The sequence below is a fragment of the Bos mutus genome, chromosome 11 (assembly GCF_027580195.1).
Source record: "Bos mutus isolate GX-2022 chromosome 11, NWIPB_WYAK_1.1, whole genome shotgun sequence".
NCBI classification, from domain to species: Eukaryota; Metazoa; Chordata; class Mammalia; order Artiodactyla; family Bovidae; genus Bos; species Bos mutus.
The window spans coordinates 47,681,615-47,753,703 of NC_091627.1; positions in this window are offsets into that span (position 1 = coordinate 47,681,615).

Here is a 72,089-nt window from a genome sequence, read left to right on the forward strand (position 1 = left end):
CTTGTGTATTTTATTTCTGCATATGACACTTGGTATTAAATTATCTGGCCATGTAAAATATTAGTTTGTTGGTATTTGTTCTGAACAGGGCAATTTGCAGGTGGCTCAAGTGGTAAAAAATCCAACTGCCAAGGCAGGAGACGCAAGAGACGTGGGTTCAATCCCTGGGTCAGGAAGATCCTGGGGTAGGAAATGGCAGCCTACTGTAGTAATCTTGCCTGGAGAATTCCATGGATAGAGGAGCCTGGCAGGCTACAGTCCATGGGACACAAAGAGTTGGACATGACTGAGCGACTAACACTCTCACTTTCATTATGTATCCAAATTATAGCTCTTTATTTGTTAATACTTGCAGATATTTTAACAAATGCTATACATGGAATAACTAAAAATAGACAAGTCTTGTTTAATCTACTGAAACTCTAAATGAACCTTAAAGTTGTATCATAAGAAGCTCAGATTGTCAAATTGATAAATTTCAACTAAGCCTCGGTAAGCTCAGTAAAACTTAAAAAACAAGAAAGAAAATAAAGTCATCAGACTCATGTTTCAGTAACCCTACTTAGAAGCACTAATAAACGGGCTTCTCAGCAGGCAAAATACTCTGAAATCTTGGCATATGACAATTGTAGAGGTTAAACACTCAACTACAAACCCCATACATTTCCCAATATTCAAACCAGTACAATATTCAAACACCAGTACAGGTGTTGTAGTATACTGAATTTAGGAAATATAGATTTCCTAAATTTATAAGGAAATTATAAATTTAGGAATTTAAGAATTCCTAAATTTAGGAATGAGATTGAGAAGTCAAAAGAATAGATATTTGGACACCAGTCATTCATTCCTTTAGTAGTTTTAAAGAAGACCAATTATGTGAGTTCACGTTCTGTATGTGTATAAAGTGAGAGGAAATATTACAAATTAAAAAGAGAAAAGAGACATAACAACTGAACACAATGTGTGACCCAAATTTGTTTTTTTTTTTTTCCTATAAGGACATTATTAGAAAAGCTGGAACATTCTGAATAAAGCCTCTAGTTCAGATAATATTATACCACTATTAATTTAATCATTTGACAATTATACTATGCATATATAAAAGAATGTCCTTGTGTTTTAGGAAATACACACTGAAGTGCTTATGGGTAAATATTCCAAAAAGTAAAAAGAAGGAAAACTATAAAGCAATATGACAAAATAGTAACATTTGGGAAGTAAGAATTAAGGATACATGGGAATTCTTAGCTGATTGTACTTTCCATAAATCTCAAATTTTGTCAAAATAAGCTAATTTTTTTAAAAAAGATATAAACAAAAATATCTCTCCCTATTATAAGTTTTAATTTGATGTATGAACCATGGTAGTTACTTAACATCTGTTATAATTGGTACTCAACCAAATCAGAATTATAGCAAGACTGCATTTTATATGTATAATAGTGTAGAATAAAATATGTGCTCTTTTTATTATACAGAAAATATTTTAGAATAAAATGTAATTTTATGCAATCCTTATGATCATGTGTAAATGCTTTATGTGAATGTCATATAATTTAATGTTCCTAATGGAATGTTTATAAATTTATATTCATCAAGAGCATTTCTCTTGATGGAAGTAACTGTAAAGACATCTGTAGTCAGAACATTAGAGTCCTCCCCTTTCTTTTCCTCCTCTTCCTTAGACCTCTTCCACTGTCCTTGGGCAAAGCCTTTGGAATGGACCCTAGGGTTGAAAGATAGGGCTTTATCTGTGCCAAACAAAGGGATAAAAACTAGGTCTGGAGTTGTGGTTTGCAACGAAGGGTGAGGGGAAGCAGAAGATATCTTCTTTGGGCTCTGTTTTTCTTCTATCAAGATGCCCTGATTCTCTTGGGAACACTCAAGCCTAGGAAACCTTGTGTGTGGTTTTGTTAGGCCAGCTCTGTCCTTGGGCTAGAAAGTCAAACTAGTTTTCCCATTGTTTGCTGCTTTGCTTCTTGTATTCACCTTTTATTGTTGTGTAAGTGGGTATGGTTCTGAGAAGATAAGAAGCTATTTTTCCATTTTGGTTGTAGGTCAATGGTTGATTCTAGTGTAGGTATTCACATTTGAGGGTAGTGTTCCAAGGGACAACTGACTTTATTTTGCATGTTTAAATTTTCTCACTATCTGTAAGAAGTGTTACCTATAGGAGAATGGAAAATGAGGATTCAAGCATCCTCAGCAAACATTATCTTCCAATTCTAACACAACATACAACATTGCAAAAAGAAGCATTTTTGAGAAACTGATATTTCTTTGAAGGGTCTTCTTGTAATGCTTGCAGAAGTGTTTTTAAGAATGCTTAAATGAATGTTGCTGTGTTCAATTTACATAGCCTTGCCTGGAGAGTCCCAGGTACGGGGGAGCCTGGTGGGCTGCTGTCTATGGGGTCACACAGAGTCGGACACGACTGAAGTGACTTAGCAGCAGCAGCAGCTGAAATCTAATTCAAACCATAATCAACAATGACACTGTGAGAAAGTAGAGAGAGAAAGAGTTAAGCAAGTGCTGTCTGATTCAAAAGGTACAATATGGGAACATTTAATTATAACTGGAATATTATCATATAAATGTGTAGATTAGAGCCAAATTTTATGAAGGATGATGAATCAGGACCAGTCTAATGATCCTATAATCTGGGCAGAATTCCTCTGGCAAACATTCTTCATCTTAAAAAGACAAAGGATTTCTGCTGAAATGATAACTAATGGGTGTTAAGCTCTATATGTCAGGTAAAAATAAATCAATTATAATTTATTTGCAATTAAAATTGCTAAATGGTCAATTCTGCAACCTGCAAATTGGTAAAAACAATTTTTAGCCCACATCCTGGGTAAGAGTTTAGTGAGCCTCGCAACTAACGAAACGCCTGCACACTTATCTCAGGATGTGCAGTACTCCATTTGGGAAGATTACCACACATTCTACTTCATTTGTTTGTTTCCTTCCACATCTTTTTACCAGATAATAATAAAAAATGAAGACAGAAGTCATTAATGCATTAAACATTCTAGGGAACTTCCTGTCAGTATTTTAATAACTGCTGTAGGGATTACAATATCTTTGTTTAGCCCTCACAGTATGGGAATACACACCAAAAGGACATATTGTCCTTTAGGCTTGAGTACCTTGAACTGACCTGAATATAAGGTGCATAAAATTTGCAAAAGCAATATTATTTTAATGGAATCAAACATACACTGCTTAAATATTGATAAAATAGTTCAGCTAAAGATAATCTGCAAAATATGGTGTTTAGAATATTTATTTGAAAGCTTGCCAATTATATCAAACTGTCCAAAGATTACTTTGTATAAAAAGCTCAAAACTACTGGTGTTGATCTTGTTCTCTTTGAAAGAAAAAATATTTTAAAAGAAAATTCATGCAGATCTTAAAGTTGACCTTAAAAATATTATAATAATGTATTTTTCTGAACAAATGCAGGTATTAGAGGAGGGAAGGATGTATATAGGAGTGAAACTAGCTTACTTGATGTCTTTTCCATGACTAACATATTTTTGGCATTATACACATATATATTATGGACAGGCTGGCATATATGAGGCTTATGTATGTAAGAATATTTCAATAGTGAAAACTATGTGAATATGATAATCAGTTACCAAGTGTTACATGTTATTATCTACCTTTTAAATTCGTTAACATAAACTGTCTTTACATGAAAAGGTCACATGTCATTTTTGGAAAAAAAAATGATTTGGCAAAACTAATACAATATTGTAAAGTTTAAAAATAAAATAAAATTAAAAAAATAAAATATTAAACTCATCTCTGAGAAGCCCCACAATAAGCTAATTTAACATTAAAAAAAAAATGGAATATACGAATGAGGTTAGAAAGTTAATGTTAACCCAGAACAAAGCTAGTAAATCTGAAAGGAAAGGTAAAATTGGAACCCAAAGTTTGGGATTCTGAACTTGGTATCCTCACTCTTTGTGTTTGTTACAAAAAATTTCAAACTTCATTAAAAAATAGAGGAAATCTTGCAAATGAACTCCATGCCCATCACTCAATTTCAACAAGCATCAGGATTTTTGCCCCATTTTTAAAATCTATCACTTTTTTTTTTTCCTTTGCTGAAGTAGTATAAATCTAATTCCTGGTATCATATCATTTCACCTCCAAATTACATCTCTATGCATTTTTTTCAAAAATATAGGACATGTTTGAACCTAAGAATAAGTCCATTTTTATCCCTAAACAAAAATTGATGATATTTGAAGCATTGTATATCTGGTCCCTAATTCAATTTCCCTGATGGCTTCAGAATTTTTTTTAGTTGATTTGAATCAATATCCAATCCACACATTGCATTTGTTTGCTATGTTTCTTGTTTCTTTAATGCAGAACAGCTCCCTCACTTTTTCTTCTATTCAGTTCAGTTCAGTCACTCAGTCGTTCTCTTTGTGACCCCATGAATCACAGCACACCAGGCCTCCCTGTCCATCACCAACTCCTGGAGTTTACCCAAACTCATGTCCATCGAGTTGGTGATGCCATCCAGCCATCTCATCCTCTGTCATCCCCTTCTCCTCGTGCCCTCAATCCCTCCCAGCATCAGGGTCTTTTCCAATGAGTCAACTCTTCGCATGAGGTGGCCAAAGTATTGGAGTTTCAGCTTCAGCATCAGTCCCTCCAATGAACACCCAGGACTGATATCCTTTAGGATGGACTGGTTGGATCTCCTTGCAGTCCAACTGACTTATTGGAGAAATCAGATTAGTTGTTCTATAGCATGTTCAGCATTCTGGATTTGTATATTGAATTCATTTTATGTCATTTAGGTTGTTTTTCTATTTTCTCATATTCCTGTAAGTCTGACAGAAATTGAACCATTAAGAAAACAATACTTCCTAGGTGGTTCCATATAATGCATTAGAACCAGGTCTACAAGCCTAGAAGAAAGGGTATTATCTTCTTTGCAAGCATTACATATTACCTTCCTTTACCCTACTCTATAAACTTTATCTCTAGGAACAATCGTTAGCATGAAGGCTAGCCAAAGTCCAAGGTGTGCAATGGAATGTTTTGTTTTGGGGGGCGAAAATCATTAGAAATCATTAGTAAATGGAAGTTTAGTGCCAACCTAGTTACTCTATCATTTCACCAAGTAGTACAAATCAAATCTGATATTCAATTGCCACAGAGACCTAGCAGACAGTCTGAATGATGAAGTCCCTGGAGGAGACTTTGGCAGAATGACAAGAGAAGATACTGCTCAGCAGGAAGATAAGCTGAGTATGACACATACACACTGGAGACTGCAGTGTGGATTTACCATTTTCTTCCCAGGAAACAGTTGCCTCAGTCACAGTGTGAAAATAGAAGAAGATATAAGATTAAAAAAAAAAAAAAGCATAGGGAATAAGGCAGAAAGATATTTGCTCCATAGTATTGTCACATATGCATTTGCATACACACAGTTTTTGTCATACAGAAAAAGACAGTTTGACTTTGGACAGAGTTGAAGGGTTTACTTTGGAGTCATCAAACCAAATGAGGTGACTCTAGTGGGATAAATAAAAGAGAAGCAGAAGTGTGGTATTGATAAGACTGACAGAAATTTGTAGAAAGAAGAAAGAACTGGAAGTCCATCCTTTGGCTCTTTATTTTGATTGCTAACTTATTCCACAGGAAGATGTCCTTCTCCTAACTCCAAGAATCCTAATCTTGGAGGGATTAATCCTCCAAGTGTCCAAGAATCAAGGCACATTTTGTCGCAATTTAGGAGTTAAAATGTGTTTAGTGGTTCAGAAATATGTTACATTGACTCTTGGGAGAAATCCTGATGAGAAGAAATCCTTGTTCTTGGCACCCTTACTGAGTTTTTTTTTTTTTTTTCTTCTTAATTTTACAGAAGTATAGTTGATTTACAATGTTGTGTTAATTTCTGCTGTGCAGCAAAATGATTCAGTTACACATATGCATATATATATATTCTTTTTCATATTCTTTTCCATTTTGGCATACCTTTTATCAAAGTATTTGTGATCTTTTTTAGTTTCAAGTATGACATTAATTTAAGCCAGGTAAGTACATTGCTAAATGTACTGAAATTTAGCCAGTCACTGTAGGCAATTTGTTGTTTACTTCTCAGAGTTGTTCGTAAGCAGAAACCTAAGTAAACTGAGCAGTTGCTGCTGCTTCTAAGTCACTTCAGTCATCCGACACTGTGCGACCCTATAGACGGCAGCCCACCAGGCTCCCCTGTCCCTGGGATTCTCCAGGCAAGAACACTGGAGTGGGTTGCCATTTCCTTCTCCAATGCAGGAAAATGAAAAGAGAAAGTGAAGTCACTCAGTCGTGTCTGACTCTTCGGGACCCCATGGACTGCAGCCCACCAGGCCCCTTTATCCATGGGATTTTCCAGGCAAGAGTACTGGAGTGGGTTGCCATTGAAGTTAAAAGACAAAGAATTCGTTTGTGTGAGCTGCCGTAACAAAGTAACACAAACTGAATGGCTTCAGCAACAAACGTTTACAGAGACTAGAAGGCAGAGGCCAAGGCGTCAGCAGGGTTGGTTCCTTCTGAGGGCTAGGGGGGCGAATCTGTTAGATGCTTGTCCAGGCACATATGGTGGTTTGCTGGCTGTTTTTGGTGGCCTGTGGGCTGTTGAAACATCACCCTACTCTCTGGCTTCATTTTCATATGATGTTCTCCTGTGTGTGTTTGGGTCCAAATCTCTCCTTTCGTAAAGACTTGAGTAAAATTAGATTAGGGGCCTACCCTATTGTGTCCTTACAACTTAACTGTGTACATCTGCAACCAATTATAACTAATTGCAACCAGGACCATATTTCCAAATAAAGTCATATTCTGAGGTACTGGGGATAGGACTTCAACTTATGAATTATAGGGGAGGACACATTTCAACCCATAACATCCACTATATCATTTAGACTTAGATGGTAAAATATTTGAATTCTCAACCTCAGTTTTACTGATACATTGGATCTGCTGATTCTTTGTTGGGTGGAGGTATGGGCTGTCCTCTACACTATAGAATACATCATCCTGCACCTCTACCAACTAAAGATCAGTAGCACCTCAACCCCGAGTCATGGCAATCAAAAATGTCTTCAGATATTACCAAGAATCCCCTGGGATGGAGGGATAGCCTCAGCTAAGAACCCACTGAATGATTAGATAGCTTTTAAGTTATTTCTGTATGTCTACAGATCTGAAAATTATCATGACTCAGAAGCAAGTTAGCTCTTATTATTCCCCTTAGCAATAGTAATTAAAGAAGAGTTAACTTGTTTTTCAAAGTGTTAAGTTTGTATTTTATTTTTATATCTAGATAAAAAATATTTTTCTCTAAAATGGATTTCTCTATTTTCTCATCTGTATCTCTCTGCATTTTTATTTTGATCTTATAAAAATTAATTGAAAGTGAAGTGAGGTATAGGCAATGGAAGGAGCTGTGTTAACAGGGGAAAATAAAGCAACATATACTTCCGATCTACATAAAATAAAATAAAATAGATAAATTGTGTGTGTGTGTGTGTGTGTGTATGTGTAAGGGTATACTTAGATGGGCCAGCCAAACAATTGACATGAAAATTTGGTTTTATCATCAAGTGAGTCAAGAGAGGTAGAATCATACACTTATTTGGGTATTGTAACTCTGTTTTGGCATGGACTGTTTTATTTAAAAAAATGAACAGTCATTATAGATCAATTTTCAGAGATAGGCAATACAGTTGATCGTGTTAAAGCTTCTTAATATAACCCTGTAAAAACTGGAGACTCAAATAGAGAATCCCTGTATGCATATAATTAATATAATGCTTCAAAAAATAGGCCTAAATAAATTCTGGTGATTTGAAAGAAAAAAATCCTTATTCCTTGCACATTTGTTATTGAAATGTTTTTAGTGTATCTTTTCGTAAATCTTGATAAAATGAGTACAATATTACTTCCTTGCCTTGAAAATATACAAAGAAAGAAGAAAAATAGACATCCTTTGGCCAGTCTCAATATCTCTTACCCAAATGACTCTCTAATAAGGAATATAACAAATTTAGATGAGTTGAGCAAATCTTTTACTCTTTAGGTTTCTATTTCGTAAAATAATAACAGTGAAATGACCAAAAGTTTAATAATAAGTATTAGAGCAATATCACACCCCCCACGTTTTTTCTTTTGGAATAAACACTGGACCCCATGACATGCTCCTAGACATTTATTTGGAACAGAAGTCAAAAACAGTGTCTGATGGACTGTACTTGTCTGCAGCTATGTTTTATTGCAGCAGACACTTTCCTTTTCATTTTCTTTGGTTTAAATTCATTAAAAGAAATAGAATCAGAACTTTTCCTTTAAAAATCCAAGATTTCAGATTTTCTTGAGAAATCAGCAGCTCTGAAATTTCTGATTACGCATTCTTACACAACAATCAGCTGATAAGAGTTCAAAAGCTGTAGGGCTTTTTTTGGGTATGTTTTTCTGTAGGCTACTGGGCCCATCACTGTCAGTTTTCCCCAATAATGTCTAATGCTAGATGTTTTATGTTTTGTTGTTGTTGTTCAGTTTCTCCCCTGGCTCAGTGGTAAAGAATCTGCCTGCAATGCAGAAGCCACAGGAGACAGGAGAGTTTGATCCCTGGGTCGGGAAGATTTCCTGGAGGAAGAAATGGCAACCCACTCCAATATCCTTGCCTGGAGAATCCCTATGGACAGAGGAGCCTGATGGGTGACAGTCCATGGGGTTGCAAAGAGTTGAACCCAACTGAAGCAACTGACTGGTTTGATATCCTTGCTGTCCAATGTACTCTCAAGAGTCTTCTCCAACATCACAATTCAAAAGCATCAGTTCTTTGGTGCATGGTCCAACTCTCACATCCATACATGACTATTGGAAAAACCACAGATTTGATTACAGCAAAATGTAGTGAAATTTTGCTGTAGCAAAATGATGTCAGAAAATGATGTCTCTTCTTTTTAATATGCTAACTAGATTTGTCATAGCTTTCCTCCCAAGGAGCAAGCATCTTTTAATTTCATGGCAGCAGTCATTGTCTGCAGTGATTTTGGAGCCCAAGAAAATAAAATCTGTCACTGTTTCCACTTTTTGTCCATTTAATTGCCATGAAGTGATGGGACCAGATTCCATGATCTTTGTTTTTTGAGTGTTGAGTTTTAAGCCAGCTTTTTCACTCTCTTTTTTCACTCTCATCAAGAGGTTCTTTAGCTCCTCTTCACTTTTTGCCGTTAGAGTGGTATCATCTGCATACCTGAGGTTGTTGATATTTCTCCAGGCAATCTTGATTCCAGGTTGTGATTCATCCAGCCTGGCATTTTGCATGATATACTCTGCATATAAGCTAAATAAGCAGGGTGACATTATACAGCCTTGACGTACACCTTTCTCAATTTTGAACCAGTACTTTGTTCCATGTCTGGTTCTAACTGTTGCTTCTTTACCAGCATACAGGTTTCTCAGGAGACAGGTAAGGTGGTCTGGTAGTCACATCTCATTCAGAATTTGACATAGTTTGTTGTGATCCACACAGTCAAAGTTTTATGTATGTGTTTGTTCTCTTCTAGCTTAATCCATCAATTTTATGACCCTAAAGATATCATAAACACTTGCCGTTTCAACTTAAAACTTGAAATCATTTTAGTTTAAAGAAACATGTATGAGAACACTTCCATTCAAAATTATGACAAAAATATAAGGCATCATTATGAAGGTCTAGAATCTGAACCCACAAGGGTTTTTTTTTTATTTATACATTCAACAAAAGTTTTTGCCACTAACTCACTGGCACTGTTAGAAGCAAATTACGTCTCTCATCTAAACTGATACCTTGAGTATTGCAAAATGATACTTCTTTCGCCAGCTAAAAGAAGTCTTAGCATTAGTTAACCTATCCAAACCTCACTTTCCACTTCTAAAATAGAAAAAGTAGTTTTTGCTTATTGCATAAGCTTATGTAAGTATTTTAAACAGATAATGTACTTTGTTTAAAATTATGTTTGGCTGAGTAAGCATTAATTAAATGTTACCTATTATTATTCTTGCTATAATTATTCTAGTAACTCACTCACTCATTCTGTAAATAATCGTCATGTCTTATATTCCCAACTGATTCAAACAAATGAGTAATTAACTTTACTTGTATCTGCTTAGGTCCATCCATCTCCAAAAAATGTAATAGATAACATTAAATACTAGTGCAACTGTTCTCATTGCTGGGTGGCTTTGACTTCTGACCCCATGAGAGAGTTAATTTCTGCAGACATTTTTGATCGTCAAGACTAGGGGTATGTGATATTGTTATCTAGTGGATAGAAGCCAAAAATATTCTTAAATAATCTTCAATACACAGGATAGAACCCATAACAAACAAACATATGGTCCAAAATATTAATAGTGTGGGATTTGAGAAAACTGCATTAGAGAGATATTTACTGATATAACTTAAAGAATTACTATTATGAAAGAGGGTAAAAAGAAATAATCAGAAAAGGGAGATATGTCTAGAGAAAGTCCAAATGACAGTCATAAGGTGTTTTTATTTGTACTATATATTCCTCAAAGAAGTTTTCATTGTCAAATGAATTGTTTTTCTTTGGACTATAGAAGTTAGACTATAGACTTTCAAAAGAAAGCTTTTAGAATCAGAATAGATCTATCATTTTAACACCTGACTAAACTGCTGAAACCAAAATAAATTAAATCCCCCAGTGGATCACTAGCCATGTGTGCCAGTCTGCTTCTAAAATTAATACATGTAACGTCATGCCTTGAAACCAGTTTCCATAGTTTTTCTCTGGGGTATATAATACATCAAACTTTAAAGGTCCCTAGACATCTATAAAACCAATTTTTGTGTAAGACTCATCTGTTAGCATTAACTATTTACATAAAGTCTAAATTGGTTATCAAATTTGCAATCTGAGCACCTGGATAAAAACTTCGTATAATTTTTTTTTCACTCTGTCTCACTTTATCAAACAGGAAACTAAAAACAGTCTCTGGTTTTCAAGACAGTGGAAGAATCTGTGAAAATCAACCAGCCATTTCTTCTAGTATGCTATTGTTTTTAAGAGCCATAATTGTTTCTTGGGTCCGAAGTTCTTTCGTTTCTATTTTTCCTCAAAGACCTGCAGTAATTTATATGCAACTTAAAAAAACAAATGCGTTTTATTTGTAGATGGAAGCAATATCTTTGGAGACATTAGTAGCCATTGACCCCAAAAGCAATCAATGAAAGAAAAGCAACAGCACTCATAACCTGGGAAAAAGAGCACCAAATAAAATAAGGTTACATCTCCTTTCTCACAAAAGAGAATCATGAGGCTCTTAAAAGAGATCATTTATGGCCATATTATTCATATAATATGTTATAGTTTCCTCTTGTCTTTTACTTCATGTATTTTTTACTGAACTAGAGGAAGAAGCCATATGCTATCATGTTTTATAATGATACTGTGTTCAGAATCTACACACTAGGTTTTATTCTAATTTTGCTAATCGCTTCATTTATTTCTCTGTAATACTGAAGTATACATCTGTGTGCAAGTGTTTGTGTGTGTATCTAAACATCCTTGTGAAAGTTTCCATTAATTTTCTATTTTAATTATTTTCTTACAATACCTAGGATGCTGACCCAAAAGTTCAAAACGTAAGTGAAAAATGTGCTTGATGCAATGCTTAGCCCCGTTGATTTTTTCCAGGGCATGTACAATGGAATAGCTTTCCACTTGAATTTACGAAAATAAGATTTCAGGTGCCATTGAATAATTTTTGAAAAGGAGCTAAGAATTCCAGGGAAGAAGATTTAAAAAAAAGAGACAACATCAAATGATGATAAAGGGATATTTTACTAACATTTTTAGGAGAAACAGGAAGCTGTGTGAAATTTAAGAGAGATTAAGAGAGTCCTTGATGATAACTACAATCTCACTGGTTCAAAGAAACTATAAGACAAAACATAAGTTTATCACTAAGACAGAATTCAAGTACTGCACAAATGCTATATATATGGGACATTTTGCTTCTATTTGTAAATATATGACATCTTTTTCTCCTAAAGTTCCATGACTGATAACTCTAAATGCTTAAGTCTGAATAGGATATTCATATTTAAAAATAAAAAGGAAATGAACAAAATTTATTAATTAAATAAGCCACAAAACTGGGATAGTGAAAGAGGAAAAAAGAAGACTGAACAATTAATGTTCAATATGAAGCGTGGTGGGCCAAAGTGTTTAAAAATCAATATATATCATCAGGAACCAATGATAACAGATCTGTGGAAATGAATAACAGAAAGATAACTGTAGGTATTTGACTTTCAATTTTAAAATAATACACTTAAAGTTTGCTTTGTGTTTTCTGCCGATTTATCCCAGGCCTAAAATGATTGCTTACAGCTGACAGCTTGCTGGTCTCCTAGTGATTTCAATAATTATCTCTATTGAGTTAGCGTATTGATCTGTAGCTGCAAGCCATTTCAAAATTCCCCTTTTATCCTACTAGAGGTAATAGAATTAATGAGCCTCTTTGCCAAACATAGCAGGAACACTGGGTACACAATTAGGTCACAATATGAAACTGAAAAAATAAAGCAAATTTAAATGAAAATTTTGAGCTAAAATAAATGTATATAAGGCAGTTTTTTTCTGTTTAATTTGTTAAATATTGACACAATAACTGGGCTTCCATGGTGGCTCAGATGGTAAAGAATCCACCTGCAATTCAGGAGACCTGGGTTAGATCCCTGGGTCAGGAAGATCCCCTGAAGAAGAAAATGGCAATCCACTCCATTCTTGCTGGAAAATTCCATGGACAGAGGAGGAGCCTGGCAGACTGATGCCAGGGGTCACAAAGAGTCTGGAACGACTCAGCAACTAATACTTTCACTTTCCTTTTCAGGCATGCTGTTAAAACAACAACCAAAGAAATCAGATTGATTGATTATTGCATTTTCAGACTATCCTGTGCTAATATGAGTAGTAAAGCAGCTCAATACCGCTTAATACTCAAAGTAATTTTGATTTAGAAAAGTACTTAGTAATTAAAAAAAAAAATCATCCATGGTTGTTACATTTGTGATAAGTTTCTGAGTTCCAGTTCTGCATCAGCATGCCTGAAATAAAATCTGGGGCTTTGCTTACTTTCTAGCTGTGAGACTTTGTTTCAGTGTCCTTGTCTGTAGAATGGGTATAGAATTGTACTTTCTTCAGGAGATTCTTCTGAGGAGTCAATAAGAAAGCAGGTCATGGGGAAGGTGGACCATGGGAGAAGATGCCTTTATACAATCTTTAAAGTTCCATCAAAATAGACAAGTGGTTAGATGGCTCAAGGAATGGTTCCAAGTGAACTCTTAAAAAAATAATTTTGGTTGAGAAAGTGTATTGCCTATTGTTCAAAATCACAAATTAATAGAATGGGAATATGTCCAATCACAGGTTTTAAAACATTTTTCCAGAGGCATTCACTTTTACTTTGCAAATAATTACACAAACCTGGGGATACAGACTATTTGAAATGATGAGAAATGAGGGAAATTATAAAATTTTTTCACTCCTATACAAAAAAGTATATTTACTTGTTTGACTGGGTACTTTTAATTGTTTATAAAAAGGATTTTCAAAGCTATCTAATAATAAAAGACCTAAAACTATAGGATAAATGGAGTAAATAGGCTAAACATTTGAAGTAGATACTATTAAGGAAAAAATTCAAAACTATATATTTCTTAGTTGGTATTCCTAATAAACATAGGTATTATTACAACCTGTGCCTTAAGTGTCCCCATTTACAATTAGAGCTATACCCTTAGTTTAAAGAATCATGGTTTTGAAAAGTAGAGAGGTTACCACTGGCTGGCCACTGTTTTTTAAAAGTAAAAACAATCAGACTGCTATTTCTTTACTTTGAAAAATTGCAATTTTTAAAAGTAAGGTAGGCATCAGTGACTGGAAAAATTGCAGAATCAGTGGCTGGAAAAAATCATTTTGATCAATTTATCATCACAACAAGTTTGTTTTTGACTTGCTCATTTGCAACCACCCTGCCCCAAGAAAAACACACTCAGTTTATTTGCAGTCAAATCACATGCTTTCCATGAAGTAGGAGTTGAGCAGCTGCATTTATTCTTGCTCCAAGTGCAAGGTTGGGCCAAGAGCAAGGGCCCTGTGAGAGTGGGTTTCCAGCAAAGAAACGGTGCTGGCAGAGGAGGACACTGCCTCCCATAGCTAAGAGCTTCCAATGCAAGCACAGGAAAGGAACAGTCCAACAGAGAGGCGATTTGACAGCTGTTTCTGCTGACTGTCTCTAAGAACTGCTAGATACCTGAGGAAACAAAATGACAGAGCACCTAAATTACTCCTTGTCTCTGGGACTGGGCCTGAAATACTCAAGGAACAACGTGCTCAACTGCTAACTGAAGTCAGCTGTGCTCTTTGTGTTTGGGTACTCATCTTATTTATAAAACCAACTTGAGAATAATAATTTCATATATGAAAAGATATAGGGAAGTCCAAGGGAAGAAAAACCAGCCAAAAACCCTGACATATCCTCCTTTGAAATCAATTTGCTTTAAAAACGAAGTTTTTTTTTTAAGTCAAATTTAATTTTAGAATTATACTAGTTTTAAAAGTATACCATGTTTACAACAAATTTAAAATACAAACTAGGCAATAGAGAGAAGATTGGCTATAACATAAAACAGTATACATGACCTAAACATTTAAACAAAGGCTTAAGATCAATGAAAAAAATAAAGACTGAAGAACGAATAAAAATTGAAAAGACTGTCATTGATATCTACATAAAAATAAGATACAATAACATTTTTTAAAAGTCATTCTCTGTAGAAATAGTTCAGATTTTACATTACTGTGAACTAGGCAAATTTTTATATACATAGCTATATTAGTGGCTAAAATTTTGAAACCCAATGATGTAAGAAAAGAAAAATCAGCTTCCAGCCCCCCACCCTCAATGGTTGCCTTTTACAGAAAAAAGTATATTATCTAATTTCCCTTTGTATTCTAAATATCTAAAGACAAGGTTTTAAAAGATAATGATTGTAGAACAAGAACTATAGCCAAATTTTAGTTCACATAATATGAGATTTGGCAAACTATAGCTTGTGTACCAAACTTGATCCACCACTTGTGTAAATAAAATTTTACTGTAACGTAGTCATGTCCATTCATTTACATGTTGCATATGGCTGCTTCCAGATTATGTAAGAGTAATTGCAATGGAGACTGTATGGTCTGCAAATTTAAATTTTTACAGTGGTAAATATTAGGTATTTCCTATCTGGTTTTTTTACACAAAAACGTTGCCAATCCCTGATATAAAATTTGCTAACCCCTGATCAAAAGAGTATATAAAAATTTAGAAGGATTATCTCACATTTATTTTTCCTATGAAGATATTATACAAAATAAATTTGGGGAAAACCCTGTAAAACACAAGGTATAAATAGCTGTCATGTTACTATGAAATCTATTTACATGTAAAAATTTTCTAGAACAGAAGAGGCTAACAGTATAATATATACTTATTATTGTAAGCAATTGAGATAATGTGTGTGAAAATGCTTTGAACCCTGGAAAAAGCTAAACAGATTAATTAAATTATCATTAGGCACAAGACCATTAATTAGAGAAAGAGCTTGTTTACAATATACTAGCATACAATTTAGTTGTTAAATCATAGAGCAGGCATGGTTAATTTTACCTTTCCTTACTATTAATAACATGAATCTTGGTCTGGCTGTTTTGATTTCAAAGAATTGGGAACCAACCAAGTTAGTCCCAAGGTTCTTATCCTGGCTGCACATTATAGTCACCTGAAGAGCCTTCAAACAAAATACCAAGTGCTGGTCCAATATCCCAGATCTATTAAATTAGAACCTCTTGTTGATTTTCAAAAACTCACCAGACGCTTCTAATATGCAGCCAGGTTCAAGAAGCATGAACTGTTGAAATAAATATATAAATAAAAGGAACTGGTTTTTAGTGTTGATATGGAATGCAGAGATAAATTTCATGGGAAGCTAAGACTAAAATTCATAATAGCCCAGGGATTCATGGAACTTTGAATTAAGAAAGTTCCCATAAGAATAAACAGGCACAGATATGTGACTCAGTCCCATTTCTTTTGTCAACTTTTCTTCAGTTTCTATTCTCCCATAAATTTTTGGTCAGTAGTTCAGAGTTCTCATGGACCTCTGGTGTCAGTTCCAATTTATGGCAAAATTACAATAATCTTTTATTTTCCTATACCTAATTTCTTCATTTTTAAAAATTCAATCTAACCAACCAAAAAACCCTCAAGGTAAGATAGCTTTCCTCACTGTTTTTATTTCATGGCAGATTGTTAGTTACTGGGCATTCTTTTTAATTATCCGTCTTTGGTCTTGTAGCCAGTGTTTCTGGCTGAAGGGGGATAAACTAAAGAGTGCGAGCGCCAGCCAACAGGCACATGAAAGGTGTGGAGCACCATCAGTTACCAGGGAAATGGAAATCAAAAGCACACTGAGAGATAACATTACTTCTATTAGAATGACTATTGTCAAAGAGACAAAAAATAACAAGTGCTGGGTGAGGATATGGAGGAAAGAAAACTCCTGTGCACTCAAAAAATTAAAAATAGAGCTACCATATGATCCAGCAATTCTACTTCTGAATATTTATTCAAAGGAAATGAAAAGAGAAAGAAATCCCCCTATGCTCACTTAAGCATTATTTACAACAGCCTATGCATTTAAGCAACCTATGGCATTCAGTTGATGAACAGATGAATAAAGAAATTTATGTAAATATATACAGTGGGATATTCAGTTCAGTTCAATCGCTCAGTAATGTCCAACTCTTTGCGACCCCATGAATCGCAGCACGCCAGGCCTCCCTGTCCATCACTAACTCCTGGAGTTCACTCAAACTCACGTCCATCGAGTCAGTGATGCCATCCAGCCATCTCATCTTCTGTCGTCCCCTTCACCTCCTGACCCCAATCCCTCCCAGCATCAGAGTCTTTTCCAATGAGTCAACTCTTCACATGAGCTGGCCAAAGTACTGGAGTTTCAGCTAGACATTTTGCTCTAATTTTCATTAGTGGCTGGTATATTATAACTATGGGGTTTCCCAGGTGGCATTAGTGGCAAAGAACCTACCTGCCAACATTGCAATACGTGAACCGTGAACTTCCAGATGTTCAAGCTGGTTTTAGAAAAGGCAGAGGAACCAGAGATCAAATTGCCAACATCTGCTGGATCATCGAAAAAGCAAGAGAGTTCCAGAAAAACATCTATTTCTGCTTTATTGACTATGCCAAAGACTTTGACTATGTGGATCACAATAAACTGTGGAAAATTCTGAAAGAGATGGGAATACCAGACCACCTGACCTGCCTCTTGAGAAACCTGTATGAAGGTCAGGAAGCAACAGTTAGAACTGGACATGGAACAACAGACTGGTTCCAAATAGGAAAAGGAGTACGTCAAGGCTGTATACTGTCACCCTGCTTATTTAACTTCTATGCAGAGTACATCATGAGAAACGCTGGGCTGGAAGAAGCACAAGCTGGAATCAAGATTGCCAGGAGAAATATCAATAACCTCAGATATGCAGATGACACCACCCTTATGGCAGAAAGTGAAGAGGAACTCAAAAGCCTCTTGATGAAAGTGAAAGAGGAGAGTGAAAAAGTTGGCTTAAAGCTCAACATTCAGAAAACTAAGATCATGGCATCTGGTCCCATCACTTCATGGGAAATAGATGGGCAAACAGTGGAAACAGTGTCAGACTTTATTTTTTGGGGCTTCAAAATCACTGCAGATGGTGACTGTAGCCATAAAATTAAAAGACACTTACTCCTTGGAAGGAAAGTTATGACCAACCTAGATAGCGTATTCAAAAGCAGAGACATTACTTTGCCAACAAAGGTCCGTCTAGTCAAGGCTTTGTTTTTTTCCAGTGGTCATGTATGGATGTGAGAGTTGGACTGTGAAGAAAGCTGAGTGCCAGAGAATTGATACTTTGGAACTGTGTTGTTGAAGAAGACTCTTGAAAGTCCCTTTGACTGCAAGAAGATGCAATCCGTCCATTCTAAAGAAGATTGGTCCTGGGTGTTCTTGGGAACGAATGATGCTGAAGCTGAAACTCCAGTACTTTGGCCACTTCATGCGAAGAGTTGACTTATTGGAAAAGACCCTGATGCTGGGAGGGATTGGGGGCAGGAGGAGAAGGGGATGACAGAGGATGAGATGGCTGGATGGCATCACCAACTCAATAGACGTGAGTTTGAATGAACTCCGGGAGTTGGTGATGGACAGGGAGGCCTGGCGTGCTGCAGTTCATGGGGTCACAAAGAGTTGGACATGACTGAGGGACTGAACTGAACTAAACTTTTATTAGTAGTTCCATTTTCTAAGCAACTTTTATAAACTTCTACATTACTTAGCCTAGTCAAAAGTTGTCAATTTCTAAAAAAAACAAACTCTTTCTTTTCCCACTAAACTTTGTCAGTCTTCTTTTTATCTGCTAAGCTCTGCAATGGTTTTCTGAAACTGCAACTAAATTTCTTCTTTTATACAGAGTTATTTAGCATTCTTGAATCAAGAGAAATAAACAATGACCATAAAACAATGTACTTCAAAACAAATATATTGTGTTGATCTCATTTTTTTTTTTTTTTTTCCTCACAAATGTCTTGGGATTTGGAAGGGCGTTTTTCTTTCAGTAATAAACCATTATCTTGTCACAGTGTATAATAATTCCTTTAGTAGAATTGTCTAAATATCCCCAAGTCTTTTTCTTTTTTCACTTGGTTAGCTTCAGCACTTAGATATTAGAATAAAATAGTGAGAAACTAAGTATAATGGCTTATGTTTTGGCAAGGGATCAACACAAGCTCTGTAAGTGAGGTGCCAGTTCCTCACTCATCATTTGAAACATATTTCATAGGCCTGAGCAGCATAATTTGTTTAGAATCAAGTCAGGGGTAAGAGACACAATAATTTTGTTTCCTTTTCACGTGAGTTATATGGAATCTTTTAAATCTGAATAACACTCTTCTTTTACTGGCATGTTCTACACCAAGTGATTAATCTTTACACAGTGGCAGTTCAGTAGGCAATAATAAAAGCGATACATTTTTCCTCAGTGATCTGTATCTGTCCTCTTTTGGGAAGAGTGAAACAGTAAAGCAAAAAGCATTTGCTCACATCTTCAAGTCACTTTTTATATTAAACATGTCCTTTTCTGTCTCATGATATTCTATTATACCCTGAATCATATTGCCAGTTCTTCTCAAGAACCCCAACTTGATATTTTCAATTGAATGTGGAAAAGGCATCTCAAGGAATATCACAGTCAAAGTCATACTCTTCATTTTGTTTGTTTTGTTTTCTTTGCGAGAGGCAAGGTAGAATGAAGGTGTAAAGCAGAGGCTGGCAAACTATGCCCCATGGGCCCAATATAGCCCTCTGTTTGTGCATGGCCCTTGAAGTAAGAGTGCTTTCTACAGATAAACATTTGCAATCTATGATATGATAGGTAACATTGGAATCGATTTATCTGGAAAGCATCTTGCTTTGGCTAAATTACCTTGGGCTAGTTATGCAATCTCCCTATGCTTTAACTACTTCACAGCTCATATGCTTAGAAAAAAAATAAATAAAAATAAAAAACCTACAAAGACATATGCCTAGATGGTAATTGCAGTTTTCAGTGGAAAAATTGCAAATAACTTCTTCTTTTTCTCACATGATTTTTTGGATACAGGACATTTGCAAAAGTTTCTGTGGTAATTAGATAATTGTTTTATAATACAAATACACTATGGAAATTATTAAGCAGTAAATGGGAAAATTTATATCAAATGTCCTTGGAGAACATGGATTAGCATCAATTTTTTTTCTCGGGAAAAAAGAATATGTATTTGAAATTTTAAAAATATTAAAGCAACTGCTGCTGCTACTGCTAAGTCGCTTCAGTCGTGTCCAACTCTGGGCGACCCCACAGATGGCAGCCCACCAGGCTCCGCCGTCCCTGGGATTCTCCAGGCAAGAACACTGGAGTGGGTTGCCATTTCCTTCTCCAATGCATGAAAGTGAAAGTGAAGTCGCTCAGTAAGTGTCCGACTCTTCGTGACCCCATGGACTACAGCCTACCAGGCTCCTCCGTCCATGGGATTTTCCAGGCAAGAGTACTGGAGTGGGTTGCCATTGCCTTCTCTGATTAAAGTAACTTAGCTGTATATATTCTTATTTGTATTAAAAATATTCAAACCTTTTGGGAAAACAAAACCTACAAACATAGGGTCATACTAGACAAATTTAACCATTACTTTACGTTTACAATAAAATATGTAAAGTCATCCAATGTTAAGGAAAAGGAATATCTATATATGATATGCTGCTGCTGCTAAGTCACTTCAGTTGTGTCCGACTCTGTGCAACCCCATAGACGGCAGCCCACTAGGCTCCTCTGTCCCTGGGATTCTCCAGGCAAGAATCCTGGAGTGGGTTGCCAGATATAAACACCATTAAAAAAGCTAAACATCTCTAGATCGAGTTTGTTTATGATTCAAATTTGGCTTCTACCATTTAACAGCCCTTACCTTGGGTACTTGTAATTTATATTTCTTTCTTTTTTTTTCCCCCAAATAAAGGAAAATACAGTATTTTCTTAATAGGGATGGTTTGAGTGCTAAGTAAGATATATCATGAAAAGATTTTAGCACAAGGCCTAGAATGAAAAATGCTTAATTGTCATTCAAATCCAATTTATATAAAGGTATTATTTCTATGTGTACGTCTTTGTTTATCAAGTATGAAGTAGAAGCAGTAGCAAATCAGAAAGTTAAATCATTAAGAGGCAAACAATTATTTACTATATTTCTTATTATTATAAGAAGCATATCACATAGAGTCAAAAATATCAACTCAAGTCCTAGCTTTGCCACTTCCTTAATTTATAACTTTGGAGATGACATTAGATTTCTTTCAAGCTTAGTTTCTTTAAATCTATAAAATCAGTACATATCAGTTGTCTTCTTATTTCACAATGTCAGTGAAAAGCAAATTAGATAAGGCAATATCCTTTAAATTACAGATAGTAGTAACAATTTTAATTGCTTGGCAAATCTTAAAATTGCCAAATACTTGCCAAGTACTTGGCAAGTCTTAAAATTAAGTTTGTATTGCTAATAATTTTAAATCCAGGGTGTTAAGCCTGCTCTCATCTGTTCCTTAATTTACCCTAGTCTACCAGTATCTGAAAACAGTGGTCTTCAAAATCAGAATAATAAACCTGCTGAGATTCTGAGAGCCAAAATGTTAATTATTTCTTGACTTAATGTGATGCAGAAGCTTTCAAAGTGAGATCACTGCTGCTTCAGGCTTGCACACTGCATCAGTCTGAAGGTATGTGACAAACATTCTAGTCCCTCCAGGAAGAGAGTTCAGCATGGGAGCCAGATGAATATGACTAACTGTGCTTTGTTTCCAGAAATGCTATTTCCCAGGCTAGTATAAAATATCATATTCCTATATATATCAAACCAATTCTCAAATATGATTTTCCATTATCCTCTATTCTAAATGATCTACCTCACAATTTCAAGCAACTAAATCCTATGAATCTGTGATTCATTAATGTGAACAATCATGAGTTAATTGAACTAGCTCTGTCTCTCTGTGTGTGAGAGACATATATATCTCCAAACTAGTCACTCTATGTTTTCACCATTGCCAGATGAATATGTTGAACCCTAGTTGACTTTCAAAGTCATCTACACAGTACTTAATAATTGATAGCTGTTAATGATCCAATTAAACAAAATATTTTATGGAGGTTCTTTGAGAATGTGTAAAGCACAAGTGACCTTATAAAGCATGGTGTAATGAAAATAGCTAATGTTCTGGGATATGCCTATGAAAGATGTGTGAAGGGAATAGAAAAGTAAGAGGGAGTCCAACACATTTGTTTCATTGGTCAACTCTGACTTGAATTGACCTTTGAAAACCTCTCTTCTTTTCCTGCATAAATTCTGCATATTTCCATTGTTGGACAAACCTCCAATCTGGTAAATTTCTATTTGCAGTAACTTCAGGATCCAAACAAAATAGAAACATCAGTATTTGCAATTTATTTTAGCTTCTGAACCAGATTAATCGAAAAGCATATGGCAACGAGAAAAGAAGATAAGAATTTCTCCTTTAAAAATGCTAGAACCCTACATAATAGTAGAATTTCAGTCTCTGCAGAAAAATGATAAGAAAATCTGAAGAGAACTAATACATGCAACTCCGTGCATCAATTTAAAGCTAATAATAATTTTAATCAGTGTTTAAATGACGAGTAACCTGATCTGGTAATTATTTCAAGTTTTCTAACTTGACAAAGCTCTTTCTGGAAAATGACCCAGTTCTTCTGCCTACTCAATATGCATAGTGATTATACTGATACTTTAAAAACCAGGGGTTGTGGCAGACTCAAATAATTCAGGAATTCATTTGCCCTCTTTCTCTTTCTCGCCAACATAGCATATTCTTAGATCTTTCATGATATCTTATTCTTGCCTCCAATAAAGTGCTGCTGGGACAGGTGGCTTAGAGTTCTCCAAAACTTAATCATACTTCAACATTCTGTAATGTTGGCACAAGATACAACACTCTGCAGCACAGATGCAGGAAGTTAGAGGTAGGCCTTAATTGTTCAGTGCAAATTTTAGGGCTTGAACATTCTTCTGATAATTCTTCTTCAGTATTTTGCTCCCCTTGTTCTTTTTATGGTAGCATAACCTGCTGGTCATTGCTGTGTTCATATTTTAAATTATGGTAAGGTCTCCAAAGACTTGTTTTACATCTGTTGAGTTCATTCTATTTAGAATAAAGTAATGCTGCTTCCTTAGCCTGTGTATTTGCTAACCATGGAGTCTTTATATAATTTGCTTTTATGTTTTCACAAAATTACATGTACAATTACTAACCTGAAAAAAATTTAGAACAGAAAAATGTGTGCTTTTTGGTGATAATTGTGCTCTGAACAGAAGATCCATGTGCAGTCTTTTCTAAATTATGCTCTTTTTTTCCCTGAAAGTCTTGAAAAGATGCAATTGAACAGAAAGGGCAAATGCTATTTAAGTTCAAAATAAAAGGAATTCAGTTTATAACATCTGAAATTTCAATAACTTTAAATGTTGTTCATTAATTTTGGTCAAAATTAAATTGAGCAGATTTTCGAAACATTCCATTTCAAGTCAAATTTCCATCTCCAAGCATTCCATTTCCAAAATGTCAAATGCTTATTATAGTAAACTATAAATTCTGAATTTATAGCAAGTTTAATCCTTCTGCATTGTGTTTTCCCTAATCCAATCAACTCTATTCTGTAGTTATGAGAAGTCTACCACATGCCACTAAAATAAAGATTATCGATGGTCTGGATTATTATTTTTGTGAAGGAAATAAAGGTTATTTGGGAAATAGATTAAAAAGTAAAAGTATGAGTAGGAAGAAAGATTCAGTCATGTGTGTGTGCATGTATGTGTATGCATATTTTCAGCATGACTTTCAAAGAAGATTATAATCTGTTTCCTTAATGTACTTATGAAATGTGGAAATATAATTCAAAAGAATGCATTGGGAAAAAAAAGTTAACATTTTCATCTCAAAACCAATTCAGGTTTGGTTTTTTTAAAAAAGGCTTGGGAAACTCTAATTTTATTCAGTCATACTCCCACCTGAGATAATATTGCATAAGTTTAAGAAAGTGATAACTGTAAAATGATGTCTTGCAACAGTATGCCTATGTATTATTTAAAACAGTCCTTCAGTGAGCAATCTGATAATTGCCCCATTTACTGAAAAATATATAGTGGAGGTAAAGCATTGAAGGCTACAGAGGAAGCTAGGGAAAGGTATCTTAAGAATTTAATTTAAAAGTAGATTTCAAAGTTGACATTTTCTCCCTCACTGAGAGTTTGAAGCAAATTGTGGCAGAAGACACAGATATATTTCCTTTGAAAGGCACCTGTCAAAAATAATTTGGCAGAACAACTCTTAGCCACATTCTTCAGGCCAGGGAAGTATATGCATACCTTAGAAGATACCATCTTATCTTCAAGCAAGGTTACCCTTGGTCATGCAGGCCAGAAATGAATCATTCTGCGCATTTCTCCCACAAGATGAAATGGCATCTTAGATTTGCTTGATGCTGTTTCTTCATATTCTCTAAGGAATATATGACCAAAAAGTTATTCAGCTTTTTGGGGAAAATTTTTGACACAGACAAAGGGAACTTTCGAATATTCTATCTGAGCTTTGGTATTTTTTTGGTACCTTCCTCCCCCACCCTTTGCCTTTCCTGATTGACAAATTTAACCTATTCTTGGGGAATGTAAATATCACCTACATTCTGAAGCCTGCCTGTGCAAGGACATCTAATCCCTAGATATTCTAGGATCTGATAAATCTTTATAATTAATGTTGATTAATGTTATTTAGCACCTATTGCATTCTACTGTGTTTCATTCAACACATATTGACTTAGCACCAATAATAATAGTTAGCATTAACATTTTATTGAAAAAAGTATCATGATTCCAAGTATCACAATGAATAATCTATACCATTTATTTTAATTCTCATGGAAGTCCTTTCAAGTATTACTAATCCTATTCAACAGGGAACTTAGTTATTTTCCTACTGCTAATTGGGTTGTAGAACTGCTTTTCTACACAGATCTACTGGACTTAGAACCATGATTTTTTCCCATCTTTATATTAATATACAGTAATGGACCCAGAAGTTCCAGAAATAAAAGCCACAGCCGTTCGTCTCAGAAACTGACATATAATGATGAAAATTAATTTTGAAAAATATATTTTAAAATCAATGTAAGATTAAGTCATGCCTCACTCTTGTTTGATCATTTTTGGGGATCTTAATATCTTCAGCATCTCAACTTCCCTATAAAGAATGCTAAGTACTTTTTTGTTGAATGGGTGAGTAAATACCATTGTGTGCACGCTAAGTCACTTCAGTTGTGTCTGACTCATTGAGACGCTGTAGCCTTTGGAGAAGACAATGGCACCCCACTCCAGTACTCTTGCCTGGGAAATCCTATGGACAGAGGAGCCTGGTGGGCTGCAGTCCGTGGGGTCGCTAAGAGTCAGACACAACTGAGCGACTTCACTTTCCCTTTTCACTATCATGCATTGGAGAAGGAAATGGCAACCCACTCCAGTGTTCTTGCCTGGAGAATCCTAGGGACGGGGGAGCCTGGTGGGCTGCCGTCTATGGGGTCACACAGAGTCGGACATGACTGAAGCGACTTAGCAGCCTGCCAGGTTCCTCTGTCCATCAGATTTTCCAGGCAAGAGCACTGGAGTGGGTTGCCTTTCCCTCCATCAGGGGATCTTCCCCATCCAGGGATAGAACCCACATCTCTTATGTCTCCTCGCATTGGTAGGCTGGTTCTTCACCACTAGCACCACCTGGGAAGCCTGTAAATACCATATGGTACTAAATTACATTTTGTAACAACTGAGTTTGACAGAATAACATTCTCAATTACATAATATGAAGCTGCAGGTAATGCTGGAAAATTTTGGGGCTGTGGTTTAGGATAGCATATTCAATATCAAGAAGGGAGGTATAACATAGGAACAAAATATTTGGCAGAGTAAACTCCTGATCCAAAGCTAGGAGCCTTTGTTAATATTGCCCTTTGATTCTTCTCCCATTTAATAACAGAAAGGAGTTTATTTCTAATTTACCCATTTCAATCATTTTCATGGTTGTCATAAGCTCTGAGCATCCATTTTTATGTTGATGAAAAAGACAAATGATGTCAGCCTTATGCATTTCATATAAATTAAATCATATGTGTGAGATACCAATTACAGCTCCAAGTACTTAGTTTGTGCTTAATAGATGTTTGGTTTTTGTGAAATGGGATATAATAGATCTTTCCTACACACTATGGCAATGTCTCAGATAAATCTAGGATTTGTAAATAAACTCCACCTTTTCATAGTGAAGAAAAGTGACATACTGTAGCTTTCTCTCTTGGATTCCTCAAGGCTAACTGTAACAACATTTATTAGTGAAAGGCAGGAGAACATAGTGGTTAAGAACTCAGATGCTGAGCTAGATTTCCCATTTCAAATCCTGTCTTTATTAATTATTATTTTGTAACCTTCAAAATGTTAAGTTTTTATGTTTCAGTCCAACCATCTATAAAAGGTCACTAGTTGTACTGGATCTGCCCAATCTGTTGTATTAAATGAATGGCGTTTACAACAGTACTGGCATGCAGTGAACATCTTAAAAACAGACTGATGGGCATCACCTCTGTGGGCAGCAAACTGTAGTAGTAAATTCATGCTCTGAAGTTCAAATTCTCTTACTTGGTGTGTTTTAGAACTCAAGATTTAAAGCAAAATATTGAAACCATAGGGTCACTAAGGCTTAAAAGAAGTATAGTAATGGCTAGGAATCAGGAGATTAACAGGAAAGTGCAGCAGTTCATCTACTGTGATTAAATGCCAACACAAAAAATAATTGAAGACTCTTCTTGTCATAGAGAAACTTGATAAGTAGACACCTACACAAGTAAATATGTAAAAAAGGAACATAAATATATTTAAAAAGTATAAACCCACTAAAGTTTAGCATTTTGTGAAAAATGAACTAAAGACGATGAGACATTTAGGTGAAGTCTTGAAGAATTACTAGTAGTTCTCTAAAACAAGGTTGACTAGTAATGAATGCTGTGCAGTGATATGTCCAGAACAACTGTATGGCTGAAGGATGGACTGGCTGCTAAATTCCAGCCCACGATCTGATCTGATCAGAAACCTATCAATATTGCCCTGTTCTTGATGAAAGTGAAAGAAGAGAGTGAAAAAGTTGGCTTAAAGCTCAACATTCAGAAAATGAAGATCATGGCATCCGGTCCCATCACTTCATGGGAAATAGATGGGGAAACAGTGGAAACAGTGTCAGACTTTATTTTTTGGGGCTCCAAAACCACTGCAGATGGTGACTGCGGCCATGAAATTAAAAGACGCTTACTCCTTGGAAGGAAAGTTATGACCAACCTAGATAGCATACTCAAAAGCAGAGACACTACTTTGCCAACAAAGGTCCATCTAGTCAAGGCTATGGTTTTTCCTGTGGTCATGTATGGATGTGAGAGTTGGACTGTGAAGAAGGCTGAGTGCCGAAGAATTGATGCTTTTGAAGTGTGGTGTTGGAGAAGACTCTTGAAAGTCCCTTGGACTGCAAGGAGATCCAACCAGTCCATTCTGAAGGATATCAGTCCTGGGTGTTCTTTGGAAGGATTGATGCTAAAGCTGAAACTCCAGTACTTTGGCCACCTCATGCGAAGAGTTGACTCATTGGAAAAGACTGATGCTGGGAGGGATTGGGGGCAGGAGGAGAAGGGGACGACAGAGGATGAGATGGCTGGATGGCATCACTGATTCGATGGACATGAGTCTGAGTGAACTCCGGGAGTTGGTGATGGACAGGGAGGCCTGGCGTGCTGCGATTCATGGGGTCACAAAGAGTCGGACATGACTGAGCAACTGAACTGAACTGAACTGAGTGTGTGTGCTTAGTTGCTCAGTCATGTCCGACTCTTTGCAAATGCCTGGACTGTAGCCCACCAGGCTGCTCTATCTGTGGGCTTTTACAGGCAAGAATACTGGAGTGGGTTGGCGTTTTCTCCTCCAGGGGATCTTCCCCACCCATGGATTGAAACTGTGGTCTACTGTGTTTCCTGCATTGCAGGTGGATTCTTTACTGCTGAGCCATCTGGGAAGCCTGCCATTGTAACTGTAATTTGGCATTAATAGAATTGTCCTATTAATAAAATATGTCCTAATCTGGGTGCATTCTAGCACAATAACAGGAAGTAAGCAAAGTGAATATCTGTCAGGAAGCAATCTGAATTTTACACCGTGTTGTGTGCTCAGTTGCACTGGAGTCGATTGTCATTTTCCTCCTCCAGGGAGAAGAAAACAATAGATAACATTTAAATCACTGACAAAACTTAAGAAAAAATCCTGAAAAGTAGAGAAATTTCTAAATGATAAAATGAAGATAAAACAGGACAGTGGAAATGGCTGATGATCTCATTGCTTATTGCAAATTAGAAAAAGTACTCCTAGGTATTAAAATCTGGCACTAAAATAACCAACAACAATTTCTGATTAGGATTATTGGCGTAACTAATACAAAGGACCCCAATGAAGGCAATGGAGAATTCAGATAATGGTTCATATTTTGATACAATGAACTAAAATTTTAAGCATCTCTCAAAGATAAGATGGAATACTGCAGGTCAATGAATTAGAAAAGATGAATTTCTCCAGAACTCAAGGAGAGATTACAGGATAAATATTATGAGAAAGCCATAAAGAGAAAAACTAGGATAGTTGACTTTCAAAGGCACATATGCATGAAATAAGAATTTCAGGAAGAAGGAAGAAAACAGAAATTGAAGAGGCCATAATCCAATTCATCATAAGATATATTATCCCTGAGCCCAATGATAGCCTCAATTTAGAGAGAAACCTCTTACTGAGTATAGTCAAAATAAATGAAAAGAAATATGTAAGTAGAAATATAAACGTATGCTAATTTGATGTGTATCAAAAAGAAAAAACATACTGATAGATTTTTATTTTCTTTGTTTAAAATATATAAAATAAAATAAAATATTTGGATACATAGTGTCAATCTATAGTCAAGATGCTGCTGTTGGTGCTAAGTCACTTCAGTGGTGTCTGACTTCATGCAACCCCATAGAGGGCAGCCCACCAGGCTCCCCCGTCCCTGGGATTCTCCAGGCAAGAACACTGGAGAGGGTATACTCAAGATAAGCGACTATATATATGAAGTGTTCTTACAAATTATTATATATTTATTAATAAAAATATATTCATGCTAAATATGAAATAGGGACAAGAAATATAGAGAGGTCTTGTTTCATTTCTGTTTGGGGTTTTTATTTGTGTTTTTTGTTTAGAGATACAGACGTTAGTTGTGTAAAATATGTTGTGGAAGGAAGAGTACACATTACATATATTTTAGTATATATATAATTTCCTGCTTCTTAAAGAATCCTGTCTCTAAAATGGGAAAAAGAACATTTGCCAACCAGAAACTGGGTGGCTATTTCCTTCTGATTCCCAGTGCTTCAGTTTTTGGCTTGTTTATTTTTTTGAATTGAGTATAATTCATATACCATAAATGTCACCATTTTAAAGTGTATGAGTCAGTGGGTTTTAGTATAATCACAGTCATGCGATCATCACTATCTAATTTCAGAACATTTTCATCACTCTGAAAAGAAATCTCAAACCTATTAACATTCATTCCTCATTCCCCTCATCTCCCAGGCCTTGGGAACCACTAATCTACTTTCCATCTTCATGAATCTGCCTATTCTGAACATTTATAAAGGTGAAATCAAACAATATGTGAAATTTTGTATCTGCCTTCTTTCACTAATAGATGTTTTCATGGTCCTGCATTTTATAGTATGCACCTGTACTTCATTTCTTTTTATGCAGAATATTCCAATGTATGAGCTTACTACATTATGTTTTCCATTATTTGATTGGACTTTTGGGTTGTTTCCATTTTTGACTATTATGAATAATACCGCTATTAATATACCTGTATATGATTTGATGGATATATTTTTAAATGTTCTGAAGTTTAAATGATGGATCTATTTTTAAATGTTTTATATGTATCTAAGAGTGTAATTGTTGAACCACATGGTAAATATACTTAACTTTTTGAGGACAAGGCAACTGTTTTCCACAGTGGCTGCACCATTTTGCATTGTCAACAGCAATGTATCAGGGGTCCAATTTCTCCACATCCTAGCTAACATTTGTTAAAACCACACTTGATCAAAACCACACCCAAGAAAAAGAAATGCAAAAAGGCAAAATGGTTGTCAGAGGAGGCCCTACAAATAGCTTAGAAGAGAAGTGAAGGGCAAAGGAGAAAGGGAAAGACACACATCTGAATACAACATGTCAAAGAATAACAAAGAGAGATAAGAAAACCTTCTTAAATGAACAATGCAAAGAAATAGATGAAAACAATAGAATGGGAAAGACTAGAAATTTCTTCAGGAAAATTAAAGACAACAACATTTTATGCAATATGGGCACCATAAAGGATAGATGGTAAGGATGAAACATAAGCAGAAGAAATTCAGAAGAGGTGGCAAGAATACACAAAAGAGTTGTACAAAAAAATTAAAAACATCTTAATGATCTAGATAACCACAACAGTGTGGTCACTTTCCTAGAGCAAGATATTATGGAGTGTGAAGTCAAGTTGACCTTAGGAAACATTACTAAGATCAAAGTTAGTGGAGGTGATGTATTTCCAGCTGAGCTGTTTCAAATCCTAAAAGATGCTGCTGCGGAAGTGCTGCACTCAATATGCCAGCAAATTAGGAAAACTCAGCAGGACCACAGAACTGGAAAATGTGTTTTCATTAAAATTTCAAAGAAGTGCAATGCCAAATAATCTTCAAACTACCACATAGTTCTGCTCATTTCATATGCTAGCAAAATAATGATCAAAATTCTCCAAGCTAGGTTCTACAATACATGAACCAAGAACTTTCAGATGTACAAGCTGGATATAGAAAAGGCAGACAAACCCAGATCAAATGCCAACATCAGCTGGATCATATAGTAAGAGAATTCCAGAAAAACATCTACTTCTGCTTCATTGACTACACTAAATCTTTTGGATATGTGGATCACATCAAACTGTGTAAAATTCTTAAAGATATGGGAATACCAGAAAACCTTACTTGCCTCCTGAGAGACTTGTATGCAGGTCAAGAAGCAGCAGTTAGAACCAGACATGGAATAACAGACTGCTTCAAATTTCGGAAAAGAGTATGTCAATACTGCATATTGTCATCTTGTTATTTAACTTACATGCAGAGTACATCATGTGAAATGCTGGGCTGGATGAGTCACAAGCTCACACCACCCTAATTGTAGAAAGTGAAGAGGGACTAAAAAGACTTTTGATCAAGGTGAAAGGGGTGAACAAAAGGCTGGCTTAAAAGTTAACATTAAAAAAATCTAAGATCATGGTATACATAATTTAAAGGGAAGTAGATGGGGAAACCAGTACTCTTGCCTGGAAAATCCCATTGATGGAGGAGCCTGGTAGGCTGCAGTCCATGGGGTCGCTAAGAGTGGGACACGACTGAGAGACTTTACTTTCATTTTCACTTTCATGCATTGGAGAAGGAAACGGCAACCCACTCCAGTGTTCTTGCCTGGAGAAGCCCAGGGACGGGGGAGCCTGGTGAGCTGCCGTCTATGGGGTCACACAGAGTCGGACACGACTGAGGTGACTTACCAGCAGCAGCAGCAGCAGCAGCAGCAACTATTTCCAATCTTTTCTCCATCTGCTGCTGCTGCTCCTAAGTCGCTTCAGTCGTGTCTGACTCTTAGCGACCCCATGGACTGCAGCCTACCAGGCTCCTCAGCCCATGGGACTTCCCAGGCAAGAGTACTGGAGTGGGTTGCCATTGCCTTCTCCGTGGAAATAGTTACAGACCTTATTTTCTTGGGCTTCAAAATCACTTTAGACAGTGACTGCAGCCATGAAATTAAATGACGCTTGTTAAAATTCTCCAAGCTAGGACTCAACAGTATGGGAACCGTGAAATTCCAGATGTTCAAGCTGGATTTAGAAAATGCAGAGGAACCAGAGATCAAATTGCCAACATCCATTGGATCATAGAAAAAGCAAGAGAATTCCAGAGAAGTATTGACTTCTGCTTCATTGAATATGCTAAAACCTTAGGCTGTGTAGATCACAACAAACTGAAAATTCTTCAGAAGATGGAAATACCAGACAACCTTATTCTCCCTCCTGAAAAATGCAGGTCAAGAAATAACAGTTAGACCTGGACATGGAACAATGGACTGGTTCCAAATAGGAAAAGGAGTATGTCAAGGCTGTATATTGTCACTTTGCTTATTTAACTTATATGCAGAGTACATCATGTGAAATGCCAGGCTGGGTGAAGTACAGGCTGGAATCAAGATTGCCGGGAGAAATATCAATAACCTCAGATATGCAGATGACACCACCATTATGGCAGAAAGCAAAGAACTAAAGAGCCTTTTGATGAAAGTGAAAGAGGAGAGTGAAAAAGCTGGCTTAAAATTCAACATTCAGAAAACGAAGATCATGGCCTCTGGTCCCAATACTTCATGGCAAATAGATGGGGAAACAATGAAACAGTGAAAGACTTTATATTTTGGGGCTCCAAAATCACTGCAGATGGTGACTGCAGTCATGAAATTAAAAGATGCTTACTTCTTGGAAGAAAAGCTATGACCAACCTAGGCAGCATATTAAAAAGCAGAGACATTGCTTTGCTGACAAATGTGCATTTAGTCAAAACTATGGCTTTTCCAGTAGTCTTGTTTGGATGTGAGAGGTGGACCATAAAGAAAGTTGAGTGCCAAAGAATTGATGTGGTGCCAAGAATTTGAACTGTGGTGTTGGAGAAGACTCTTGATTGTCCCTTGGACTTCAAGGAGATCTAAACAGTTAATCCGAAAGGAAATCAGTCCTGAATATTTATTGGAAGGACTGATGCTGAAGCTGAAACTCCAATACTTTGGCCACCTGATGTGAAGTGACTCATTGGAAAAGACCCTGATGCTGGGAAAGATTGAAGGCAGGAGGAGAAGGGGGCATAAGAGGATGAGATGGTTGGATGACATCACTGACTTGATGGACCTGAGTTTGAGTAAGCTCTGGGAGTTTGTGATGGACAGGGAAGCCTGGCGTGCTGCTGTCCATGGGGTCTCAAAGAGTCAGACATGACTGAGCACCTGAACTGAACTGCTCCTTGGAAGAAATGCCTTGACAAGCATAAACAGTGTATTAAAAAGCAGAGACCTCACTTTGCTGACAAAGTCCATCTATAGTTTTAGATGGACTGTAGTTTTTCCAGTTGTCATGTATGGATGTGAAAGTTGAACCATAAAGACAGAAAAAGCACCAAAGATTTGATGCTTTCAATCTGTGGTTCTGGAGAAGTATCTTGAGAGTCCCTTGGACAGCAAGGAGATCAAACCAATCAATCCTGAAAGAAATCAACACTGAATATTCATGGAAAGGACTGATGCTAAAGCTGAAGCTCCAGCATTGGCCATGTGATGCAAAGAACAGACTCACTGGAAAAGACCATGATGCTGGGAAACATTGAGGGCATGAAGATAAGGGGGAAAGAGTGGATAAAATGGTTTTATAGCATCACCAACTCAATGGACATGAGTTTGAGAAAACTCCTGGAGATAATGAAGGACAGGAAAGCCTGGTTTGCTTCAGTCCATGGGGTTGCAAATAGTCGGACTTGACTTAGTGACTGAACTACAACTATAATAACTTTATTTCAGTTCTTTTAGGTACCTCCTGATGCTGTGAAAGTGCTGCACTCAATATGCCAGCAAATTTGGAAAACTCAGCAGTGGCCACAGGACTGAAAAAGGTCAGTTTTCATTCCAATCCCAAAGAAAGGCAATGCCAAAGACTGCTCAAACTACCGCACAATTGCACTCATCTCACACGTTAGTAAAGTAATGCTCAAAATTCTCCAAGCCAGGCTTCAGCAATATGTGAACCGTGAACTTCCTGATGTTCAAGCTGGTTTTAGAAAAGGCAGAGGAACCAGAGATCAAATTGCCAACATCCTGTGGATCATAGAAAAAGCAAGAGAGTTCCAGAAAAACATCTATTTCTGCTTTATTAACTATGACTGTGTGGATCACAATAAACTGTGGACAATTCTGAAAGAGATGGGAATACCAGACCACCTGACCTGCCTCTTGAGAAACCTATATGCAGGTCTGGAAGCAACAGTTAGAACTGGACATGGAACAACAGACTGGTTCCAAATAGGAAAAGGAGTTCGTCAAGGCTGTATATTGTCACCCTGTTTATTTAACTTATATGCAGAGTACATCATGAGAAACGCTGGACTGGAAGAAACACAAGCTGGAATCAAGATTGCCGGGAGAAATATCAATAACCTCAGATATGCAGATGACACCACCCTTATGGCAGAAAGTGAAGAGGAACTAACAAGCCTCTTGAGGAAAGTGAAAGTGGAGAGTGAAAAAGTTGGCTTAAATCTCAACATTCAGAAAACGAAGATCATGGCATCTAGTCCCACCACTTCATGGGAAATAGATGGGGAAACAGTGGAAACAGTGGCAGACTTTATTTTTCTGGGCTCCAAAATCACTGCAGATGGTGACTGCAGCCGTGAAATTAAAAGAGGCTTACTCCTTGGAAGGAAAGTTATGACCAACCTAGATAGCATATTCAAAAGCAGAGACTTTACTTTGCCAACAAAGGTTCATCTAGTCAAGGCTATGGTTTTTCCTGTGGTCATGTATGGATGTGAGAGTTGGACTGTGAAGAAGGCTGAACGCCGAAGAATTGATGCTTTTGAAGTGTGGTGTTGGAGAAGACTTTTGAGAGTCCCTTGGACTGCAAGGAGATCCAACCAGTCCATTCTGAAGGAGATCAGCCCTGGGATTTCTTTGGAAGGAATGATGCTAAAGCTGAAACTCCAGTACTTTAGCCACCTCATGTCAAGAGTTGACTCATTGGAAAAGACTCTGATGCTGGGAGGGATTGGGGGCAGGAGGAGAAGGGGACGACAGAGGATGTGATGGCTGGATGGCATCACTGACTCGATGGACGTGAGTCTGAGTGAATTCTGGGAGTTGGTGATGGACAGGGAGGCCTGGCGTGCTGCGATTCATGGGATTCATGGGGTCGCAAAGAGTCGGACACTACGGAGTGACTGATCGGATCTGATCTTATTGTTCTTTACAGTGGCTACACCAATTTACATTTCCACCAACTGTGTAGCAGTGTTCCCTTTTGTCTACATTCTCTCTGTCATTTATTTGTGTGAGGTGATAACACATTGAGTTTACTTTTTAGGTTCCTTGTATATTTAATATTGTACAATACTTGTTTTTCTTTGTCCGGTTTATATTGCTTAGCATAGAGTACTCATAGTTGATTCATGTTGTCAGAAGTAGAAAGATATTTTTTCTCTGGGCTCAATAATTATTGCACTGTATATTATACCACATATTTTATCTGTTCATTTGCTGTGCATTTGGACTGTTTCCATATCTATTATGAGTAATGTTGCAATAAACATGGGGGGTGCATATAAAGTAGTCAAAATCCTGGTTTCATTTTCTTTGGGTACATATCCAGAGTGGAATTGCTGGATTATATGATAGGTCTATTTTTAACTTTTTGAAGAATCTTTATATTGTTTCCATTATAATTAGTTCAAATTTACATTTCCATTAACAATGTACAGAGGTTCCCTTTCCACCACATTCTCACCAGCACCAGTTGTTCCTCTCTTGTTGATGATATCCATTCTAACAGGTGTGAGGCGTCTGTCATAATGGCTTTGATTTGCATTTCCCTGATGCTTAGTGATGTTGAGCATATTTTCCTGTGCTTGTTGCCCATTTTTATGTCCTCTTTGCAAAAGTGCCGGTTTAGTTCTTTCACCCATTTTAATGGAACTTTTTTGTTAAGTTGACTGAGTTGTTTCTATATTTTTGATATTAATCCGTTGTCTGATAGATCATTTGTAAAAATGTTCTACCATTCTGTCTGTTTTTTCCTTTTGTTAATTTCTTTATCTTGCTGTGCAGAAACTTTTGAGTTTGGCATCATCCTATTTATTGATTTTTGTTTGTTTGTGCTTTTGGCATCATGTTCAACAAATCTTTTCTAAGACCAGTGTCAATGAGTTTCTTCCCTAAGTTTTCTTCTAGGAGGTTTATGGTTTCAGGCCTGATGTTTAAGCGAGTGGTATGAGATAGTGTTCCAGTTTCTTTCCAGTATTCGCAGAAAAGAGACTACCCTTTCTACATTGGGTGCTCTTGGCTTCTTTGTCAAATATTAGTTGATTGTGTATACCAGCCTTTAATTCTGAGCTTTCTATTTTGTTCCATTGGTCAATATGTCTATGTTTGCACCAGTACCACTTTCTTCTTACTATAGATTTGTAATATAGTTTGAAATCTGTAAGTGTGATGCTTTGTTCTCTTTCTCTCAGATTTCCTATGGCTATTCAGAAGAAAATTTTGTTCCCCACATACTTTTAGAATTGTTTCTTCTATTTATGTGAGAAACATAAAAAAAATAAATAAATAAACTCTTCTTTGCTCCAATTATATACCATTGTCCCAGGCAGTTGCAAAGTTTAAAACAATTGACTGCAAATGTTTTTTGATACTCCTCATGGGAGAAGTTTTAGCCTTCACAAGCTAGAGTCAGGTCAATTAAATACAAACTTTTGAATAGACACTTCTAGGTAATGGCCAAACTTTTCAGATAATAACAATTGTTTGTGAATGAACCTTGGAAAGAGTGTTTGTTTTTTCTTCTCCTTCCAGTTCCTGAAATACAAGTCATTTTATTTTTATCAAGACTACTATAAAATTTAAGAACAAGGAATGGGACTAGGACCAGACAAAATGCCATGAAACACACTGATATTACAGTCAGCCATGTTTTTTAAAAAATAAATGAGTTAAACCAGGGGAAAAAAATCTCAAGTTGTAATCATTATAAAAACTATGAACAGGTAAAACAAATTTGAGATTAATTATTTTTATTTTGTTTAAAAACTATGTACTGAAGAATACATTCTCATTCATGGCTATATATATATATATATATTCCCATTCTGTGCTATAGACTCTTAACAACAACAGTATTTGTTGTTGATAAATAAAAATCTTCAAACAGGCTCCACAATCTACCATTTGGAGAGGAAAGTTGCGGGGGACTAGTGTTTAAGCTTTGATTATGCATCATCCATACTACAGCCCATGAAGCATTAAGTTGGTTGGTGGTACAGAATAGGAAAACTGACAGATGTTTGAGATTCTGATTTGGTAGGACTTTCTCATTTTAGTTCATGTCACTGAACTCTCCAGCAATTTTTCTACTCTCTCTAATCTCTCAAAATTGTTATTTGATTTTGCTTAATAGAAAATATACATTATTTTTATTTATATATATATACACACATATATATGATTTTCTATATCAAAAAACAGAGTTAGAAGAATGATATCAAAGATTCAAACCCATATATTCCATGCTGTTAATTTAAAAACATAAGTTTGAGAACAGCTCCTGTCAAAAGCATAAAAATAGAAGAAAATTAAATCAGCTGTTTACAATGCTGACTCTATTTAAAATTTATAGATTAATCTCTTCTAAAAGGGTAATCTTTAACTAAATATCCAGATGAGTCATGTGAAAGTTATAAACTATTCAACAAGTTTGTCATTATAACGGAGGCATTATTTCCCTGAATAGAATTGATAGCCTGAACATACAAATATATCTAATTTCAAAATACAGTGGGTCCTTGAACAAACATGGGATTGAACTGAATTATGTACTATAGTACTATTTGTTCCATGGTTGTTTAAATCCACACACATGGAATGGTGGATAAGAAAGGCTAACTATAAATTTGTGAGTGAATTTTCTACTGCACTCCACCCCCACCCCCACATTGTATAATAATTAATTGTAGATGAATCCAAAGACTTGGAACATATGATTTTTTAGATTCAAACATCCCACATGGTTCACCCAAGAATACCTTACCAACACTTTTCCACAATCCTCAAAGTTTATATGATTTTATCAGTTCTCCAACTACTTGTTTCTGTCAGATTGCAATACAAGGCTTTGGAAGATTATGTTTTATTAGAATATAAATAATTTTGCTAGTTTGTACTAAAGATTTTAGGGGAAGAACAAGAAAATGGGTCTAAAATATTCTGGTTTAAGTTTTATCATGTTATCATTTTTGATATAGTAAATTCATCATAAATATAAAGAATATATAAATTTAATATATTAAATACAAGTATAAATTATTTGCTTATGACATTTTTGATAATGCAAAAATGCATAAAGAAACAGAAATATTATCCTTTAGCATGCCTTGTTAATCCTCACTTTCCAATTGTATTCCCATAAGAGATTTTTCTATATGTAGAAAACCAGTCTACATCCTAGGTACAAAATCAGAATTTGTGTTTAAACAAAATCCCCAGGTGGTTTATGTGCATGTTATGGCTTGAGATAACATATATATATATGTTAATATCATATAGAGGCAACCACTATTGAAATTTTGATGGATACAGAGGTGTTTTGTCTCCCCCAGTATATGCAGAGTACATCATGAGAAATGCTCGGCTGGAAGAAGCACAAACTGGAATCAGGATTGCCGAGAGATATATCAATAACCTCAGATATGCAGATGACACCGTCCTTATGGCAGAAATTGGAGAGGAATTAAAAAGCCTCTTGATGAAAGTGAAAGAGGAGAGTGAAAAGTTGGCTTAAAGCTCAACATTCAGAAAACGAAGATCATGGCATCTGGTCCCATCACTTCATGAGAAATAGATGGGAAAACAGTGGAAACAGTGGCAGACTTTATTTTTTTGGGCTCCAAAATCACTGCAGATGGTGATTGCAGCCATGAAATTAAAAGACACTTACTCCTTGGAAGGGAAGTTATGACCAACCTAGATAGCATATTAAAAAGCATAAATATTACTTTGCCAGCAAAGGTCCGTCTAGTCAAGGCTATGGTTTTTCCAGTGGTAATGTATGGATGTGAAAGTTGAACTGTGAAGAAAGGTGAATGCTAAAGAACTGATGCTTTTGAACTGTGGTGTTGGAGAAGACTCTTGAGAGTCCCTTGGACTGCAAGGAGATCCAACCAGTCCATTCTAAAGGCGATCAACCCTGGGTGTTCTTTGGACGGAATGATGCTAAAGCTGAAACTCCAGTACTTTGGCCACCTCATGCGAAGAGTTGACTCATTGGAAAAGACTCTGATGCTGGGAGAGATTGGGGGCAGGAGGAGAAGGGGATGACAGAGGATGAGATGGCTGGATGGCATCACCGACTCGATGGACAAAGAGTCTGGGTGAACTCTGGGAGTTGGTGATGGACAGGAAGGCCTGGCGTGCTGCAATTCATGGGGTTGCAAAGAGTCAGACATGACTGAGTGACTGAACTGAACTGATATTATAGTTTGCATATTCATACAATTTTATATTATATTATGAATATTTTCTTATATCTTAAAAAGTTATTCGTATTATTTTCTAATTTTATTATTAAATATGACTTTTTGCAAAATGTAGCAAAGTAGAGCACAAATTGAAAACAACCGGATTCTTACCACTTAGTACACATTTTGATGCACATTTTTTCAATAATATAAATTTATTAATATATTGCTGTATGTTAAACAGTATACATATAGAATATGGAATTGTATAGTAGTGTAACATGCTTATTTAAATGATACTTTTCTTGCTATAATGTTTCATTTCTATGTTATAATACCTCCTGTAAACATGTTCTCAATATTATTTTCCATAAATCATTAGCATTATAAATTTATTTTAGTATTGAATCTTAAGAAATGAGTTTTTAACCAGAAAATTATCCATTATTAATTTTCATTTTTTTTGATCTTCAAATACACTGTTAAAGAAGGGTATAAAGGAATGAATGTGTATTATTATCGAAAATATAATACAGATTCTAATTTTGTATAACAAGGGAAAATCTGATATTTCCTTTGACTTTTTCCACCTGTATATTTGTACATATTTTTGCTTGTAATAGCACTTTTAAAATAGCCATGGTTAAGTATGCAAATTTCAGCAAAGTTTTTTTCTAGAAATGTGGTAAATTCTTTATTTGCCTATTCCTATATTTTTTTCAACTGAGAGAATTTTATTAATTAGATATGCTTTTACCATATGTATTTATAAAAATACATTCTTAATTAATTCTATATTTTTTCTTATGAATATCTTATCTTTGTGTACATTTGTACTTTTTTCCTGCATTCTGAAAACCATTACAATTTTGACCTTCATATGAATCACTCAGTATTGCAGTGTCTATTTTATGTTTCATAATCTTCAGTGGAAGTTTAAATGTTTTAATGGATATTTTAATTGACCCAAATTCACCTTTATCTATTTCTCCTTTAATTTTAGTCTATTGTCTTATTATCTGAATCTTGATATCTTTCTATTGTTCTCATACATAACGATCTGTTCTAATTAACCTTACTAACAGAATGGGTTTGTGGATTATCTCTTTTCATACAGCCTGTGTTCTTGGAACTGTTTGATCAACATCTTCAACTTGGAAACATAAAGTGCATTTCTGTTGACAGTCTCTTCAATGCCTCCCTCTCTTGAAGCTGACTTTATCATGTGGGAAATGGCAATAATAAAATGACATGGTTCTACTCTTTTCACTCCTGCTTGGAATTATAGAAACTCAAGGTTAAACATTCAGCATTCCTCGCTTCTTTAGTTATGTTGTTAAGCTTACAAAAATACTCTATTTTTGGTGACTGAATTTTCAAGATTGTGCTTTCCTGAATTTTTTCTGTCAGTTATCTGTCCTCTATCTATATCTATATCCATTTACCTATCTGTGTGTGTGTGTGTATCAATCTATTATCTATCTCTATCATCTATCTAGCCTTCTATATTTGGATGGATGGATTTTATGGCTGTGAATTACATTCACCAATAGGGAGCTGAAAGAAAAGTCCTGATTTGGAACAGAGGAAAGGAGGGCTGTTTTAGAAATTACCATAAACATTAGAATGACATCAGGTCAGTGGTAATGGATCTGGTCTTTCTAAACTAAGGTGGAAAAGCTGAGATTAGATTTTCCTATAATTCTTAGTTGGCTTGCAGAGTTGTACCAGCATTTGAGTTAACCAAATAAGTTCCCTCAAGTTATTGTTTAAAAGAAAACCAAATACAGCAGCAGAAGTTTGATTTAATCTTGTCCTTTTTTTTTTTTCAGAACATAATGATATTTCACTCTTTGCTATATTTTAGTAAATATTTCAGTGGAAATGTGGGTGACAGAATATCCAGACTGCTAGTGAAGTGAAAGTGCTAGTAACTCTTTCTAATCCTGTATCCTGCCAGGCTCCTCTGTCCATGGAATTCTCCAAGCAAGAATACTGGAATAGGTAGCCATTCCCTTCTCCATGGATCTTCCCTACCCTGGGATTGAACCATGGTCTCCTGCACTGCAGGCAAATTCTTTACCATCTGAGCCACCAGGGCAGCCCTCCAGACTACTAACTCATAAATTCAAGCCAGGAGTTATTTCTGGATCATGTAAACCACATCAACATTCTTGTATCAAAGTTAACATTTATTTTATTTTAATGTATGATCATCAGTGAGGTTTTCCCACAGAGTAAGTAGATGAGATTCCCCCTCCAGTATATTATAAATCTGAAGCTGAAAAGACTAGCATAAAATATAGATAGTGTATCCTTCCAAACCTTGTCCAGAGATTGAGTTTTGACTGAATAGTGTCTCAAGAAGTGGATTATTTGATTATCATTTTCTTTACTTGTAAAAGTTAGACTTAATAAAAAATAACCTGGATACTCTGTTTGTCTTAGTGAGGAAATCAGCAGTTAAAATGCTTTAATTTTTTTCAGACTAAATTGAGTTTGTGGCTATATTTAGTTTTTATCTCACAAAACAATTAAAATTATGCTTTGTACACAATCTAGGTACTCATGATATGAGTGGCAATACTTAATAGCTATGCTGGCAATACTTAAGATCTCTTTATAAACTTGTCATAAGCTGCCTATTATTTTCTCATATATACAATTGGATTAAAATGTGATAAAAGAAATCTAAATTGAAAACTTTTTTTTTTTACTTTGTTTTAAATAGTGTGATGAGCAGTTAAGTCGATTTCCTATAGGGTCAGTCTAAAGTCTGATGAAGATTCCTTTCCAAGAACTGTTCCCATTTATTTCAGATTTTTTTCCTAGCCCTATGTTGATCAGTAAGGCTTCTGATATTTACGTAAAGCAGAAGACATTTTCATTCTTTCAGAGCCATTCTTTGAAGAGAAAGATGCTACAGCTTGGAAAACATTCATTAGAAGCACATCTAACATGTACTGCTTGTCAATGAGATACAAAACTTAGTAGAACTCATAGTGTCCTGGAAAATAGAAAATTTCTTCAGTGCTTGGGTTTAACTTGAGAAATTACTCTAATTTGTAGCAAAATGTATTGTACACAGGCTGCAACATATTTGCATATTTTAAATACTTTTTAAAAAGTTGCTGAAGCTTAAACTTCAATACTTTGGCCACCTGATGTGAAGAACTGACTCATTGGAAAAGACCCTCATGCTGGGAAAGATCGAAGGCAGGAGGAGAAGGGGACAACAGAGGATCAGGTGGATGAATGGCATCACTGACCTGAATGACATGAGTTTAAGCAAACTCCAGGATTTGGTGATGGACAGGGAAGCCTGGCATGCTTCAGTCCATGGGGTCTCAAAGAGTTGGGCACGACTGAGTGACTGAGCTGAATACTTTTAAAGACTGTTTCACCAAATGATTCCTTAATGGAATTCACAAGTTGAAAAATAGGACAACAGTTTTAGCCCCTGGAATATCAAACAGGCAGTGCATTAAAAAAAACAGATATTATAGCAACAAGTGTCATGATAACAAGGATTCAATGTAGTGTTTTTGTTTATTTGTAACAAATAAGCATGAATATCTTCATGTGTTTCTTGGGTGAATAATATTTATTCTTTTTGCTATATTTATATGAAGCATGAGTATTGTCATTGAATGTGCCCCTAAATTATCCTAAAATGTTGCATTAGTAGAAAAAAAATGGATAAAAGTCACACAAATGTCATCCGTTTTTGCTGGTTTTAAGTTGTATGATTTTGAGATAACTCATTGTTCAAATTATTCATGAATGGCTACTTTATTTGCAAAAATAGCCTTTGAGAGACTGTGAGTGCTTTCTTATTACTAGCTCTATGCTAGATTTGTGCATACAAAAATTTGCCTCAATTTATCCCTTTATCAAGAACCATTTTTCTCTCCATTTACACTGATAGCAATTAGGTTGAACAAAAAGAAAAACATAAGTGCAGCAAATTTAAGATGGTACTGCAACCGTTGGTATCAACTCTCATAAGTACCTAGGTGGTCTACAGTTATTTTTCATTGTTTAATTATGCCTTGCTATATCTCAGGAAGATAAATAAATTCCAGAAGAATATCTTTTTTTTTTTTTTGCATGCCTTTTCTCATTGACTTTCTGTTCTAATTTGTACTTATTTATATGCTTTGTATTAAATTCCAGGAATATTGATGTGCCCTTTAGATTTTGATCTTGAGGTGTAGCTTATTTTTGTTTTTCCTGATTGCTTAGTTGATTCAGTTTTTACTACAATTGTATTTATCAAACACACATAATGTGTCTAATACTGGCCCACATGCTGGAGGACCCAGACACCCAAACTCAAAGACTTTACTATCTTGTTTCCTTTTTCAAATGAGTTTTATCATAAAAATTGTAATTAAATTTAAATATATATATTTTAAAAGTTAACATTTATAGTGATTTATTACAGTTTTCTCAGTTGAAAACAACTTTACAAGTCTATTTAAAGACAGTTTATTTTAAGTTTAGATCTTTAATCCATTTTGAGTTTATTTTTGTGTATGGTGTTAGAAAGTGGTCTAGTTTCATTCTTTTACAAGTGGTTGACCAGATTTCCCAGCACCACTTGTTAAAGAGATTGTCTTTAATCCATTGTATATTCTTGCCTCCTTTGTCAAAGATAAGGTGTCCATATGTGCGTGGATTTATCTCTGGGCTTTCTATTTTATTCCATTGATCAATATTTCTGTCTTTGTGCCAGTACCATACTGTCTTGATAACTGTGGCTTTGTAGTAGAGCCTGAAGTCAGGTAGGTTGATTCCTCCAGTTCCATTCTTCTTTCTCAAGATCGCTTTGGCTATTCGAGGTTTTTTGTATTTCCATACAAATTGTGAAATTATTTGTTCTAGCTCTGTGAAGAATACTGTTGGTAGCTTGATAGGGATTGCATTGAATCTATAAATTGCTTTGGGTAGTATATTCATTTTCACTATATTGATTCTTCCAATCCATGAACATGGTATATTTCTCCATCTATTAGTGTCCTCTTTGATTTCTTTCACCAGTGTTTTATAGTTTTCTATATATAGGTCTTTAGTTTCTTTAGGTAGATATATTCCTAAGTATTTTATTCTTTCTGTTGCAATGGTGAATGGAATTGTTTCCTTAATTTCTCTTTCTGTTTTCTCATTATTAGTGTATAGGAATGCAAGGGATTTCTGTGTGTTGATTTTATATCCTGCAACTTTACTATAGTCAGATCTAAACGTAAGACCAGAAACTATAAAACTCCTAGAGGAGAACATAGGCAAAACACTCTCCGATATACATCACAGCAGGATCCTCTATGACCCACCTCCCAGAATATTGGAAATAAAAGCAAAAATAAACAAATGGGACCTAATTAACCTTAAAAGCTTCTGCACATCAAAGGAAACTATTAGCAAGGTGAAAAGGCAGCCTTCAGAATGGGAGAAAATAATAGCAAATGAAGCAACCGACAAACAACTAATCTCAAAATATACAAGCAACTCCTACAGCTCAACTCCAGAAAAATAAATGACCCAATCAAAAAATGGGCCAAAGAACTAAATAGACATTTCTCCAAAGAAGACATACAGATGGCTAACACACACATGAAAAGATGCTCAACATCACTCATTATCAGAGAAATGCAAATCAAAACCACTCTGAGGTACCATTTCACACCAGTCAGAATGGCTGCGATCCAAAAGTCTACAAATAATAAATGCTGGAGAGGGTGTGGAGAAAAGGGAACCCTCTTACACTGTTGGTGGGAATGCAAACTAGTACAGCCACTATGGAGAACAGTGTGAGATTCCTTAAAAACTGGAAATAGAACTGCCTTATGATCCAGCAATCCCACTGCTCGCATACACACTGAGGAAACCAGAAGGGAAAGAGACACGTGTACCCCAATGTTCATCGCAGCAGTGTTTATAATAGCCAAGACATGGAAGCAACCTAGATGCCCATCAGCAGATGAATGGATAAGAAAGCAGTGGTACATATACACAATGGAGTATTACTCAGCCATTAAAAAGAATACATTTGAATCAGTTCTAATGAGGTGGATGAAACTGGAGCCTATTATACAGAGTGAAGTAAGCCAGAAGGAAAAACATAAATACAGTATACTAACGCATATATATGGAATTTAGAAAGATGGTAACAATAACCCGGTGTACGAGACAGCAAAAGAGACACTAATGTATAGAACAGTCTTATGGACTCTGTGGGAGAGGGAGAGGGTGGGAAGATTTGGGAGAATGGCATTGAAACATGTAAAATATCATGTAGGAAACGAGTTGCCAGTCCAGGTTCGATGCACGATGCTGGATGCTTGGGGCTGGTGCACTGGGACGGCCCAGAGGGATGGTATGGGGAGGGAGGAGGGAGGAGGGTTCGGGATGGGGAACACATGTATACCTGTGGCGGATTCATTTTGATATTTGGCAAAACTAATACAACTATGTAAAGTTTAAAAATAAAATAAAATTAGAAAAAAAAAAAAAAAAAAAAGACAGTTTATTTTAAAAGGGATTATTCAAAAGGGCATCATTCACATACAGTACAATAGATCTAGATCAGTTCAGAAAATTGCTGTTGGCTTAATAAATTGAGAACTCATACAGATAAACCATATGTGAATCCATATCATGTACTATTTGTATTTCTCATCTTATTTCAAAAAATCAATACAAGAGAGAGAAATATAAAATAAAAACCCACCTCTTTGGTTTTGACATTAACGTCACAGAAAAAGCTTTCTCGATTTTTAACATGCTTGTCTTTTTTCTTATAAGAACTTCATTACTACTTATAATACATTGCACATTTGCTCTTAAAGAAAAAATGCAAATGTCTTGTAACATATACTATATACAATACCAGCAATATTTTGTCATTTTAATTTATTGTTTCTATTCTATTGTTTTAGAAGATCAGCTTGTTATGACTCATATATTTGGGATAATTCCAAGCCTTTATAAAGCCTCAAGAAGGAGAAAAAAGTCAGCAATGTGTTGATATATTGAAAATTACTGTTTTATTAATTTATAACTTTTAAAACTATGCCAATATATCTATCTGATTGTTACCTGTTTGATTGATATGAAAATACTATATTTGTACAGCGTGATTTTGGTAAATAAGTCCAGATTTGTTCATAATTTTATTTGTGAGATGATCAAAGTCCAAAGTCCTTTACTTTTTCATAGAATGAAAGTCAGCATGGTGGGGATTGCGTCATGCACCAAAAAGACACAAAATGTGCTAAGGATGTGGCTCACCTCCCCAGGTTCCCAATTAGCCACCCTATGGGGCAAATAATGTCATGCTAAGAATATGTAGGAGTGAGTACATGAAGTTAAAATGCTAAATCCTAAGAGATACTAAAGGGTTTGCTCACACAGAAAAAGTTGTAGCAAATAAAACATCTACCATATGTTTCACCAACCATTTATTTCAACAATGAAAGCCAGTAAAACAGCCAAAACAAAGATGGTACAGCCAGATAAATGGCAAGTTCATCCTAGCAAATATTAGATTGTCAAGCAATATAAGTAGTTCTCACTACTTCTTAATGAATATTTAGTAAAAAACAATAACTATAATATTCTTCTTAATATTCTTACTCTGTTATTGAGGTTGACTAAATCCCCATAGCTAGTCTCCCTTCCTTCTTTCACAGCATTAGAATTTTGCAATTTTTAACTGGAAACAATATTTAAATAAAAATGTGATTAATTTCTCATCAATGATATAAAAACACAAGATAAAACTTCCAGTGAGCATTACTTAAATGAAAATTTATTTTGTCTTTGCCTACCTTTAAATAGTTTTACATTCTCATGCAGAACTATGTAAATTACTAGATACATTTCAAGTTATAAAACCTCTCCAAGCCTCAGCTGGTTTAATCATAAACAGCTATAATAATATCACCTACTACATATGATTTTCATGAGAAATAATTTCAATACCATATATAGAAGTTTATCTTAGTTAAAAACACATATTAGATGCCCAAAATTTATATTATAGATATACATGTATTTATAAAATTCCAGTTATATGTTTTTTTAATTACAAGCTACAGAAAAGATAGTGGAACATTAATATAGGCTAGAGTTTAATACTTTGTGTGTGTGTGTGTGTGTGCTCAGTTGTGATCCCATGGACTGTAGCCTGCCAGACTTTTCTGTCCATTGATTTTCTAGGCAAGTGGAGTGGGTTGCCATTTCCTCTTCCAGTTAATACTTTGTAGTGGTGATATAATTTTATACACACACATACACAATAAAATTTAATTCAAAAATATCTATTGTAAAAGTCAAAGTTATCTCTTCTATAAGTAAGATTTTACAATTCCTGTATTGTAACAATGAATGCCTATATACCAACTAAAGCTAATCTGATTAGCAGTATAATTTCAAAAGCAAATCTTCCTATTACTGGAAAAGAATTTTTTCCCTATATCTATGTTAAACAGCTAAATTTAAGAATTTTCAATATATTTAAGCTTATGAAGAAATAGTTTATGGACTATCTTTTCTTTAATATCACATTGATTATTTTTGATATATGTATATATAGTTAATAAATCACATAAAATATTTTCATTGATACCTGAACATAATTTTATAGTCAGCTTTTTAACTTAGGATATTTGTTTACCTAGAAGTATTATGTACTAGCAATAGCTCAAGAATCAATGAACAGTTGAAAGTAAAAGCACCCCTGTCCTGAAAGCATATTGTAAATTTTAAGTGGCCTTTGAGTCTTACCTCAGTGAAAGATAAATTAACTTAAACTAGAAGTTATTAAAGATTTATATAATTCCCTATTCTCTTTTTAATGAGGAATTATATATTAAGAAAGAACTGTAATCTGCCTTTGTATTCTGTGGAAAACTAACTGCTGGTGTGCCATTTATTGCTTTTTAGCAAACACTGTAAGATACACAGTTTTCTTCCTGACATAATTCCTTTAGTTTTTACCAAGAAAAATATGCTCAACTAAAAAGAACAATCAAATTATTTTTATTTTGAATCATTATCATATTTTCTTTATCTATTTTCAGCACTTTGTATATCATATAATGATTTTCTGCTTGTTTAAAAATGGCTTGTTACCACAAACTTTTTAACCAATGTAAAATATATGAAATTAAAATGGTTTCTAAATGTTCTTAGTTCCTAAATCTTCTAAGCACTTATTTGCATGAATATTCTTATCTTCATAAAACTTATATAGATAATGAAGAGCCAAAAGGAAGAAAATATTCTATGCTATTGTCATTACCCTATAATATAAGCCAGTTTTTGAAAAGGGGACAAAACATGTGAGTTAAATTTAGGTTAAAATGTCCTGTGACAGATCATACTGATTTAAGTAATTGGGAATTGCACTGAAGATGGATAGGAAAAAATAATAATAGTAGAAAGTATTCATAGAACATTTTAATATTCAAGGAGTTTTTCTACACAGTTTTTCTATACATATTCATTTAATCATCACAGCCATCCATAGAAAAAGTTATTCATATGCTCATTTTTCAGATGAGAAAAATGACTCAAGGAGAATGGCAGCTGGCCTACTTCTAACATCACAGAGGTGAGGCAGCTAGAACTCAAGCTCAAGTGGTCTGTCTCTAATCATGCTTTTTACTAATATATTCTGTTTCCTCTTAAATGTTTCATTGCTTCTAATTTTTAAATCATTTACTCATGTTTGTTTTTAAGAAGTTAATATTAGAGGTCACACATCATAATTAAAAAACAACAATAATCTTCGTGCAAAGTGCTTAGCCCTAGCACAGTGAATTAACACCACGATTAAATGTCAGAGAACTGACTTTTCTCTCTAGCAGCAATGTTATCTAAATAACCTAAAGAAACAACCTACAAACACACCTAGGCATTCTAGGTAAAATGGTAAACTACATTCTTTTATAAACCATTGAACCTGAAGCTACAGTATAGTATTATAGATTACCAGAGGCTCAAAAGAAAAGGGAGTTAGAAGTAAAAATGGCAAGTTAATACTAAAACTAAAGCAACCAGTGCATTGCTGCTGAGCTTATTAAGCAAAAGGTTTGTTTGCTGGCAGCTTGGGTTTTAATAGTGGCTCTGGAGACAGAAAACAAGACATTAGGTTAAATAGCATCAAGAAGGTAGGCGTGCGCGTGTGCACGCGCGCACACACACACACACACACACACACACACAGTGAAGCTGAACTCTCAAAGCCTTCCTTTCTAAGTGAATTGGTGAACTAGAAAAATTGTTCCTGCTGGCAATGGTGAAAAACCACAAGATAATTAGCCTATCCTGGCCAAAGGTCTGGTGGGAAAAAAAAATCTCTTCCATAAAAATTCACAGTCACAGCCTGCTCTCGGCATTTAGGACTCTGATTTTACAATTGGTCCAGGAAAAATTGCTGATCAATAAGTTCAATAAAATTTCCTGACTGGATTAAGCCTCAGTACTCTTCTGATGTGTAGATCCTTAACCAGTCTTCATAGAAGTCTCACAAACTAAATCCTGGGAAACCAGAGCTCACCATTTAAAATTACTAAGTACATGAACACACAAGTCACACTGGGTGAGAACCACCAGGAACATTTATAAAAAGAACACAAACAACAACAGCACAGTGTAAAGATAATAAAATAATTGGATGAAGAATATAAAACTATGTTTAAAAATATTGACAGAGTTGAGAACAATAGAAAGGCAAGTGGGCAATTGTAAAATGGGCAGAGGACCTAAATAGACATCTCTTCAAAGAAAACATACAGATGGCCAAGAGGTACATGAAAACATGTTTACCATTGCTCTTAGAGAAAGGCAGATCAAAACCACAGTGAGATATCTTCTCACATGAGCCAGACTGGCTATCATGAAAAAAAAATTAACACACAATAAATGCTGGAGAAGGTGTGAAGATAAGGGAACTCTCCTGCACTGTGGGAATGTAAATTGGTGCAGCCACTATGGAGAACAATATAGGGGTTCCTTAAAAAACTAAAAATAGAGCTACCATATGACCCTGTAATCCCACGTCTGGGTATACAGCCAGAGAAAAACATGACCCAAAAGAATACATGCACCCCAATGCACATTGTAGCACTGTTTACAATAGCTGAGACAAGGAAGCAATCTAAATGTCCACCGAGAAATGAATAAAGATGTGGTACATATATACAATGGAATATTACTCAGCCATTAAAAAGAATGAAATAATGTCATTAGCAGCAACATGCTGAACCTAGAGACAGTCATACTGAGTGAAATAAGTTAGAGAAGGAGAAGTATCATATGACATCCCTTATCTGTGGAATCTAAAAAGAAATGATACAAATGAACTTACTTACAAAAAAGAAAGAGACAGACTTGGAGATCAAACATGGGAGAAGGATACAGGAAAGGGATAGTTTGGAAGTTTGAGAAGAACATGTACTCACTGCTATATTTAAAATGGATAGCCCATAATGACCTACTGTATAGCACATAGAAGCCTGCTCAATGTTATATGGCAGCCTGGATTGAAGTGAAGCTCAGGGGAGAGTGGACATATGTTTATGTATGGCTGAGTCTCTTTGCTGTTCACCTGAAATTATCACAACATTACTAAGGGGCTATGTCCCAATACAAAATAAAAAAGTTAAAAAAGAGAATGAACAGCTGTGAAAACATATTTACAAAAGAAAACATAATCATTTAATTTAATTAACTGTTAGTAAATATGTGCAGAAATAAAATAATGGAAATATGACAACATGTCAATATATTTCTTTTCCCATTTTCTTCTTCTTGAGGCATAACATCATACACATACACTTCATTGGGAAGCGTAATACCAGGGAAGCTGAAGAGGAAAAGGGAAGTGAAGCAGGAAAAAAGCAACAAGAGATATAACCAAGTGGATTGCTGAGGAAGCTACAACTTCATGACAAGTGAAATGATTGGTCTTGCCTCAAACAGGAGGAGGAAGAGAGGAGAATTGATCTTGATCACTGGATTTCTTCTATTTGCCAAAGTTTATGACCTAAGGAGTTAAGTCCATATACTTTCCAGTTGCAGATGTACAGATATCAAATAGATCCCACAGAGTCTTATGACTCAGAAGCCACTGGAAGCCCTGAGGTGAAGACAAGAGGGACAAATGAGAGGCATGATGTTAGTACCATTTGATATTATTCTTTGAATCATTCAGTGGTAGAAGGGCTTAGGAGAAGCCTCAGAAGATCCCTCAGGCTGTGGGGATGGTGGTCATAGTGACCTGGCTCCAGGACAGAGAAAGAAGCAGCACATACCATCTGTAGAGCCTTTGGACTATACTGTGAGGCAAAACACAGCCTGAATCTAGCTGTCTGTGAACTGTCTCCTGAAAATAAATATCTACAAATACTCCCTGTGTTAGAGGTCAAGGGTAGTCTAATGTCCAGCTACTTGATGTCATATGGAGGTGACACCAGGCTTCCCAGTCACACTAGTGGTAAAGAACTCACAGCCAATGCAGGAGACTAGAGACACAGTTTTGATCCCTGGATTGGGAAGATCACCTGGAGAAGGGCATGGCAACCCACTCTATATTATGAGGAAAAATGATCTACTCAAGTAAAAAAAAAATACCAATAAAAGATTTTCAGTAAAAGAATTATAAAAGAGTGTTCTCTGTGAAGAAGAAAAAATCATATAAGAAAATATCAAGGCATAAGACTAATGAGTAAAAATATTGAATAACATGAGACAATATAAACAAAATAGAGTGTATATGATAATAATACAAATGTTCATAATGAAAATACTGGAAAAAAGACAAAATTGAAGTTAAATACCAAATTACAACATTCTATACAATGGAAGGGATTTATAAAAGCTAAAATACTATATATTTTCTGAATTAACTTTAGAGTGGGGGTAGAGACAATAGAGGACTTTCCAGGTGGCTCAGTGGTGAAGAATTCACCTGACAAGGCAACAACCACAGGAGATGACAGTTTGATCCCTGGGTCAAGATGATCCCCTGGAGGAGGAAATGGCAACCCACTCCAGTGTTCTTGCTGGGGTAATTTCATGGACAGAGAAGCCTGGTGGGTTCCATGGGTTCTCCTGATGGGTCCTCATAGTCCCTGGGATTGCTAAGAGTTGGACATGACTGAGCGACTGAACACACAGATAATAAATATCTGTTGTTCAATCACTAGGTCTTGTCTCACTCTTTGTGACCCCATAAACTATAGCACGCCAGGATTCCCTGTCCTTCACCATCTCCCAGAGCTTCCTCAAACTCATGTCCATTGAATTGAGGATGCCATCCAATCATCTCATCCTCTGTCATCCCCTTCTACTCCTGCCTCCAATCTCTCCAAGCAAGAAGGTCTATTCTAATGAGTAGGCTCTTCCCATCAGGTGGCCAAAGTATCAGAGCTCCAGCTTCAGCATCAGTCCTTCCAATGAATATTCAGTGTTGATTTCCTTTAGGATTGACTGGTTTGATTTCCTTGCAGTACAAGGGACTTTGAAGAGTTTTCTCCAACACCACAGCTCAAATGCATCAATTCTTAGGTGCTCAGCCTTCTTTATGGTGCAACTCTTACATCCATATATGATTATTGGAAAAACCACAGCTTTGACTATACGAACCTTTGTTGGAAAAGTAATGACTCTGCTTTTTAATATGCAGTTTATCTTCGTGAGAGATTTTCTTCCAAGGAGCATCTTTCAATTTCATTGCCACAGACACCATCTGCAGTGATTTTGGAGCCCAAGAAAATAAAGTCTCTCACTGTTTCCATTGTTTCCCCATCTATTTGCTGTGAAGTGATTGGACTGGATGCCATGATATTAGTTTTCTGAATGTTGATTTCAAGCCAGCTTTTTCACTCTCCTCTTTCATATTCATCAAGAGGCTCTTTAGTTCCTCTTCTCTTTCTGCCATAAAGGAGGTATCATCTGCATATTTGAGATAATTGATATTTCTCCCTGCAATCCTGATTCCACCTTGTGCTTCATCCAGCCCGTACTTGCATGATATATTCTGCATAGAAGTTAAACAAGCAGGGTGACAACATATAGCCTTGATGTAATCCTTTCCCAATTTCAAACCAGCCTACTGTTCCATGTCTGGTTCTAACAGTTGCTTCTTGACCTGTATGCAGGTTTCTCAGGAGACAGGTAAGGTGGTCTGATATTTCCATCTCTTTAAGAATTTTTCAGTTTGTTGTGATCCACACAGTCAAGGCTTTAGCACAGTCAATGAAGCAAAAGTAGATGCTTTTCTGGAGTTCTCTCGTTTTTGTATGATCCAAAGGATGTTAGCAATTTGATATCTGGTTCCTCTGCCTTTTCTAAATCCAGCTTGAACATCTTGAACATTGGAAGTTCTCAGTTCACATACTATTGAAGACTACCCTGGAGAATTTTGAGCATTACTTTGCTCACATATGATATGAGTGCAACTGTGCTGGGAGGGATTGGGGGCAGGAGGAGAAGGGGACAACAGAGGATGAGATGGCTGGATGGCATCAATGACTCGATAGACATGAGTTTGAGTGAACTCCAGGAGATGGTGATGGGCAGGGAGGCCTGGTGTGCTGCAATTCATGGGGTTTCAAAGAGTCGGACACAAATGAGCGACTTCACTGAACTGAACTGAGTTGTGCATTAGTTTCAATGTTTTTGGCATTGCCTTTCTTTGGGATTGGAATGAAATTGACCTTTTCCAGTCCTGTGGCCACTGCTGAGTTTTTAAAATTTGCTGACATACTGAATGCAGAACTTTAACAGCATTGACTTTTAAGATTTGAATGGCACAGCTATTCAACCTCAATATCCAATGAATACTCAGTGTTGATTTCTTTTAGGATTGACCGATTTGATCTTTTTGCTAATACTAGATATAGGTATTGTCAAATCAAATATGAATGCTTGCATGTTTAAGAGTAACTATTGGGAGTGAAAAAGTTGGCTTAAAGCTCAACATTCAGAAAACGAAGATCATGGCATCCGGTCCCACCACTTCATGGGAAATAGATGGGGAAACAGTGGAAACAGTGTCAGACTTTTTTTTTGGGGCCCAAAGTCACTACAGATGGTGACTGCAGCCATGAAATTAAAAGACGCTTACTCCTTGGAAGGAAAGTTATGACCAACTTAGATAGCATATTCAAAAGCAGAGACATTACTTTGCCAACAAAGGTTCGTCTAGTCAAGGCTATGTTTTTTCCTGTGGTCATGTATGGGTGTGAGAGTTGGACTGTGAAGAAGGCTGAGTGCCGAAGAATTGATGCTTTTGAACTGTGGTGTTGGAGAAGACTCTTGAGAGTCCCTTGGACTGCAAGGAGATCCAACCAGTCCATTCTGAAGGAGATCAGCTCTGGGATTTCTTTGGAAGGAATGATGCTAAAGCTGAAACTCCAGTACTTTGGCCACCTCATGCGAAGAGTTGACTCATTGGAAAAGACTGTGATGCTGGGAGCGATTGGGGGTAGGAGGAGAAGGGGATGACAGAGGATGAGATGGCTGGATGGCATCACTGAGTCGATGGACATGAGTCCCGGGTGAACTCCGGGAGTTGGTGATGGACAGGGAGGCCTGGTGTGCGCGATTCATGGGGTCGCAAAGAGTCAGACACGACTGAGCGACTGATCTGATCTGACCTGATTAACAATAGAAAATAGATTATATAATTTCTATCACTGGGAAAAATTAGATAAGCTATTAATCTAAAAGGAGGAAGAATTTTTAAATGTAAAATACAGCTTAGGAAATCAGAGTAAGTAGAAAACTTACATTGACAGAAATAATTCCAAATATATATTATCCATTTAATGAAATTGGATTAAACTCTTCAGTTAAAAATAGTAATTTTAGGCCTCATTCAAAATAGAAAAATTATATGCCAACAATATTTCCATGTTTATTTTATTATAGAACTTAAAAGGAACACAAAATGTGGAATTATACAATATTTGAAAGCAGAGGGACATGGCTAAGAATATTCAGAATAGCAGTATTTCTCACAGTGAGTCGCTCAGTCGTGTCCAACTCTTTGCGATCCCATGGACTGTAGCGTAACAGGCTCCTCCATCTATGGAATTTTCCAGGCAAGAGTACTAGAGTGGGTTGTCATTTCCTTCTCCAGGGGATCTTCCTGACCCAGCCATGGAACCCAGGTCTTCCGCATTGCAGGCAGACACTTTACCATCTGAGCCACCAGTTCAGTTCAGTCCCTAAGTTGTGTCCAACTCTTTGCAAGCCCATGGACTACAGCATGCCAGGCCTCCCTGTCCATCACCAACTCCCGGCATTTACTCACACTCATGTCCATTGAGTTGGTGATGCCATCTAACAATCTCACTTTCTGCCGTCCCTTTCTCCTTCTGCCTTCAATCTTTCCCAGCATCAAGGTCTTTTCCAATGAGTCAGCCCTTCGCTTCAGGTGGCCAAAGTATTGGAGTTTCAGCTTCAGCATCAGTCCTCCCAGAGAAATATTCAGGACTGATTTCCTTTATGATTGACGATTGGACCTCCTTGCAGTCCAAAGGACTGTCAAGAGTCTTCTCCAACATCACAGTTCAAAAACATCAATTCTTTGGTGCTCACCTTTCTGTATAGTCTAACTATCACATCCATACAAGACTACTGGAAAAGCCACAGCTTTGACTAGATGGACGTTTTTCAGCCAAGTAATGTTTCTGCTTTTTAATATACTGCCTAGGTTGGTCATAACTTTTCTTCCAAGGAGCAAGCATCTTTTAATTTCATTGCTGCAGTGACCATCTGCAGTGATTTTGGAGCCCCCCCAAAATAAAGTCAGTCACTGTTTCCACTGTTTCCTGAAGTGATGGGACTAGATGTCATGATCTTAGTTTTCTGAATGTTGAGTTTTAAGCCAACTTTTTAACTCTCTTCTTTCATATTCATCAATAAGCTCTTTAGTTCTTCTTCTCTTTCTACCATAAAGTGTGGTGTCATCTGCATCTGAGGTTATTGATATTTCTCCTCAATCTTGATTCCAGCTTGTGCTTCATCCAATCCAGCATTTGCATGATATATTCTGCATAGAAGTTAAACAAGCAGGGTGACAACATATAGCCTTGATGTAATCCTTTCCCAATTTCAAACCAGCCTACTGTTCCATGTCTGGTTCTAACAGTTGCTTCTTGACCTGTATGCAGGTTTCTCAGGAGACAGGTAAGGTGGTCTGATATTTCCATCTCTTTAAGAATTTTCAGTTTGTTGTGATCCACACAGTCAAGGCTTTAGTACAGTCAATGAAGCAAAAGTAGATGCTTTTCTGGAGTTCTCTCGTTTTTGTATGATCCAAAGGATGTTAGCAATTTGATATCTGGTTCCTCTGCCTTTTCTAAATCCAGCTTGAACATCTTGAACATTGGAAGTTCTCAGTTCACATACTATTGAAGACTACCCTGGAGAATTTTGAGCATTACTTTGCTCACATATGATATGAGTGCAACTGTGCTGGGAGGGATTGGGGCAGGAGGAGAAGGGGACAACAGAGGATGAGATGGCTGGATGGCATCAGTGACTCGATAGACATGAGTTTGAGTGAACTCCAGGAGATGGTGATGGGCAGGGAGGCCTGGTGTGCTGCAATTCATGGGGTTTCAAAGAGTCGGACACAAATGAGCGACTTCACTGAACTGAACTGAGTTGTGCATTAGTTTCAATGTTTTTGGCATTGCCTTTCTTTGGGATTGGAATGAAATTGACCTTTTCCAGTCCTGTGGCCACTGCTGAGTTTTTAAAATTTGCTGACATACTGAATGCAGAACTTTAACAGCATTGACTTTTAAGATTTGAATGGCACAGCTATTCAACCCTCAATATCCAATGAATACTCAGTGTTGATTTCTTTTAGGATTGACCGATTTGATCTTTTTGCTAATACTAGATATAGGTATTGTCAAATCAAATATGAATGCTTGCATGTTTAAGAGTAACTATTGGGAGTGAAAAAGTTGGCTTAAAGCTCAACATTCAGAAAACGAAGATCATGGCATCCGGTCCCACCACTTCATGGGAAATAGATGGGGAAACAGTGGAAACAGTGTCAGACTTTTTTTTTTCTGGGCCCAAAGTCACTACAGATGGTGACTGCAGCCATGAAATTAAAAGACGCTTACTCCTTGGAAGGAAAGTTATGACCAACTTAGATAGCATATTCAAAAGCAGAGACATTACTTTGCCAACAAAGGTTCGTCTAGTCAAGGCTATGTTTTTTCCTGTGGTCATGTATGGGTGTGAGAGTTGGACTGTGAAGAAGGCTGAGTGCCGAAGAATTGATGCTTTTGAACTGTGGTGTTGGAGAAGACTCTTGAGAGTCCCTTGGACTGCAAGGAGATCCAACCAGTCCATTCTGAAGGAGATCAGCTCTGGGATTTCTTTGGAAGGAATGATGCTAAAGCTGAAACTCCAGTACTTTGGCCACCTCATGCGAAGAGTTGACTCATTGGAAAAGACTGTGATGCTGGGAGCGATTGGGGGTAGGAGGAGAAGGGGATGACAGAGGATGAGATGGCTGGATGGCATCACTGAGTCGATGGACATGAGTCCCGGGTGAACTCCGGGAGTTGGTGATGGACAGGGAGGCCTGGTGTGCCGCGATTCATGGGGTCGCAAAGAGTCAGACACGACTGAGCGACTGATCTGATCTGACCTGATTAACAATAGAAAATAGATTATATAATTTCTATCACTGGGAAAAATTAGATAAGCTATTAATCTAAAAGGAGGAAGAATTTTTAAATGTAAAATACAGCTTGGGAAATCAGAGTAAGTAGAAAACTTACATTGACAGAAATAATTCCAAATATATATTATCCATTTAATGAAATTGGATTAAACTCTTCAGTTAAAAATAGTAATTTTAGGCCTCATTCAAAATAGAAAAATTATATGCCAACAATATTTCCATGTTTATTTTATTATAGAACTTAAAAGGAACACAAATTGTGGAATTATACAATATTTGAAAGCAGAGGGACATGGCTAAGAATATTCGGAATAGCAGTATTTCTCACAGTGAGTCGCTCAGTCGTGTCCAACTCTTTGCGATCCCATGGACTGTAGCGTAACAGGCTCCTCCATCTATGGAATTTTCCAGGCAAGAGTACTGGAGTGGGTTGTCATTTCCTTCTCCAGGGGATCTTCCTGACCCAGCCATGGAACCCAGGTCTTCCGCATTGCAGGCAGACACTTTACCATCTGAGCCACCAGTTCAGTTCAGTCCCTAAGTTGTGTCCAACTCTTTGCAAGCCCATGGACTACAGCATGCCAGGCCTCCCTGTCCATCACCAACTCCCGGCATTTACTCACACTCATGTCCATTGAGTTGGTGATGCCATCTAACAATCTCACTTTCTGCCGTCCCTTTCTCCTTCTGCCTTCAATCTTTCCCAGCATCAAGGTCTTTTCCAATGAGTCAGCCCTTCGCTTCAGGTGGCCAAAGTATTGGAGTTTCAGCTTCAGCATCAGTCCTCCCAGAGAAATATTCAGGACTGATTTCCTTTATGATTGACGATTGGACCTCCTTGCAGTCCAAAGGACTGTCAAGAGTCTTCTCCAACATCACAGTTCAAAAACATCAATTCTTTGGTGCTCACCTTTCTGTATAGTCTAACTATCACATCCATACAAGACTACTGGAAAAGCCACAGCTTTGACTAGATGGACGTTTTTCAGCCAAGTAATGTTTCTGCTTTTTAATATACTGCCTAGGTTGGTCATAACTTTTCTTCCAAGGAGCAAGCATCTTTTAATTTCATTGCTGCAGTGACCATCTGCAGTGATTTTGGAGCCCCCCAAAATAAAGTCAGTCACTGTTTCCACTGTTTCCCCTGAAGTGATGGGACTAGATGTCATGATCTTAGTTTTCTGAATGTTGAGTTTTAAGCCAACTTTTTAACTCTCTTCTTTCACTTTCATCAATAAGCTCTTTAGTTCTTCTTTCCTCTCTACCATATGTGTGGTGTCATCTGCATCTGAGGTTATTGATATTTCTCTCAGCATCTTGATTCCAGCTTGTGCTTCATCCAATCCAGCATTTCTCATGATGTGTTCTGCATATAAGTTAAATAAACAGGGTGACAATATACAGGCTTGACGTACTCCTTTCCTGATTTGGTACCAGTCAAGTTCTAACTGTTACTTCCTGACCTGCATACAGATTTCTCAGGAGGCAGGTAAGGTGGTCTGGTATTCCCATCTCTTGTAGAATTTTCCACCATTTATTGTGATCCACACAGTCAAAGGCTTTGGCATAGTCAATAAAGCAGAAGTAGGTGTTCTTCTGGAACTCTCTTGCTTTTTTGAAGATCCAATGGATGTTGGCAATTTGATCTCTGGTTCCTCTGCCTTTTCTAAATCCAGCTTGAACATGTGGAAGTTCACAGTTCACTTACTGTTAAAGCCTGGCTTGGAGAATTTTGAGCATTACTTCGCTCCTGTGTGAGATGACTGACATTGTGTGGTAGTTTGAACATTCCATTCAGGTATGACCTAAATAAAATCCCTTACGATTATACAGTGGAAGTGAGAAATAGATCCAATGGATTAGATCTGATAGACAGAGTGCCTGAAGAACTATGGTTCATGACATTGTACAGGAGGCAGGGATCAAGATCATCTCCAAGAAAAAGAAATGCAAAAAGGCAAAGTGGTTGTCTGAGGAGGACTTACAAATAGCTGTGAAAGGAAGAGAAGTGAAAGGCAAAGGAGAAAAGGAGATATACCCATTTGAATGCACAGTTCCAAAGAATAGCAAGGAGAGATAAGAAAGCCTTCCTCAGTGATCAGTGCAAAGAAATAGAGGAAAACAATACAATAGGAAAGACTAGAGATCTCTTCAAGAAATTTAGAGATACCACGGAAATATTTCATGCAAGATGGGCACAATAAAGGACAGCAATGGTATAGATCTAACAGAAGCCGAAGATATTAAGAAGAGGTGGCAAGAATACACAGAACTATAGAAAAATGATCTTCATGACCCAGATAATCATGATGGTGTGAGCATTCACCTAGAACCAGACATCCTGTAATGTGAAGTCAAGTAGGCCTTAGGAAGCATCACTATGAACAAAGCTAGTGGAGATGATGGAATTCTAGTTGAGGTATTTAAAATCCTAAAAGATGATGCCGTGAAAGTGCTGCACTCAGTATGCCAGCAGATTTGAAAAGCTCAGCAGTGGCCACAAGACAGGAAAAGGTCAGTTTTCATTCCAATCCCAAAGAAAGGCAATGCCAAAGAATGCTCAGACTATCGCACAATTGAGCCACCAGGAAGTCTATTTTTTCTGATAGCTGAGTATTTATATACAGTTTTGTCCTCCTATAGATAAGGAAAAATAAACCATGATCTTTTCATGTGTATGTATTACATAGCAGTGAAAATGAATGAATTACACCCATATATGTCAAAATGAATGAACTGTACAAATATACTGTTAGGCATAAAAGTTGGAGAATAATGCATATATTTCAAGTTTATGTACATGTACATAAATTATGCACATCAATATTACACATGGTTTAAGAAAATAAATATTCTACAAATATATGCATGTATACATATACATACATTTTATATGATTACCTTCAGAGAAAGGAAAATTGGATGCAGTTGAAAATGTTGGCAAGGAGATTCCAATAGATATTACAATGTTTTATTAATGTATTTTATGCACATGATGCTTTTCTTTATTCTTTCTATGTATCAGAAATAATTTATAATGAATGTTAATCAATAGGGAGAACAATCAGGCCAATGTGTAAATGTCTCCTTATGTCAAGAATTTGAAGAAATAGTTGTTTGTATTGAATAATGTGATTATGTGAAAGCTAAGCATCTGATTAATATTCCAAGTATTTTAGTATAATGAAATTTATTTAAATTTAAAGTTCATATGAACATAATTTTAAATAAAATAGTAATATATTAGTCACAGTCATTTACATTTTTTTGAATGTGCAGTACAAAAATAAATCTGTACAACTTTCTGAAGACCATAACTTAATTGGTCTATAAACAGACTTCATTCTTTTCCACAAATTATTCTCCTCTTTCCTTAAGCTACCCATTGATTTTTTTTTTCATCCTCTAGTGTTCTCTTGTTCCTTTGACTAACATGCAATGAATTTTCTGTCATTTCTGTATCATTTACGCATTAACCTCTTTATCAGCCTCACTGCACTCTTTGACACATTTGCATTAATAATGTTGACTGTGATAAAAGACTGAGTATCCATCACTTTTTCAAGAATTTATGCTAACTTGGGTTAAGAATTTATGTCATAAAGCACTTCATCAGATGACACTCACAATACTCTGACATGCCTTTTTAAAAACTAAACTTCACACTCTACATTTCCATTTACTAACATTGTAAAAGTTAACATAATGCAGTAGAAAATGCACAATATTACACATGAAGTGTTCTTGTTGAGTTGAATTATACCTTCTAGTTTTAATGTAGTTTACAAGAAAAAGCACAGAATGAACGTCAGGTTAAACCTCACCACAGGGATGCAATCAAGCAAATTCAGCATGTGGAACATTCTATAGGACACATAGTCTGGCTTCTCCAATGATAAGTATCATAAAATTTCAAAAGCAGAGTCTCTTAAAACCCCTTAAGAGATATAATATTCAAATGCAATGGGCAGCTATGTTTGGTTTAGTTTAAAATAAATGAAATGTTAGGGAAAAAAAAAAAAAAAAACATTGAGATAATCAAGAAAAAGGGACTATGGATTTACTATAAGACACCAAAGAGTTTTTTTGTTTACTTTATTAAAAGCATAATATTATGGGTGTTGTTTAAAATATTGCTATGCTAGGTGCTTATATTGAAATATATGCAAGTTTTGGAATTGTTTTATGCTTTTAGTAAAAGTGGCTCTGATTCTTTCAGCTAATGTTACCATTCAGAAGTTTTATTATTTCATTTCATGTTTAAAAATAATATTCTGGATTCCCTTAGGTTGTAGTAGAGTGCTATAACCACTGAAGACAATGAAAAATATTTAAATAAATAAATGAGTAAAACAATCTTGACTATAAGTAAATAAAGTATTTGCTTTCTAAGCAGCACACACACTATACATATAGTAATAATAATCAATCTTTAATAATTGTATAATATAATATATAAGATATAATATACAGCAAGATATAACACAATATAAGTAACAATATCTTAAAATACCTATGCTAATGAAGAGTTGACTCATTGAAAAGACTCTGATGCTGGGAGGGATTGGGGGCAGGAGGAGAAGGGAATGACAGAGGATGAGATGGCTGGATGGCATCACTGACTCGATGGACGTGAGTCTGTGTGAACTCCAGGAGTTGGTGATGGACAGGGAGGCCTGGCGTGCTGTGATTCATGGGGTCGCAAAGAGTCAGACACAACTGAGCGACTTAATTGAACTGAACTGAAATGAACTGAATGTGCATATGCATATATCATAATATGTATGTGTATATATATACATATATATATATATGCATATGTTTATCCTTAACTGCCCACTCTTCATATCAGAAATTCTTTTTATAAGAAACCTGGCTTATCTAAAAATGTATTCTGTACACAAAATAGGGAAGGTAAAATTAGACAAAAACTATAAAAACTAAGCAATGCCATTAGACTAATAGTAAAGTTTTTTCATTTTAGTATATATTCTGATAAACAATATTTCTAAATATGACAGTACTATGCCCAAACAACATAATTAGCCTTCAAAAATATTGAGGCAAAGATACCTAAAATCTAGTTTGTTATGGTCATTTGCTGTTGTCTTGCAGCCAAAAGCCTCCTTTAGAACCTCCTTTTTATGTGATTCTGCAAAATATACTTCCAACATTTCCTAAGTCTGTTGGCATTCTATTAGATGATGCAAATTGCAGGAATGAAGTAGAGATTATAGTACATATAAATGGATTTCTTTCCTGTATTCTAGCAGTTACTATCTATTAATATACTGTTACAGTGGCAGATGATCACTGACTCCAGGCTGAAGCTTCTTTCAGCCCTTAAAACCCAGGTTTGCCATGTCTTCATGGCATTTAGTATACCAAGCACTGCAGGCAGCCTTGCACTGGCTATGTGGTCTAAGTATCAGTAAGGCCTTTCCTCAGAAGCCCAAACCTCTGTTCAGTGTTGCTTCCCATGCCTGCCCTGCTACTCCAATTAAATCTCTGCACTAGTGGACATCCAGAGGATGAGATGATTGGATGGCATCACTGACTCAATGGACATGGATTTGGGTGGACTCCAGGAGTTGGTGATGGACAGGGAAGCCTGGCATGCTGTGGTTCATGGGGTCACAAAAAGTCAGACACGACTGAGCAACTGAAATGAGTGGACATCCATCATGCTACTCCTTCAGTTCAGTTCAGTTCAGTCACTCAGTCATATCCAATTGTTTGTGACCACATGGACTGTAGCACACCAGGTTTCCCTGTACATCAACAACTCCCAGAACGTGCTCAAACTCATCTCCATTGAGTCGGTGATGCCATCCAACCATCTGATCCTTTAAGATTCCCTTCTCCTTCTGCCTTTAATCTTTCCCAGCATCAGGGTCTTTTCCAAGTCAGTTCTTTGCATCAGGGGGCCAAAGTATTGGAGTTTCAGCTTCAACACCAGTCCTTCCACTGAATATTCAGGACTGATTTCCTTTAGGATTGACTGGTTTGATATTCTTGCTGTCCAAGGGATTTTCAAGAGTCTTCTCCAAAAGCACAATTCAAAAGCATCAATTCTTTAGCACTCAGCTTTCTTTATGGTCCAACTCTCACATCCACTGGAGAAGGAAATGGCAACCTACTCCAGTAATCTTGCTTGCAGAAATCCATGGACAGAGGAGCCTGACAGGCTTCAGTCCATGGGGTTGCAAAGAGTCAGGCATGACTGAACAACTATTACTCACTCACATCCATACACAATTACTGGAAATAGCCATGGTTTTGAATAAATGGACCTTTGTCAGCAAAGCAATGACTCACATTTTTAATATGTTGTCAAGTTTTGTCATAGTTTTTCTTCCAAGGAGCAAGAGTCTTTTAATTTCAAGGCTGCACTCACCATCTGCAGTGATTTTGGAGCCCAAGAAAATAAGTCTCTTACTGTTTCCATTGTTTTCCCATCTATTTGCCATGAAGTAATTGGACCAGGCATCACCGACTCGATGGACATGAGTTTGAGCAGGCTCCGGGACTTGGTGATGGACAGGGAAGCCTGGCGTGCTGCAGTCCATGGGGTCCCAAAGAGTCAGACACGACTGAGTGACTGAACTGAACTGAATTTGAATGGATGGCATGATCTTCATTCTTTGAATGTTGAGTTTTAATCCAGCTTTTTCATTCTCCTCTTTCGCTTTCATCAAGAGGTTCTTTAGTTCCTCTTCTATCTGCCATAAGGGTGGTGTCATCTGCATATCTGAGGTTATTGATATTTCTCCTAGCAATGTTGATTCCAGCTTGTGCTTCATCCAGCCCAGCATTTTGCATGATGTATTCTGCATATAAATTAAATAAGCAGGGTGGTACTATACAGCCCTGATGAACTCCTTTCTTGATTTGGAAGCAGTCTGTCATTCCATGTCCAGTTCTAACTGTTGTTTCTTGACCTGCATACAGATTTCATAGGAGGCAGGTAAGGTGGTCTGGTATTTCCACCACTTTAAGAATTTTCCAGTTTGTTGTGATCCACATAGTCAAAGGTTTTGGCAAAGTCAATAAAGTAGAAGTAGATGTTTTCTGGAACTCTCTGGCTTTTTCAATGATATAAAAGATGTTGGCAATTTGATCTCTGGTTCCTCTGCCTTTTCTAAATCCAGCTTGAACATCTGGAAGTTCTCAGTTCACAAACTATTGAAGACTAGCTTGGAGAACTTTGAGCATTACTCTGCTAGCATGTGAGATGAGTACATTCTTTAGCATTGCCTTACTTAGGGATTGTAATGAAAACTGACCTTTTCTAGTCCTGTGGCCACTGGTGAGTTTTCCAAATTTGCTCATCTTTTAAGATTAAAATAACTCAACTGGAATTCCATCACCTCCATTAGCTTTGTTCATAGTGATGCTTCCTAAGGCCCACTTGACTTCATATTCCAGGATGTCTGGCTCTAGGTGAGTGATCACACCATCGTGGTTATCTGGATCATGAAGATCTTTTGGTATAGTTCTTCTGTATATTCTTGCCACCTCTTCTTAATATCTTTTGCTTCTGTTAGGGCCATACCGCTTTTGGTCTTTATTGTGCCCATCTTTCCACAATTAGAAAATCTCAAATTTTCTTGAAGAGATCTATAGTCTTTCCCATTCTATTATTTTCCTCAATTTATTTGCATTGATCACTTAGAAATACTTTCTTATCTCTCATTGCTATTCTTGGAATGCTACATTCAGGTGGATATATTTTTTCCTTTTTTCCTTTGCCTTTTGCTTCTCTTCTTTTCTCAGCTATTTGTAACACCTTCTTCAACAAGCATTTTGCCTTTTTGCAGTTCTTCTTCTTGGGGATGGTTTTGATCACTGCCTCCTGTACAATGTAACAAACCTTCATCCAAAATTCTTCAGGCACACTATCAGATCTAATCCCTTGAATCAATTCACCACTTCCACTGTATAATCATAAGGGATTTGATTAGGTCCTACCTGAATGGTCTAGTGGTTTTCCATACTTTCTTCAATTTAAGTCTGAATTTGCAATAAGGAGTTTGATCTGAGCCACAGTCAGCTTCAGGTCTTGTTTTTCTGACTGTATAGAGCTTCTCCATTTCCCACTGCAAAGAATACAATCAATCTGATTTTGGTATTGACCATCTAGTGTTGTCTATGTGCAGGGTTGTCTCTTGTGTTGTTGGATGAGGATATTTGCTATGACCAGTGCATTCTCTTGGCAAAACTCTGTCAGCCCTTTCCCTGCTTCATTTTGTACTCCAAGGCCAAACTTGCCTGTTACTCCAGGTATCTCTTGACTTCCTACTTTTGCATTCCAGTTCCCTATGATAAAAAAGACATCTGTTTTTGGTGTTCATTCTAGAGGGTCTTGTAGGTCTTCATGGAGCCATTCAACTTCAGCTTCTTTGGCATTAGTGATTGGGGCATAGACTTGGATTACTGTGATATTGCATGGCTTATCTTGGAATCAAACAGAGATCATTCTATTGTTTTTGAGATTGTACTCAAATACTGCATTTCAGCCTCTTTTGTTGACTATGAGGGCTACTTCATTCCTTCTTAGGGATTCTTTCCCACAGTAGTAGATATAATGGTCATCTGAACTAAATTCACCCATTCTGGTCCATTTTAGTTCACCAGTTCCTAAAATGTCAATGTTCACTCTTGCCATCTTGTTTTACTACTTCCATTTACCTTGATGCATGGATCTAACATTCCAGGTTCCTATCAATATTGTTCTTTATAGCATCAGGCTCTACTTCCATCACCATTCACATCCACAACTGGACTTCTTTTTTGGCTTTGGCTCAGCCTCTTCATTCTTTCTGGAGATATTTCTCTAGTCTTCTCCAATAGCATACTGGTTATGTACTGACCTGGAGAATTCATCTTTCCGTGTCATGTTTTTTGCCTTATAATACTGTTCATGAGGTTCTTAAAACAAGAATAGTGAAGTGGTTTGCCATTCTCTTCTCCAGTGGACCACGTTTTGTCAGAACTCTCCACCAAGACCTGTCTGTATTGGTTGGCCCTCTGGCTTCCCTGGTGGCTCAGAAGGTAAAGAGTCTGAGGTAAAGCATCCTGCAATGCGGGAGACTTGGGTTCAATTCCTGAGTCAGGAACATCCCCTGGAGAAGGAAATGGCAATCCACTCCATCACTCTTGCCTGGAAAATCCCATGGATGGAGAAGTCCATGGGGTGGCAAAGAGTCAGACACGACTGAGTGACTTCACTTCAATTCACAATGGCATAACTCATAGTTTCATTGAGTTAGACAATGCTATGATCCAAGTGATCAGTTTGGTTAGTTTTCTGTAATTGTGTTTTCCTTTCTGCCCTCTGATGGATAAGGATAGGAGGCTCGTGGAAGCTTCCCAATAGGAGGGACTGGCTATAGAGGAATTTGGGTCTTGCTCTGATGGGTGGGGTCATGCTCAGTAAATCTTTAATCCAATTTTCTGTTGATTCATGGAGCTATGGTCCCTCCCTATAGTTTGGCCTCAGACCAAACTATAGTAGAGGTAATGGCAGTAATGGCAACCTCCTTCACAAGGACTTGCCAAGACTGTTGTGCTCAGTTCCCCTGATCCCACAGCAGGCCACTGTCAACCCATGCCTCCACTGGAGACTACTGGACACTCACAGGGATATCTGGCTCAGTCTCTTGTGGGGTCACTGGTCCTTTCTCCTGGGTCCTGTTGCACACAAGGTTTTGTTTGTGCCCTCCAAGAGTCTGTTTCCCCAGCCCTGTGGAAGTTCTGTAATCAAATCCCACTGGTCTTCAAAGTCAAATCCCTTCACAGATTCCCAGGTTGGGAAATCTGTTTTGGGCCCTAGAACTTTAACAGTAGTGGGAGAACTTCTTTGGTATAATTGTTGCTGCTCCTAGATTTGGTTGACTCCATATATTTTGACTTTTTTTCAGTAGCTATAGAGGTGAGTGCTGCTTTCGGCAGTTATGAATTTCTATGTTACTTCAGAGTTCTTTTCTGATCTTTCAAACTTCCAAAATCAGGGTAAACAGATTTCCTTTGCTTGAAGTATGCAATGTTTTTCTGAAACATATTCTAAGTGAAATATATTCTAAGATGGGGATCTTAGTACATATTTATACCTTCTATAATTTCAAATTATTATTTAAATGAACAAAGAAAGGTAATACTTGGCAATGGTGTTGGCAAATAATTTTAGCTCTAAATCGAAATTGGGGGGTAATATTTTGGATTCAGGAAAAAGAGTGGAAGAAGGGCTAAAAATAATGTGAAATTCTGGAGTTATTGGGCTTAATCAAGAAACTCTGAATGCAGAAGGAATGTCTTCTGGTGGAATTTCCATAATATTACATAATGCTGTGCTGTGCTGTGTTAAGTCACTTCAATAGAAAGGACTGATGCTGAAGCTCTAATACTTTGGCCACCTTATGTGACGGGTGGACTTATTGAAAAAGACCCTGATGCTGGGAAAGATTGAAAGCAAAAAACAGAAGTCGGTGGCAGCAGATGAGATGGTTAGATATATCACTGACTCAATGGACATAAATTTCAGCAAACTCCGGGAGATAGTGGAAGACATAGGAGCCTGGCATGCTGCACTCTATGAGGTCACAAAAAGTCAGAGGCTACTTAACAACAGCAATATTGTTTATGGCTGCTTCTGTACTATAAAGTTACTACTTAGCCCTTTATTGAAAAAAAAAATAGTGACGTGGTTGACAGTATATCCACGAGTAAATTATGGTGCTATATGCACTGAACAAAGTTTATTCCCCAGATTAATTCCAAATATTAGACCTGATGCAAGAACTTACACAGATAAGACACTGAAAGTTTTATTCACCACAGATTTCATTTGGGGGGTGCAATAGGCTGAACATGAAAGGTGAAGTCCACTGACATAAGTTGTTGCTAATGATGGATATCACGACATCTGGAAAGTTAAGATATCACAAAAATGATATTAATAATAGTTAATAATAAATTGGCTTAAATCACAGAAATAAAAGAATCATTTTGTCCTCCAAGGCTAGCACACATTGTAAAAAGGCACAGACAACTGAAGATTTAAACTGGCAAATTGAATCTAAAGTTTTTCTATCTCCCATGTCATGGAAGATATAAACAATTCAATGCAATCTGTAAGAGAATTCTTGATAGTGTAAAAAATAGTCATACATCTATTAGAATAAGAAATCATTTTTTCTCACTGAGCATATGAATTGGATTCAGCAGTTTAAAAAGAAAGGGGAACTGTCTTTGAATTCTATATTAATATCCACTTAGAAATGAATTTACAGTGTGAAAGATTTAAACTTTTTGGTATCTGTAATTGTCCTTCAACATAATTCATAAGAGCATAATATGTAACAGAATAGGCAGCTAGGACAAGACAATACACTTAGTGAGGGAAACTGATTCAGGTGGAAATGTTACCCAATTTAAAAATACAGTGGAGACAGTAAATAGCAGATTGCAAATTGCAGGAAATTCAATTATTTATTAATTAAAGCAATTCTGAAATTTAGGTAAAAATAAAGAAAAGCAAGACAAAGAGTGAAGATAATTAGATAGACCTCTATGTATTAACTGTCAATGGAATTCCAGACTCAAGGATTTACTGCTTATTTGACAATTTCACTTGAATATCTAATAAGGATCTCAAATTTAACAAAATCAATACAAAATTATTTGTATCATCCAAATCACCTCTGCCTCCCTGGTCCAGGTCAATATCTTCACTCACTTGAACTGATATGAAAGCCTTCTTGAAATCATTCCTGCTTCCACTTTTGTCCTTCAATACGTTCTCCACATGGCAATCAGAGTGATCTTTTAAAAATGTGAATCAGATCTACCATTGTCCTACCAAAATCCTTAATTAGTTCCTTCGGCAAAAATAAACTGTAGGAATTTGAAGGCAGTGGTGTGGTAGATTTTAATTTCATGAGTACTCCCTTAAAACATGTGGGCAAGGATAGCAAAACCTCAAACCCACACACAATATCTAAAACAAAGCTAAATGTTAACATATTCCTACAAACCTCAAAATATAATCAGGTCGTGAAAAACTGCTAAGAGCTAAAGAACCAGATTTATCAGAATTTGTGCAGAAGGAAGTACATTATCAACCAAAACTGAAAAGAGTACAAGAAGTCCTCACTGGAGTGCATGGTGAAGCCAATTTGATGATAACAGCTGAGAATGAGATAGATGAGTTTAACCCAATCCAATTAGGAGGTGAGTCAAGAGGAGGTGAGTGAAGGATTCAAGGGGCCATTTTACCCTTCAGATAAGCAGAACATCACATAAGAGGATGTAAACAAACATGCATAAAACTGCTAAAGAGAGCAAAGACGACTCAAAACAGGTGAGCACAAAGAAAGTCAGGGAAATCTGAAAAAATTCAACTTTCTGAGTTGAAAAATAACTAAAATATAAAGCAAAATGTATGTTTTAAATAACTGAAGATAGGATCAATAAACAGTAATATGGATGTTAAGAAATTATCCAAAGTGCAGCAGAAGCCACTAAAGAGATTAAAATAGAATATGTCTAGTTGTTCAAGCAATAGAGGACAGAGAACATGAGGGAGAGATAAATGCAAAGTGATATGACTTCACATTTTCATAACTGAATAAAGATAGGAATAATTAGATGCAGGCATCCTATACACACACAAAAGAGATGACATAAAGAAAGCAAACTCCACATCTAATCAAACTGGAGTAAATCCGAACACTAAAACAATGGGTAAAATTGATCAGTGGGAAACAACTAAGCACTTATAAAGAAACCACAACTGTATCACCTCTTAAAATACTAGGAAAAAATAGTGGCAACTTAGAATTTATACTCAGCTAAACTATCATGTTAAAACCAATAAAATAACCAAATCAAATAAAAATAAAATCTTCAAACAAATCCAAATTTACCAACCTAGTTTTGCTGAACTATTAATACCTCCTGTATTGCCTATGGAGAATAGCATTGACTCCAATAAGGATGGAACTTTAAACTGATACAAACATAAATTACTATTATATATTTAAAAAATGTTTAAGGTTTACATCCTTTGCACCAGAAATTTCTTATTTATAAGTCTTATCCTAATAATTTTGTCATGGATATGTGCAAATGTTTGCCTATAAGAAAATTTTATTTTCCTAATATTAAAATCAGAAATATTTTGACATCCAATAAAAAGGAACTTGGAAAATATTAAAATGTTATACCATCTTTTATCATGTTTTTATAGAGAGACATCTGTCTAAAGGCCTGAATATGTATCAAAGTTATATTATTTTCAAATGAAGTCTACATTACTTCATAAAGTTCAAATATAATTTTTGAAATATTACTAGAGGCATATCTTTCAAAATATTAAAATTATTTTTGTCAATGGAATTTCAAATTGCATTTTTGTGCCTGACTGTATCTTAAAATTAATTCTACAATTATCATTTGCTTTTATACTCAGAAGAAATATTATCAAAAATAAGTGTTATCTTTGGGTATAAATATAGCCTCAGTTTTTGAAACTGTGAAAACATAGAACTTGAAGAAGGCATGTAAGAGCATGAACTAGCCGTTTTTATTAGCTTGTGAGTGAAGAAAGTGTTAAGAGAGTTTTTCTGCAATGGACCATGACCTTTACTCTCACATGATTAAGTATAAAAATGTGTGAGGCAGGAGGAGAAAAACTGAGAAGAATAGGATACTCAGGGAAATTGAAGGCTGTTTATAAGGGAACTGTGTATATTCGAACTAATCTCAAGATATAATAACTTATCCAGAGGTCTTCCATGTAAGCATATAAATACTGACTTTTAGTAAATGCTATATTTGATGATTGCTACTGTTTATTTCTATTTATTTTAGTTTTCCTTGCAAATAGAACTTGCAATAATTTTTTATTGCATGACCAAGAAAGAAGTTAAGCTACCAGTTTCAACTGAGATTATAAATGGATTCAAAAGTACCAAAAATATGTGATATCTTATAATTTTTACTTAAAATTAGTCCATATATGAATATAAATCTAGGCATAGACATTATATTGAAAAGTCATAGTTGCAGATAAAAGATGTTTTCCCTTTTATATAACTTTTCCAGTTGGTAAATCTGCAGCTTTGCAGTGTTACACAAAATATTGTATTGA